The sequence below is a fragment of the Gymnogyps californianus genome, chromosome 27 (assembly GCF_018139145.2).
Source record: "Gymnogyps californianus isolate 813 chromosome 27, ASM1813914v2, whole genome shotgun sequence".
Classification (NCBI taxonomy): Eukaryota; Metazoa; Chordata; class Aves; order Accipitriformes; family Cathartidae; genus Gymnogyps; species Gymnogyps californianus.
This window is the reverse complement of record NC_059497.1, coordinates 46,974-119,062: the sequence shown is the minus strand read 5'-3', so window position 1 is coordinate 119,062 and position 72,089 is coordinate 46,974. Positions and strand designations below refer to the sequence as shown.

Sequence of the window (72,089 nt, the reverse complement as noted above, 5' to 3'; positions counted from 1 at the left end):
ACATGCGGCATTGGAAGTAAATGGCCAGGTAAGGTCTGTAGTGAAGAATTTGGGAGATGCTGCAGACTGCAAGCTGAGCAGAAAATGCTGTAGGGAAGGAGGCAAACATACTGCTTATTACGGACAGATCATAATTTGTGAGATGAACATGACAATCAGCACTCACACAGCCTATTCTGGGTTCTGCTCCCCAAGAAAGGTGGGGACCACTAGGGGCCAATCCAGACCAACTTTCAGCTCTTTTATCCCTCTTTGAGTTGTAAACATGAGATAATTCCAGGATAGCTCCTGCATATGTCCTACATATGTCTCAGATCTTTACACTGTGAACTCTGCAAACAAATACTGCAAAGAATAATATTAAGGTGCAGCCCAGATGAGGTAGTATCAGACTCAGAATATAGACAAAAAATATACAAGTGACAAAAGCAGGATGAATACGGAAGCTTGCTTCTTCATAGCATTGTGATCAGAATACTGCTTTCTGTCTTTATTTAGCTGTCTTGTTTCGATTGCTCAGAAGTGTAGGAAGTCTAAATCCATTTCCTTGATTCTTACGGTTAGCAGTTGAATGCCTTTTTTACAGGTCTCTTCTGCATTTCTAGGATAGGTAGGTAACTTTTCATGGATGCTTGTGGAAGGTGGTGATTCAAAATGCCTTTGAAAATTATTGTCTGTGGTGCTGTTCAAAAGATGTTTGAAATCACAAGATTTCTCTTGCTTCTGATGTTGGCTTATATCCGGTTTTCTTTCATGACTTTCACACGTCCTTGAGAATTAAGCACTTCTGGCCATTCTCCTGGAATCGAGATGTTACGGAAGAGTCGCTGTTCCCAAGTCACCAATTTGTCCTTATGCCCACATTTATGTTGGGTGTTTATGTGCCTGCCTGTTGTATGCTTCACAGCATGCCCTGTTGCAAACAGTTGAGTAGATATAGATCAGTCTTTGTTCTGACTCAGTATGCTGTTTTAATGCTCTTACGGTAAAGATTTTTTTAGCGGTGAAAAAGGGACTATCCACCGGCCTTTTCTGACCTGACTACACAACTGATGACTGCCAGCTTCTCTTGATCCTGCACAGCGAAGGACATGCATATCCCATGAAAACAATGCTTATTACTGAACATTTTGAATTCTTTTTCTCTGAGCAGTAACTTGGGTGTTGGTTTTTGGTGACTCTGTAGTGAATTCTGGACTAAGCTGAGGTATCTGAGGTACTCTTGGTCATATATTATTGGTGAAACTGTTGACTAACATTTAAATGTGTATTGTATCCTGTGTGATAAACCTGACAATTTGCAGCTTCCCTATAATGACACTTTGTATAGCAAATGTTTTTAAAGCAGTATCATCTGTTTTGTAGGTTTTGTTTCTTTCAGGATAACAAAACCCTCTTATGCTTGCAGAGGTTAGGGCTTTTTGCTCTGTGCAAGAGTTGCAAACTGTTTGCTAAGGCTATAGCCTCCAGTGTGGGCAGAGGTACAGTAAAAAGAACCGTACGACTGAATTAAGATCCTCCAAGGAGGAAAATGGCTGGAAGCAGCTCAGGTCTCTGCACTGAGCTGTTAAAGTTGAACTTCCAATTTTCTAATCAAAAGCTGAAACCAGATGGGAGTAAAATGTGAGGAGTAATACGAAAAATATGTTGCAGAGAAGATCAAATGGAAGAAAGAAAATGAAAATGTTCCCAAATGACTGCAGAGTTCCTTCAGAAGCAGCTTTACAGGAGAGTAACCCTGTTCATACTTCACCTTTATTTTGTCTCTAGGTGCATACAGGTGAAACAAAGTAGAGCCTTGTGGAGCTGGGGGTATGCATTGCAACGTTGCTCATGCCAACATTGAATAGCTCAGGTTTTCTGTGTTACTAAATTAGACTTAGGAAACTAACAGGCTTTCTGTGATCTCTGAAGGCTCTCTTTGCAGGATCCAGCTGAAAAGACAAAAATTGAAAGCATCTCCTCTGCTGGAGATGCATTTTCTTTTACTTTGAGGCAGTAGGACGACTTCTGTGCCCTCATGTGGAAGAGCAAGAGTTAGAAGGATTTGAAGCCTCATGTTCCAAAGATCCAACAATTCAAGAAAGAGAAGGGAAAATAAATAATTAAATCACTCTAACAAGCAAGATGTGTCCTTATTCAGAGAACAGGAATACCATTCTTTCCTTCTTTGGGGAATACATGAGCAGAAAAATGAACTGGGAGACAATAACATCAGAGTGTTGTCAAAGTATTCAAAAAAATAACTGAGACTTGTGCAGATGCCAAGTCTAACTTTGGCTGATTCTCTTTTAGGAATTTTGTAGAGCAATTTTCTGAATTCTGTTAATATGACAAGCAAATATGCTTTGGATGCTCTGGGTCTACGTTGTGGGAAGTAAAAGTGATTTCTTGGTGATTTTTCAGAGGCCAAAAGCATGTATGCTTTTGAAATACAAACTTAAATGTTTTATATAAATTAAAAGATGGTGAAATGTTAAGGGAAGGGGAAGAGGAATGAAAAGAATAGACAGCAAAAGTGGAACCAAATTTCAAATGTAAGAGTAATATAATGATAATATTTGGTACTTTTTTGGACTACATGCCACAGTAGTGGGCTGTAGCAAGTTTCTTTGCTGCCTCCATACCCAGCATTCTGAGTTTTGTATAAACTAGTGTTCTGCCACTATTTGTATCGAAACAGCACACAGCAACGTGGTCTGTGCTGCCAGCAGTGTGAATGAGGCCCACTGTTGTTTAAAATAGGAAAAGGTTGCCCTGTCAGTTGAACAAACACCATGATTTGTTGATAACATAATATACGTTAGCATTGTTAACCTATCAAGTAATACAGCTCAGGGTGGTCGATAACAGAGGTATCAAAGGTGTGACAGAATGTAAGGCCTATGATATATGCTGATAATGGTATAGGATATATGCAGTCCATGATAATGGATGATTATAATGGTATGTTCTACATATGCCAACCATGGCAAGAAAGATGGTGAGGGGTGGTATGTAATTGTCTCTTAGTTGATTACTTTTGTAGCATTTTGCCTCCTGCTACAGTAGGTTTATGTCGTGCAACTGAATGTACATTGCTGTGTCCTTCTGCACAGTTCAGAAGGGACTGAACTCTTTCCGCTGTTGAAGTGCATTTGTCCTTCCCAGATAAGCGTTTCCCAGGCTCCTGGTAGCATTAGCATATCCTCAAGCCTCAGTTCAATTACGAAACCATAGCATTTTTGGTCATAGTGCAATGAATAATACTGTATATAGATTGCTTTCACTCTAAGCCTGTTGAAGAAGACAAAGATTTGCCTGAACATCCATTATCTGTGAGTTCAGGAGGCTAATAAAATCTGTTACTCTGGGTTTTAGCCTACAACTTAATGAATGCAAATTCGCAGTTGTCTCTTGGTGGAACTGTCTTAATGAGGATAATTTAATAATGCAACTGCTAACTAAAGTCTTTTTCTCCTGCTGTATTCCTCCTCTTTTTCACAGATTCTGAGATTTCATGATAAAATTTTTTGCTATTTTTCCCTCTTCCTGTAAAAGCATAAGAAGTACTTCTTTATCGAGTGGCAAGATATATGCTATTGATTAGGTTCTTCAGATCTCATGGATCTCAGAACCATAGGGGTTTTAGTATGTTCTTTTGTTTGGGGCTTAAATTGTATTGAGATCGTTACCAGCTATTAAGCAAGTATGCATACTGGCCTTTCTTCTCCTGTAAGCATCCGGTTTTGGCCATTGTTGGAAACATGGTGCTGAAATAGCAAACCTTTGGTCTGACTTGAATGCATCAGATTTTTTTTTTTTAATGGTCTAAACATATTTTTAAAATGTGTATTGGAGCTCCAGGCAGCATGGAATTTTCAGGGAGGACTCTTCTTTCAGTTAAATCGGATTTTCTTCTGTTTGTTTTCTTTCTGCTACGCATATTATTTAACTTCAAGCAATTGTATTTATCTCAGAAAAAGATCTTGTAATTGCGTTGAAGAGGTGGTGCATTTGTGTCTCATGGTGCTCTGTTTATATAAAAAGGGGCCTCAGTTGTGCAGCCCTGGAATATGTTTGTGTGGACGAGTAAGATCAACTCCTGGTAGTATCTTGAGTAGGTCTCAGTTTCCAAACGTGCAACAGTCTTGTCAAGTGATGAGTACATTAAAACGTACCTTTCTGTGAAAAAGGAAAAGAATTTTTTGATTCTCTGGAAATAGACTTCTATTCATGTTCCTTTCATCTAATGTAGAAGAAATGGGATGCATTGGATGAGCCATAGTGGAACCAACTGCTCCACTAAATTCTCTTAAGTAGCCATTGAGCTTTAACTGGTTTTACATGTTACTTTTTGTCTAAGGGTATAAAAATAGCCTATAGCAATATTGCTGAGTCATACTAACCAGCCTCAAGACCTCTTTGCAAGAATCCTCTCACTTTCACTTCTTATGTCTTTGCATATAAGAACATTGTCAGCTTCATAGAGATGCTGTCTGTGTTTTCAGAGCTGGCATGGCATGCTAAGGGTTTTTTTCCCCCCTCCGGGTATAGCTCATCGCAGGGCTGGCAGTTTGGATGTGGTCCAATACAGGAGGCTGAAATGTTTATTTGATTCCTTGTTCATTCCCAGCTCCCTCAGTGTCTTGCATTTATGCAAAAGGCAGAGGCTAAATAGAGGCTTAGATGTTTTTACAGTAATACCAAAATCCTGTTTAGGTCCTAAAAGCTGTAGAAACTGTTTTTGACAAGCTTAAGAAGGTTTTTGGTTTTGCTGCTGTTGGCTCAGAGGTCCTCTATTTCTTGTCTCTGTTTTTTTCTAATTTCTTTTCCCACCCTGATAAAATGAACCATTCTGCCCACGGACCTGAAGTTTAGCCCCTCCTTCCTGGACCAGACTGTCCACAAAGGCACCACAGTTATCAGCTTCCCAGGTTGAGAGAAGTGGTCTCAGCTTTATGCTGTTGCTGCTTCAAAATACACCTCAGATAAAGTCTAAGCCATTGTTTGTAATGTAAGTTAACAGGATTTGTCGTAAAGTAACACCGTGACATTCTGCTTATTCCATCACACTGCGAAAATAAATACAAGAAGTTTCACTTTGACCTCTGGCTTAGAAATGAAGTTAATTTAAACACCAAGCATAAACGTAAAATGAAGGACATACAGTTTAAGAACTAGTAAGTCATTCCTATGTGTTCTGGCTGTTTATTTTTTGCTGTTGATTGGTCTCTGGTTTACAAAGGATCTTTTGTGCATGCACAGCAAAGATGTGAATGAAAGTAACTAGCACTACATCTAACAGTAATTTAACAATAATAGTGAATTAGGTTTTCTAATGTTACCTGTGATCAGTGGCAGACAAGAAGCTGTCTCCAGATGATTTCAATTTCTCGCATCTTCTCGGTTCTAAACAGCTTTAGGTAACATTCCAGCAAACAAAGAGTATAAGAAAAGCTGAATAATGTTGTCACCTGAGTCAGAAAATATATTCGTAAGCATACTATCACAAGATGACTGTAAGAATGTAATTTTAATGATGTTCTAACAACGTGTGTCAAACTTATAGACATAATTCATTATTTTTGTGTTGTATGAATGTGCACATATGGTAACTGCTATTCAGAGCAATCTGCTGTAGCAATAAGAGGAACAAAGATTGATAAAACTCACTTGAAGGGACTAAAAATGTAAGGCTATGCAACTTGCATAGTAGCCTTCAGGCAAATTGAATGCAAAGGCAAAAATGCCTTTGAGAGTAGAAGTATTTTGAGTGAGAAGTGTTACGGAAATAACTTCATTGCCTTGAGTGGAATCTATGCAAGTAGAACGAGTCCAAACAACTCTAACACAAGAAGAAAGGGAAAACCAATAGGAAGGAGAAAAAAACACCCAAGCAACTGTTTGGAAATGTTGATCCAAACTAGTTGGTGAGAAGAAATGAGTAGAGGCATAGGCTGGGTTTAAGCCTTGGGAATTGAGAAGGCAAAGGCTGTTAAGGAGCTGAACTGTAGTTAAGGAAGTGGAGCGTCTGTGTTTGCTGTCTCATTGGTTCTTGTTGCCAGAAATAGTTTGGTAGAAGTATTTTATCATTTTGCTTTCTGTCTGTTCACAGTGGAACAACTTGTGGCCTAAGCTGGTATCAGAGCTAAGTCTCTAAAATACTTGAGACGCTAAAGGAGCCATTAGTATCACTACAGAATTATAAGTTGTGATGGACATAAACTCTCTACCCTGAACCATTATATGCTGTGTTGCTCCTGACTGCACAAAAGGAGCTGTGGTTGTTCAGCTGTTCCAGCATAACTCTGCAGTGAATGGGAAGCAAATCTGTCGCAAAATCTCTAAGTAAAATGTGAGTGCAGGTAGAAATGTTTGAGGAGGCGAAACTACTTAGGTGGCAGAGTGGCTATGCCCGGCATCCAAAGCCAGCCACTCACTGAGTTCTGTTTTTACCTAGTAATAGTGACCGCGTACTCTAGGTACTTTCCTGTGGTGGTTTTGATTGCAATGGTCTTGCTCTTCATCTTTTTTTCTTTGCTGTGGAAGGTATTGTATATAGGGGAGTAGTTGCTTCTCTCAGCCTGCTGGTTATGCTCCGGCTAGTGCAGCATGGTAGAGGTGCTAAGACCATTTTCCTGCTTCCAATTTCATGCTGCATTTGCGCTTTCCAGCTCCCAGTCCCCACATGCTTACCTCTCATGTTTGATCACTGAATGAGTACAGTGTTTTTAGCTAAATATTTCCTAAGGACTCTTGAAACCTAAAATCTAGTGGGTCATGAGGGAGAGTGTTTGGAGGAGAGGGTTAAGTGATAGCTTCCTTTTCTAGTCTCCCCATGTACCTCCTTTCTTTTTCTGGTTTCTGTTTCTGGACTGTCATGATATTTGAGAGATACAGAGCTGAACCAAATGGTTGGTGTTAGAGATCATGAGCATGACTGCACATTTGCTGGATGCTCAATTTTTTTGGCCTGAAATCTCTTTGGAGTATTAGCCCCTGTGAATAGGTCATTCACTGTGAAACATGCAATCATAGCATGACATTTTTTAATGACTTTCTGTAACCTTACTTTCTGTTATAGGCAAACCACAAGCACATCTCTCAGGAGTGTAGTTTGGTATGGTACTTTGTCTAAACATTTTCCCACTGGATCTAATCCAGTCTGGGATCGCAACTGTCGTGAGAATGCAACAAATCATTCTGGGAAGTATCTAAATTTGCCCCTATTGGTCAAAGCAATGTTTATGCACAGCCAGAACCACATGACGGAGGAGAGGGTACTCTTGAACCCTGTTAGTAATATGTGCTAAAAAAATACCAGAGCTCCCAATTTTTTGCATGAGTAAACCGCAAAACTACTGTTTGCTAGTTTGAACAACCCCTGATTTGAACATTATTGGAAAAAAGCCAGGAAAGCAACTGGAGTCAGCCCAGAAACGTTTTTTATCCTCATAGCCACTTTATTCAAACAAACAAACAAACAAAACCCCTCAAAAAAACCCCACAAAAAAGCCTTTTCAAAAATTTACATTTTCTTTGAAAGAGTATTTTAGGGCTTTACAGTGATTCCTTGAGATGTGGTACCTACATGAAGACTGCCAGTAGGAAACTGTCAGACATAAAATAAATGCCATAAGTGTAGACATTTTTGCTCATTTTCAGTCTTACCTCAGATCAGCATAGATCATTGTTCATTTCCTGTATAGTAACTTCCTTATACCTACGAGGTATCTGAAAATGATCAGCCTTGCAAAGACATATATTTAGCAGTTTTCCAGTGGAGTGAATTGCAGAGCTCTCATACAAACAGGGCAAATGACCAAGAAAGTCTACTGTTTCCATGGGTTGCTCTGAACACTCTAGAGTGGTCGTTTTGTCTCCAGCTGTAACTGATGCTCAAGTTGCAAAATACAGCATTTAATACATATCTGAGGGAAAGATCTAAGGTACTTGGATGACAGAGACTCTGTCAGGCAGAGTGAAGCATGTTGGCAGGAGCATTGGCGTTGTTGCAGCCTGTTCTGCATCAGCTTTGGAGGGTAAAATGTGCATTCATTCCTCCATGTACTACTTTGTCATAAGCAGCTAAAACAGTGGCCTCGTTGCTCCTGCCTCCAACTGCCGTTTCAATTTAGGGTATTGACAGGGAAGATCCTTTAGGTAAGGAATGATACCTGTTTTGAAGGCCCAGATTGATTGACTGGGCGTCGCTGTGCATGGTCACCTGCCTGGTGAGTGAGTTACGGCGTCTTCTATGCCTTATTAATCAGGGTGACAGTTTGAGAAACAAACAGGCAGCAAAACAGAAAATGAAGATTTATGGGATTAGGTGCAAAGTACGTAAGTATTGTGAAAAATGGGCAAAAATAGAATGAGAGGTGCTGCTGTTGAGGAACATTTCAAGAATAATATTAATAAGCTAGATCCTGAGCACAAAAAAATTTAGTGCATGAAAATAAAAGAAATAAGAATGGGATGGAGAAAATCTGCTAAAACAAAACGGAAACATGCAAACTGCTAGACAGCCTGTTTGATTTTAAGTTGTTAGCTTCAGCTGGGTGCTTAGTAGTACAGTCGTTTCCTAAATATGTCAGCCTTATTAAAAAAGGCAGCAGTTTGTAAGTAAATACAGGGCGATGCTGAGAGAGTGACAATATTAAATGTTTGTCGAATCACCTTTTATGCTCAAACATAAGATCCTGTTAGAACTAGTTAACAGAAAACCAGAATTTGTTGACTTGTCTTGCAGTGTAAGGTCAATGGCAAGACTGCTGCAAGTGTATACTTTATCTGAAGGATGACTGGTTGTTATGAACATAAGGAATAAACTCTTACAATAAACATAATTTTTCAGCCTAGTGCTGAAGAAGCTAGGAGCAGTTCCAGTTTGCAAAATCTTATTTATTAATTTGATTACGCGTATTTGCCCTTGCATAGCTTTGATGTTCGGAAGTCAATGTTTAAGCTTTGCTGCAGATGACAGCTGTATTGGAAGTTATTAATCACTGAATGAGTCATCTGTTCACCTGCATTAGACAATCTCTAAGCAGTACGATAAAGTTGAAGATTACCTGAGTTTAGGGAAGATGTGATAAATATTATTTCACATCTAAATATGTTTCAGTTTGTCCCAAATCCATTGTAGATAAGACAGTCTGTATGTTAAATTCTCCAAAGAAATGTCTGGTTATTTTTAAACAAATCAGAAAATTAGGACCTGTAATGTCTTTAAAACATTGGTGAAATAGAGGGCAATTCAGTATTTCAAGTGCAAATTTGAAGGAAATGTCTAGGTTGATTATAACTTAAGTTGCTGGGGACACCATCTTCCAATTTCAGAAAGATAAATCTCTTGATGTAACTTAATTGGATGGAAAGCGGTGCATTTATCAGTAGTGCTGAGCTTATACAGAAGTCTGCTACTCCTGGAATGTATGGCCTTAATTTTCATAGTGCCACTTTCTTCCTCCTGCTGGCTGCGGAAATTGTATTCAGAGTAACTGATTCAACTTAAGACACAGCAGAGAGCCTTTAACTTTTTTCAGAAACTTTATTGACGCAGTTCTCCCAGCTCTGGGGACTCTCTTAGACAAAAGGAAGAAGCATGAAAACTTCAACAGAAGGTTGCAAGTACAAGTAAACCAAACTTTTTTTTTCTCTCTTTCATGTGTCAGCAATTAGTCATTCATTGTAACAGTACCTTCAATACATAGTAATCTGCATTATGTGTAGGTCACTATACTTATGTGGTAAGGAGCGAAGCAAGATGATACTGTCTGTTATAGATGGCTTTTCTGCATCAGCTGGTAGCTAGCAATCTTGTAGCAAAAGGTAGCTGCATGGTGTCTTGTTTTTGCCTGGTTTTTACAGTTCAGTGATACAGTTGTGTATAGTAATTCTAATACTGTAGTTGGCAGATAACTCTGCAAGAGATACATGCTAGATGGCTGTTGAAAATGGTGTTAGTGCCTAACTGTTCTGAATTTAGCTTGTCTAATAACTTGCTTCAGTCAGACATCTGAGTAGTTGTTTGCTTCAGACTAACAATAGCCCTTGCAAAGTTTGTTGTGTTTGGCTTCAATGATCTGCTTTGGGAATGCACTTTGAAAGAGAACTTCAAGAACTCTTGTCTTCCTAGAATGAGAGAACTGGACTTCCATCATTAGTCAGTAAACAGTCCCAGTTTAGAACAGCACTTTCCCATTAGATACTGCCTTTCCTATGTTACTACTCACCTAAATTTATTTCTATGATACTAAAATCTTCTTTTTGCTCTCCTTGTCTATTCTGATTTTATAGTCTTAGGAAACTAATGGAGGACAAGGGACTTTTTCATACACTTTTCGGATTCTGGTCACCTTCAGTTCTTCATCTTAGCTAGTTACATACAGTTGTTCTGATTCAGAATATTGTTAACTTAAGCCTCTAATTTTACTGTTTGCTAAACAGTATTTATGGCTAAAATTTCTTACAATCATTGTCAGTTGATATAAAAGCTATTGAAAAATTTGTACAAAATCTGTCTGCTCAGTTTTTTACTACCTTAATAGGAAATTGTTTTTCATGACTTTCTGAAAAGTATTCTTAACTTTGTGTGGGAAAACAGAATAAAAACTTGGATCTTACAATTACAGGTTTGACATAGTGGACATTGTCTAGCGAATTGTACACACTCTTTCGTTATTTACCTATTCAGCGGCTCTTTCCTATGTTCATCATGCTCCACCCGACTTAAAATGTCATCCCATGGTGTCTAAAGACTCACAGTGCATGTGTTTTCAGAAATTTGAGTTCCAGTCTGTGTGAAGAACCTAGAACCAAAGCAATCATTTGCAGTTGGTGACATGAACACTTTTTTCCCCTTCCTTTTTTTACTGTGCGTCAAGTCAATACAAAAGGAAACTGAATAGAGCTTAAATGTTACTGCAGCATATCAAACTGAATTTTGGAATTAGTACACAGTTTAACTCCTAAATCAGACAAGTTCTCTTTTAATTAGAACCTGTAATAAAAGTCTTGTTATTTATTGGTTAATAGATCTCTCACAAGGGAATTTGGATTGTGCACGTTCCTTCCTTCCTGCCACAGCTTAACTTGTTCTCAGAGTTGGATTTTGTGCAGTAGAGTTGGAATCTCATCAAATCAAATGATTCAAGAGGAAAAAGGAAAACAGAACAAAATCCCCAGAGGATTGCCTGCGATCAGTAGCAACAGCAGATGTGCTTTTCATAGAGATGCCGAGAGCATCTGTGCTATGTTCATCTAGCTTGAATGTTATTGCATAGCTTTACAACTGTATGATTCATTTCTCAAATGATCACGCTTTGGATCACAAACTTAAGGGCAAGATCTTGCTAAATGCCTGAAGAGGGGCGACTGTGTATGCTGGATTATGTAAATAGAAGTGATAGAAAAGAGACAATCCATGAGTCAGTGCATTCAGTACAGGCTTGCCTTTTCCAGGCAGAAGGAGCCATCACACAGTAACTGAATTTGAGTATTAAGCAAAGCACCAGTTTGCAGAGTAAGTACGGTGGATTTTGTGCTTTAGTGCTGGCTGGCAATATTCTATTTAAAAGCTATGTGTGCCAAAAGCAATGCTTCAAAAGAAAAAGCCATATGCATTTAAAGCAGTAATTTTTTAAAGCAGAACATTCATTTTTCTAATGAGATGTTGGTCCTGTCATGATTCCCTTATGCTGTCTAAAACCAATGGATACTGTCTCCTGGCCAGATTGGAAGTTGGATAATTCTGTCTTGTATTTTCTTAGTTTCAATTGTAACTGCTGTATAGTGGTTATTCCATATTTTGTTCCACTTTGGGCTGTGACATTCAGTGTTCCTTAGTTTTTGCTAGTTTCTTTTCACTTCATAAAGCAGCTTGGTTGAAGGGTGCTACTGAAGTGTCAATGTTCTATCTTCAATGGTTATACAGACAAAGTGCTGGAATTCAAGATTGCATATTGGGTCCAATGACTCTTATATAATGCTAGAGATACCATATCAGAGTAGTTTATTTGTAGGCGTATAGAAGCTGGCTTTTCTAGAGCAAAGAATTCCTCTAGAAGACAGCCATAGAAAAGTGAAAATACAATACACAGTGATTCCAAGCCCTACAAGTAAGTTCCCTGACAGTGGTTGTAATTGCTCTAATGAAGGATGTTGCTTACTAAAGAAAAGCTGGCAAGGGTGTGGCTTCTACAGCGTTTCTTTTTAATCACATGTTTAAATAAGGGATTAGATAATGAAGCAGCAGTGTCATATAAGGGATGAAAGGAAACATATAGAGAAAGCATGACTGTTATGTAACCCGGCTCTTTCTCTGTCAGTGTCAAAATTTCCTGTCTGTATTGCAGTTGAAGTGAAAATAATCAAGGCAAGGCCCAATGAAGTGTAACCTGATTGCAGGTCTAGGCATTAGAATGGGCTTTCTGGCATTCCGTGCTTTTGGCATCGACTCAGCAGTAGGAATGATTGCTTAACCAGTAGGATTTCAGACGTGTTGTGTCGTTCCCCCCCCCCCCCCCCCAACAAAAACCAACACCAAACCAAAACTGTAATAACAGCAGTGACGAGAGGATGAGTCCATTAGGTGATGGAAACTGATTATGGTCCACACCTTCTTCGTCTTTCTAGAGAACGATCTGTTTTCCTCCAGGCAAAATTTAACCTGCACTCCTTAGTCAGACCAAATGAGCAGTAGCGAAATCGTTGGTGTCATGCACGTGGCATTTGGCTAAAGGTGAAATCAAGTCTGGTCTGATTTGCTTGTTAAATACAAGGATCTTGGTTTTCTTTCCTCAGAATCTAGAGAGATGAATTTCAGATTCTTCTAATGGTGCCTGTGCAATTCTTCCAATAAATCTGTCTGTTTCATATCAGTCCCTCTAGTTGATCTTATTTTATATGGAGTAGCTTTCCTTTTTCTTAGCCATAATTGTTTTCAATCCTTATATTTATAAGTACGGCTTTAAGAAGAAATGAAGGCACTTCATCTTTAGGGAAGAAGTTGGTAGTCAAGCTTGTATAAATAATTAAAACTTGGTAGACTTCTTACAGTTGGAAGAGAATCCAGCAAACAGTGTGTAGCACTTGTTTCAAAAGAAGTGGAGAAGCTGTGGCTACCAGAGGCACTCTTGGGAAATGAAGTGTGCTTGCAAGCTAGCATTTATGTTGAACAAAGTTGATTTGTAGTCATCCTTCCTCACAGGTTTTTCAGTTATTGTCACTTCATACAAATAAGTGAGCAGGGTTATCAAGTCCGTTGCATTGCAGAACTCTCCATGCTGAACTGCAGTCTTGAGTCAGAATGTATGTTCAAACTGCAGCTATTACAAATTAAAGTAACTTATCCAAATATGGATGCTCTTGTAATTTCTTGGATACAGTGGAAACAACAGCAAAATAAGCTGTTTTGGGTGCCTTTAACAGTGTTTCAGCAGTGTAAGTTGAGCTATGATGTCACCTGGCTCTTCAGTCCCTCATCCCTTCTCTTGCAGTTGTGGTATAGGTTTGATCACATGAGATCTCGTTCAGAATCCAGGAGGTTCCTGCTGATCAGTAATCCTGTAATTGTTTTCCTCTTTCCTTAAAATCACATAAGAAAACAGATTTCCACCTTTGCTCTACTGTATAACCTCTTACTATGATTGGCTGTAACTGCCATCAGTCTGATTTCTCCAGCAAATGGGTTTGTAACATACTGCCATCTCATCAGTAACGCTAAGCCACTGAGAGAGGGCACTGTTCAAAGCACAGTTTCTCAATCAGTAAACATAACAGTGACATTACCCAGGAATGTGTATCAAAAAAAAAAAGGCATTTAAGCAAGGCATTCAAGCCTCTTTGTACCTGACTTTGCAACAATACAGGATTCTGTACATTGATCGTAATGTGAGTTGCAGACAATAAAATGGCGGAGTACCACATGCTTGATTGGAGGAAAAAAAAAAAAGAAAGAAAGAAGCTAACCATGATAAAGGACAGTTCCTGAAAATATTTACAAGCTGCAGACTTAACACAACAACTATGTTGACAGTTGATAATGGCTGTCACAGCTTCCCAAACAGCAGCACTGAATCAATTCACATTAAGTATTTGGAAAATTACTCATGCCAACACTGAAAATAGGTATTTCAAATTAGAATACGTAAATTTGCATTGCTGTTTGTATTTAATCTGCATAGTCTATCTCTAAAAGTTCTATCACTCTTATATGTTGGTCTGATATTCCTCATGGGTGTAATTTCCAGAAGAACAAACCGAAGACAGGTGTTTTTGTTCCCTTTTCTGTACTCTGGCTAGAAAGCATTGTGCACACCGATCTACTGTAACCTAATGATGTAAAAGATCAAGCCACTGCAACTGAGATGATATCTCAGGCATCTCTAGTTGGATTTTATCTCTCAGGGGGGAAAAAATTAACAACAGCTTGGCACTGAGTTAGTTTTCTAATTAAATCTTGATGTAGCCCTTTGCTTTTAAGATACTAGTTCTTGCCCAAGGAAGCAGAGAACAGTCAGGATAATCAGTGACAAATGCGCACACTGATTCACCTGCTGGAGGCATTGCATTCTGAGACCGAGTTGCTAGTATGATGTGGGAAACACTGTCTGTTAAGATACCCCCACAATGTGTTTGTGTAGAGGAATTTTCCATGACAGTTCACCTGTCTCTGATGTAGGATGCTAAGAGATACTTTTTATTGAGATAATCGGAAGGTCTTTACGAAAGATGTTTTGTCATTGGTTTCATGCTGATTTGGAAGGCTAAGCCTCTAGAGTATCAACAGCAGTATCAAAAATGCTCTCTCAGTTTTTTTTCTGTTTCTGATTTTATTAACCCAGCCTGCTGTGCTGTAGACCAATAGTGTTTGTGAGTTTCTACACAGCAGTTACTGCATGAATTTTGTACTCCTTCATCCATGTATTGAAATTCCAAAAGTATGGGGCCATGTTTAACAGGGTCCATATACATAACTGAAAATGTTCAAAAGTTCTTTCTCAGCCTTTCTGTAGATGGGTGACAACTGTGAGCATGACTTCAACAAAAAGAGTTATAATTTAACTCTTGTCTGGAAGCACACAAGTTGTGGCAAATGTCACTGAAAGTCGTGTAGTCCTTGCATCTCACTCAAGGCAGAAGCATTTCTGGCAGATATTTGTCTCATCTGTTCTCTGGCATGTCCAGAGACGACAATTCCTTATACTTCCAGTCAGTCAGTCCTGTACTTCATTTCTGGCTGTTCAGGGTATCCTTATCGTATGATACTAACCTCTTCAGATTGCGTGAAACTCTGTGCTTGAGCTTTATCAAGAATATTTCTCTGTTGCTGGAGATAACAGGGAAGTGCGATGCCAGTTACTGCAAGAACGGCTAGGACTACTGTTGTTTAAAATCCTAGTCTTTAAACGTGGTGCAAACATCTGTAAGTGGAATGAAGTTTGAGTGCTGCAGGAGGAATCTCACAGACTGGGTCTGTGTAGCTATGGTCAGAGATGGAGCCTTATCTTGCCATCTAAGCGCACAGTTAATAGAAAAATTGAAATATGGCAATAATTCTCTTTCTAAGAATGCACTTTCGCAGATTTTTCTTATTTTATAATCATAAAAAGCCACATTATCATTAAATTAATTTCTTGAAATACTTCACCACTTCTCGATAGATCATTGGTCACATCAATGTGTCACACCGGCGTAACAGTAACATGTGCAGGGAGAGAAATTATGTACACACTTAAAATTTAAGTTACAGGCTTGGGTTTGTAGCTCTAAGTCTGGAATTCCAGATTCTGCAATTAACAGTGGGATCAAGATCAAGTGTGAATGCATCGAACTGTCCTTTTCACTCTTCTACCCTCCCTTTTGAGACCTTTTTTATGAACAGGCAAGAAATGTCAGTAATACAATAGATCACTGTCATGAAGGATGAGCCAGTAGTCTAGTTTCAGTCTTGGGAGCACAAAATAAAAATCAGCTGAAGGGATAAATGTGGAATAGATCGCGTCAATATCTGCAAGACTAAGTAAACCCTCCTGCCGTAATGAATAGCTAAATGTTTATTAACAGAAATTTTAATCAAGGTCCAGATTTATAACAGTAGTTCATAGAGCTTTTAATGACAGCTCTTTGTCCCTCAGATTGGGTGTTACAGGTAGTAGTACCTTCTTCTTGGCAAGAATGTGCTTTAAGGTGTAGTCAGAGGAACTCCTAAGTGGGCTGGATGTGGAAGGAATGTCAGCTCCCAAGATTGCTTTAAGAAGGAAGTCATCAGTTTCAGGGCTCTTTGAAGAAATGCCAAGTCTTACACATGTTTGGAATTACCAAATGCATTCATGAGACACTTTAAATTGCAGTTTTGTTATGTCAGTGGTAAAATAATGGCAGTCTTCATAAACCTGGGAGTCCTGGATGAGTAGCAGCTTCATTGTTCCCTAGTCGCGTTGTGTCATGTATGGTAAAGAGCACTTCTAAAGCGGATTTGTTACTTTTGTCCATTGGTTTAAGGCCACCAAAGAGCACAGGCAGGACTCTGCTCCAATTCTGCGTTTTTCTTTGCTTCAGAATACTGTATGTTTCACTGATCTCCCTCCATCTCTCCTATGATGACTGGCAGGTGGCTGTTGCTGCTGTTGTGTTCTGCTACTGTGTTAGAACATCTGGTGCCTACATGATTGCACTATAAGTATTCATTAGTCTTCATTGCCTCCCCCTGCTCCAGAACAAGTCGTCATTATTTGGAGGACACAGGACAGTCCGGAGCCTGCCCTCTCCTTGACCTTTCAGATAACTGACCATTCATGCAAATATTGCAAATATGTTGTTCTGGAGAGAGCAAAACATTCTCACTGGAATATTGCTGTCCCACACCATAACCACCTACTAGAGGGGGGCTGAAAAGTGGCATACCAGTGATTATCAGGAATGGTCTCTGTCTCGGTGCCTTCCACTTCACACAGACTGGCTCTGTTGTACCAGAAGGCATATCTTGCCTAGGTTTGGTTGTTTCCACTGGCACTGTTTTACCACAACACATTTTCTCTAGAGATCTGCTGCCCTTCTTTGCTGTTTACGTGGAGGAAGCAAATGTCAGGTCTGCTTTTTTCATTAAAGAAATAACTGTGCATGAGGGAAGGCAAGGGTGAAAGTGTGCCCTCTAGGATTTGGAAGAAACCAAGCTGAAAAACTTTCATGGTATTTGTTTTGAAACAGTTTCTGCAACGGATAACAGCTGCTTTTCCAAGGGAAACAATGAGAGAAACTGCAGCTTTGAATAAAGCAATGACTGAAACACCCATCACAGGCCTCAGGCTCCACTGTGTACTTCTAGAGACCAGTGTTCGCCAAAGCACAGAAATTGAGCATAGTGTTATTTTGGGGCTCCTTGCTAAAACACAGCCTCAGTGATTTTTTTTTTTTTTTTAATGTTCTTCTATCATGCATGAAAAGACTTGCTCCTATGTCAAGTCCCCATTGCCAAAATACTAGCTTGAGAGAATTTTCAAATTTTAGCTATAAGCCACATGAACTTTTTTATTTATATATGTATATTGACAGTTGCAACCCCATCAGTCTAGTATAGCTCATAGGTAATGAGCTGTAAAATACCATTTTAATGCAAATATACATACATCTAGATTCTACTCTTGTGCAGACAAATGTTCCAAAATAATTCAGAATGGATTATTTTTGCAGTGAAAATAATTTGGCAATTTTAAAAAATGCACTAAAGGTCTTTCTTAGAAATTTATCTAGCAACATGAAGAACTAGTATTTCTAACAGGAGTTCACTAAGATGATTAATTATATAAGATTAACATCTTTATGGATAATTAGTAAAACTGGAAGCAAGTTTTGAAAGGTCTTTTTCAGTCTCTTGGTAGTTGGAGAAAACATTTCAATTTAAAATAAACCTAGAAGATTTTCACAGTAAACTGGGAGGTTTTGTGAGGAAAATTCTTTTGTTGTGGAAGAGAGGAATATGTGTGAAACGGTGTGGAAAATGTTTTCTTTTTGTAGAATGGTGAGCAAAGGTTGTTCAATGGCCCTGTGAACATTTCAGAGTTGTAGGGCTGAATGAGACTAAGGTGAACATCTTTTGAAGGGTTCTGCCAGTAAATAAATTGCAAAACACAAAAGGTTTCCAAAAGAGTTTAATAAATAATGAGGTTCTTTCTGTACTGTATAAACTATAAATATACCATGCAGTCCTTTATAACTTAAAATAATTTACAGACTGAGGTAGGGGGGCAGGAGGATGTTGTCATGGGGTTTAGATCCATCTCAGGGTCTCCCTGACTTCCTGCTGAGCACACACACACAGGCTGTGTCAATTCGAATAAATCGCCAGGCTGCTTGCTTGCCCTCCATTGTCAGCGCTTTGACAAAGGTGTGTGTTGTGGTGCAGTAAGAGTTCCAGTGCTTTGCATCAATCCCTCGGCACCCACTGGAGACTGGCTTAGGGTCCCTGCACTTGGTCTCAAAAAAGTACTGCTTAAAAATGTTGTTGTTAATGTTGACCTCTCCCAACACTGTCACCTCTTTGCCTTTAATGTCAGTGGCTGTGGTTTTGTCCCCAACCCACATGCTGACGCTGTCACACACTGAGAACTCTCCGCGATGTAATACGGGATGCGCGGTCCTCTTGGTCCTGGCAGTCCTGTTGAGAGAACCTGCACTGCTGAGAAATCCCATATTCTGTCCTTGCCCTGACACTGGGGGGGGCTGTGTGCTGAACAGCACCCGAGGAGACCGGAAACGCCTCTTCTTAAAAAATTTTGGGTCCATGGTGATATTTATAGCTTCTCTTCTACCTATCGTCCAAGTAGAGTGGCTGTGGGATGTCTGTGGAGCTGCCTTGGGAATGTGGTGTCTGTTACTCCGGTGGGTATTGAGCAGGGAGTGTTCTGCAGGATACTCCAGTGGAGCATTGTCCTCTGACTTTGGAGCTGCCTGTGTGCCGATCAAAAAAGCTATAATCAGAGTGTAGTACAGCATGGACATTACGCTATGCACCTAGAACAAAACAAAAACGTAATGTTACTGTAAGGCATGCTGGCACAAATGGATGCTGTTGCTGACAATAAATGCATAAGATACCCAGGATCATACAGATTTCGTCAGGTATTCATGTGGGTGCCAGATGTTGTTCTTCTGGAAGAGCTCATTCAGACAGCATAAATGTTGTTAATAAAGCGAGAACATTAGAAAATAATAGCTAGATTGTTATTAATTCCTCTGGTATTTGTTATTAGAACACTGTTTATGAAGCACTTGTTTGTTGTTATTAATGTGGAGACCATATGGCGACAGCATGTTGCCGGGAGTGAAATCTCTAGTGATTTTTGCAGCAACCTTTTTGGCCAGGGCTGGCCTCTTGGCTGCAAATGCCCTGCAGATCAGTGAGAGCAGAAGCAGTCCCTTGGCTAAAATAGCTGTCCATTCAGTTAATTTGTCTGCAGAGGTGTCCTTGGGGCTAGAATGGGGACCACCAAGCCAGTACTTGTGGAAGAGGGGGAGCCTCAGTGAATCGTGCCATTATCACACACTCAACAGCCACGCTTACCTGCCGTGTGGACAGGCCCCACCACTCTGGCTGGCTCAGCAGCCTCCAGCAGCCTCCATCTATCCCATCTGCCCTTTCGGGACGTACCACATTGCTGATTTTGGGCAGATAAAGCCCAGGCTCCTTCCCAGAAGAGCTCGGGCATCACACATCACAAGGGCAGATGGGATTTTTTCCATGTTCAAGCTGCCTATTAGGACAAATACGGGTATTACATAGGAGCACCATGGATGACAGGCTACTTCTGGGTTGGCATCTTAGGTATAGCATAGCTAAAACCGTTGTGGCCATAGTACTGGGAATTATGTACAGGGAAACATCTTCCTTTTTTCAGTGCCACGTGCAAGAAGCTCCACAAATGTCACTGCATGGCAGATCCGGTGCCAGTGCTAGTCTTCCTTTGATCTGGAGAATATGCACATCTGTTTGGGTGTGGAAAAGTGTAAGACAAATGTCTAAAACTTTGCTAAGAAGAATTTTGTGCTCGAAGACCAGCAGCAGTAATACCTTGTTAGGTAACTACCATGTGTTGACTAATTCAGCCACATGTTGGGTTAACGAATCAGCAGCAGGCATCATGGGAATAAGAGACATTAAAAAATGATCTGAAATCGCAGTTAAGGGCAGACATTGTATTTCCTCTGTGAAGACTTAATAAGCAGAGACAGGGTATAAACAGAAAAAACCTACCAAGCGAGGCTCCTCCCCTGTCTCTTTGCCTTGTTTTGCCTGACATGTCTCAGCTGGCCCTGAATTACACTGTGTCCGGCCAGCAGGCAGGCAGCCGCACATAGGCTGGACAAACAGGGTTTTGTAAAAGAGGAATCAGGCTCCGCAGTTCCACTGTGATTTCCCAGCAAGTCTCAATGTTTTTTTCTGGGTGTGGGTCAATTACTGTTGAAGTTCCCCCTCTCTCCTTCTGTTCAGCTTTCTCAGACTAGAATCCCAAGCAGCACTAAAGCACTGAACCAGGGCTTTAGCTTTGCTAGAGCACAATCTTGTAGAAAATGCAGAACCCTAAGATGTCCCATAGGATCTTGTGTGGATAATCTTATCTCAGGCAAGAGCTGAAATGAAATAAACAGCAGTATTTGTGCAGGGCTGGGCAAGCATTTAAGAAATCAGCAGGAAATGCCAAGTGAAGGTAGTGACTGAAGAAGGTGAAGATGCTACAGTCCCTGCATCAAGGGGAGAAGAGAAGAGAAAGGCCAAAAGCCACATTAGCAGTTGTATGTGCCACAGTTGGGCTGGAAGAATTGGGGACAAAATGATGATGAGGAGAGTCAAATCTCTCTCACAGAGAAAATCCTTACTGTTCCAAAGCTACTTTAATTTGCTTTAAACAAGGCTGAGGGTTGCTGCTTTCCCACATGCTGCTCATGCTTCAGCAGTCGTCATCATCTGTATAAGGAAATAGAGCTGGGTGTAGCTCAATAGCTTGGCTGTGCACGATTCAGAGAGTAACCCCTTGTTCTACAACCAAATTAAAATCAGATGGTTCATTACATCTCTAAAGAGTTAGCTTTCCCGACAGAAATGTTGATGGAAAAGGTTTGCAGAACAAAATCCAAGCACAATTTAGACATGCCAATAGCAGCCTCAACCTATTGTATTTATGCATAAACCCTTTTTTTATTATTTCCTTCTATAGGAAAGAGACGTTGCAGTGTCAGCAAAGAGCTGTTTCTGGCTTTGTACTGTACAAGATTCACTGCTGTAAAATGCAGCTATATTTATCTCCCTTCTCTGAGTTTCTTATGTTGCATATGCTAAGATTATTGCTTTAAGGCCATTAACACAAAATTAAAAAGATCTCACCTGCTTGCCTTTTTTTTTTTTTAAACTTGCCTTGTATTTTCTCTCCTTGTGGCAAAGCATTCTGTGGGGGGTGTGGCCCAAACACAGACAAAATGTATTTGGGATACCTGGTAGTTTTCCTGAAGATTCAAAATTGAATCTTTTAATCAGTTATTAAATTAGTGGAGAATAGAAACTGACAGATTAAAAAAGTGGACTAGACGATGACAACACAAGCAAAAAAAATTTAACATTTAAAGAATAGGTGTACCTTAGACTGTGAGGATTGTGGACTTTTTTGCAGACACATACAGATATTTTGCAGGCTATTTTGGGGGGTTATTTCTAAACTTTGTCACATACTTAGTTACTAGACCCTTTCATGGTGCTTTCTAGAAGTGTTCACAGTACATGCCAAGTGCAGCCACCTGAACTTCCAGGGAGATGCACAGCTGCCAATTCTAGTGCTGGTAGTACATGGGTGTCTGTCTGTAACATTGGCCACAAAGGTTATCACAGGAATTTCGATGCCAAAAATACAAAAACTGTACTAAAACAGAAGATGTTTAATGAGAACTGTGTCTTCTAAGTGAACCATCTCTCATCATAAGTAAACATTCCCCACAAAAGATATGATGTCTGGAGACAGAATAAGTGGAAGCTCCCATTTTAGCCAGACAATAGCTAGCTAGCGGGTAACAGTGAAGCAACTTGTTTAATTAGTCAAAGCACTAAGCTTTTCCAAAAATAAGAGTATTAAATGCAAACTGCCCTCGTCTTCATTCTTTAGAAGACAGACCAATGATTTTTTAAGTTCAAGATGACAACTCTTCCCCACTTGTATGTTGGTCAAGTGTCTTTTAAACAATTCTTCTAGTATAGCTGTTCTGGCTACTGTGTGATACTGGTAATAGATTATTTCCGTCTGCTTTGAGAAGAGTGTGTGTGTTGTTCTTACCTCTGAGTATACTGCACAAAAAACTGCTCCCCCAGCAAGGTCTTTATTTCATCCAGACGCTGAGCTGGGGTTGGCTGCAGCATGCCATCGGGCCAGTTTGACTGCGTAGCTGAGTCTGGGAGTTGCTTATTCTGCGTTCCACTAGAAGTAGAAGTATTTGTTTCAATAATTAGCCAGCAAATAAGTGTTTTCAGTACCATTCCCCACTTGATAGCAGGAGTACGGGGACAAATCCACTTGCTTGGCTCTCTGATCTGTGCCTTTTTCACTGTTACAGTGTAGAGGTTGTCTAAAGTGCAGTTCTCAACTTTGAAGAGCAGCGTATTTCTAAGACAGAGCTACCTTTATTCAGCACCTTTACCAGACCGTGCTTAATAAGCCACTGCTCCTGATCCCTCTCGGGCATCTTCCAGGCTCACCAAAAAGAGGAGTGATGGAGCATAGTGAAGCACTACCTGCTGATGTCACTATCTGAGCTCAGTTTGCACAGTAGTGATACACAAATGAGAGCTCAGACTCCCCATCATCTTTGTCTGGGAAGCAAGTCTGGTTACAAGTAAAGGCACTGCAAGTTGCGTGCCAGCAAATGCAGCTGATGTAAAACTCAGCAGCTACTCTGCCTGGTTGTCCAGATTGCTCTAAACAGCACTATGACCAGCCCCGTATCCTTTTTCTGTCACAGTACTTCAAAATGGTGCACTCCTATTGTCAATACTCAAACACTCAAACCCAGGGATGTTTGTGGTACCTGCAGGACATGAACCTATCTATGCCCTATCCACAAATCTGCTATGCACACATCTTAGTTACGCAGTTTGTGCCCCATGCTTTCTCTTCTTATGATGCCCCAAACGCTGGAAGTCCTTTAGAGACCCTGAAGAAGGGTTGCCAACATGTATACTGGCATACATTCTGAACAGCCAGTGGAAAGTAACTTTTGTTTCTCCTTTGAGTTTTTGTCAACACATATGGTAACATTGTCAGTGATTGTAATATTCCACATGAAATACCAGCTACCTACAGGATAGTTCTAGCCTCCCCCATCCCCACATCGCTGTTTGAGCTAAGTGTGAAGAAACGCAGTTGCAAAGTTGGCTGGGCTGTTTTTGTAGTAGCACCACATTTAGTGAAAGTGAGTGGAGGAAAAAAAAAAGTGTCCAGCTCAGCAGACTGGAGTGGTAACATCTCACAGGTTGTCCAGCGACAGTGACTAGACTCTGCTGATGTTTTGGAACATGAGTTCCACTTGAGCAGTTTCATAAGAGACTGCTCAGGGTCTGTTTCAGTGACGAGATGATGCCTGAGATCTTTCATTCACACATGGAAAAAGAAAAAAGAAAAAAATTCTAAGGCTCTTATACTGCCAGAGCAAAAAGACACTGTGTGCTAAAAGCTAGCAAATTGGTCAGCCTCAGTGCTGGATGTCTGCAATTTTAGGAAAAAAACAGAAAATCAGTATGCTGTACGAAATGAAACTCGGAGACAAACTTGGGATGACATTTTAGGGGGTGAACCAAGTGTGTCCTTACCTGTTGGAATCTCTTAATCAAGACCTTTGGCAAACTAGCGCTGGTGAGGTGAAAAGACAATGAGTTATCCTCTTTCTGTTCTAGGCAGGCTTCCTTTTTTCACTAGTATTCAGGCAGGAATCAGGTGAGGGCCAGAGACATACTTGAGTCTTCCTGGCTTAGGAGAGAATCTGAAGACCTTTCACAGGACAAAGGCCTTAAACTTTGGGGTTTTTTTGGTATGTGATTCAAAGTGGGTCCAAATAAGCTGTTTGGCTGGGATACTCTTTTCATTGAGGCAACATAAACTGTAGACCTGCTCCCAGATTTAGGAGAGATTGGCCAGAAGATAAGGGTAGCTGCTGAAGCCTAGTGAAGAAGAGGAAAGCAATGGGCTGAAAGCAACAGCTACAACAGCAGGGAAATCTCTTGGTCAATTCAGTAGATAATCAGAAGGAGAATCACAGATTGCCATTTGTTGGCAGAGAATTATCTGATCGTGGCTGATACTGAAGATACAAAACTTGGAGACACATACTTAAATGCTTGTCCTCTGGCTACTCTAAAGGCAGAAATAACTCCAGTCTTAATTCCTACACTGTGAATGGTCATAAAGACCCCAAATCAAAGGAAAACCATTATTTTCTTCCCCAGTTAAATCCAGCATGCTGACACCTTCTCAGCAGAGTACATTTCTGATTGTAAATTCATGAGTGCCATTGAAAGTGATGGAAATAGTATTTTATTAATCTTAAATATTTAGATAGCTTATCTGTTCCATTTAATAAGGTAAATAAGGGTTGTATAAGGTACTCCTGTACTGCAAAAGATCCTGCTGGATTCAGTGTGGAGATTCAAGTGCATTTGCTAAGGAGAACATGCTGCTAATGCCAAAGCATGAACTGGATTCATTTTACACCTGCACAATTTCTGTCCACAGGAGAGCTGGCTGCCAGTAACTGTAGCCACTGGGTTTGGCTCTTACCAAGATCCAAATACAAGCTACTTAATTTTTAAAAATCTAACTGAAATCTTCCAAGCCCGTTTTCAAGCAGTGCAGGGGCACAGGAGTCAATTTAAGTGCTCATTGTATCACATTGTGCAACACTTCTGCAATGATTTGGCCACTCTTTGGATTTGCTGCTGTCTGTAGATCATGGCTCATGTTCTGCTGTACCTGTGTGGTTGGAGTATTTAGGAGTTAAGCTAGTTACAGTGATACGAAGGTGTCAGGTCAAACCAAGTTCTAAAATCCAAAGCTTCATGCTGCCAGACTGAGTATGCTATATTTTTGCAAGAATGTACTAGTAAAGTAATAACCCTTTCAGTGGACTCTTGACAGTTTAGTAACAGTAATGATAGAGCTGTAATATGCTGGCCACTGCCAAAAATAATCAAACAACTTTTCCGACTGTTTTGCCACTCTAAGAAAACACTGCTTCGGTTCCAACTGGCTGGTTTTTAACCACAAGAGTTTATTTTCAGCAGGGCTTTTTTTTAAGTTCTTTTACTGTCTTCTTCCCGGATTCCCGGTTGTGGCAAAATCCAGTAAATGATGCAGTGTTATTCAAATGATGCTGAAGACAGCATCTATATACTATTCCTCTCTACCTACCATTCCTAGAGATTAATAAAATATCCTACCGAAGTTAAGTATTTCTTCAGAATTTACATGCATTCAGGATTACAGACCTGGGGGGTAAAAAACCCCCACTTCATTCTTATTTCTCAGTCTCAGCACATATAGTAGGAGTAGTGGCACATTATAAATATAAAATAAATGCTGTTTGCACATGAATGCTTCATAGGGGTTTACAGTAAAACAAATACAGTATTTACCAACTGATCTAAAGGCTCTCCGAAAAAGGTAATAGTTGAAATACAGATGATCAGTCTCCCTCTTTCTTTGCTTATTTGGCAATCATGCAATAGAGATGTCAGTAGTAAAAGCTGAACAGTCTAAAAGCAATGTTACAAGGGGCTTAATATAAGAGTGGAGAAATGGATCACATCAAAAAGTAAGTGGTTCTGTGTCTTGAAAAACTCTTTGCTTGCAAGCACCTGTAACTGAAACAAGTGTCAAACAAAACAAGTATATATATAGGGAATTCCCATTTTTTTAAACAGTTATCCCACAGAATCTGAGGAAGAATGGACGAAAAGGGTATGTTGCCTGGAAACTTATTTAGAACTGAAAATTTAGTAAACTTACTAAATTAACTGCTTCCAATAAGAATAGCAGGGCTTAAAATTGTTGCCAAATCTCTGTATAGATCTCTGTTCCATGTAACCCCCCCAAACTTGTAACTCTTGATTCCAGTGCAGATCAATTTCAATTCAGATTGCAGCACTTGGACAGTTAGCAACTGGGTTATAAAGCAGGTAAAGATATATGTGAGAGTTTTGGAATTCCAAGAGCAATTTATATATTTGACACTTCTCTGTGAAAACTGCCGTTGAATTTTGGCAGCTCTGTTTTTGCTAGAATACAGAAATATAGTTCTTTTAAACCTGGAAGCATTGATAAAGTATCATTACAGTGGGGAGAAAAAATGGTGTGCTATGTTGAAGTAGTTCCGTTTCATGACTACCACTTGGATAACCGGAAATACAGCATGGAAGATTGGACTCCAGGACATCACCCACTCTTTCTCCCCAGGACTCTGAACAGTGCAGCTTCTCACTTCAAGAATGTTAATGTTTTATTTTAAACTTTCTCAAGGAGAGAAAATGGAAGCTTGATTTAGCACAACTCCAGCAGACCAGTAGTGGTGATGTTTAACCAACATAAACTCCTCCCTCAGGTATTCAGCTCTGTCAGAACAAATCAGAAATACTTCTTTTGCACATCTGTCACAATCCTAATGTTTTAAATAGCTTTTCTAGGGGTATATTTTAAACAGAAGTGACTGGACCTAACCAGCCCAGGAGGGTCCATTCCAGTTGTGTTCTTCTAAAATCAGCTGTTTTCACAGAATAATATTATATATACTTGATGGTACCTGGCAAAATATCAACACCATGTTTTGCTACATTTCAGGGGTATTTTTACATTTGTGTTTAAAGTGGATTGATTTTGCTCTTTCATTGACTCAGCAGGAAAGGCTGGGGGAGACAGATGAAAACCTGCTACTTGAAATTTACTTAAAACATATAATTACATTTCAGAAAGTTCATAGTCTTACAATGTTTCTTATTTCTGGTTACATTTGACCATGATATCATGAACAACGACAGCATTCCAGTAGGGAAATTTGCTCTGGGGCTTATAAGAACTTCCCAGTATCCATCAGTCCCAGGGCATTCAGATCACTCTGAGAAGAATCATCCTTGAGATTAAGAACAGTTTTCTTTTTTCTCATACCTGTAGAACGAAGAGAAACAGCTGCTTTCTTCTTTGCTGCCATTGTAGTGCAGTTAAGATATATTTAAGTCTTAAAGGAACATGAATTCTAGTAATTCAGTTTCCAGCAGAAATTGTAATCTCACTGTACTGCCTTGTTTCAACTAGAAACAGTACTCAGAAACCAGTCATCCAGGTTTTTTTGCAGGATCAACAGTGATGCTGTTCTTTTATACAGCGTGGTACCTCTAGAACAATCATTGTGAGGTGAAGCAAAATGTTTTTGTCGTGACCAAGAACAATAGAAGTTTTAGCCACAAGTGTACGTAAAGCTTCCCTGCTAGGCCAGCTGACAGTCAGCCAGCACTTTAATACTGATAACCCCTAAGGTTTAGTTTACAAATATTGTACTAATACAATGAGGGACTCCTACTATCAAATCACAGTCTTCTCCTTTAGGGCAAATCCCTACCTTACAGTGTCTCTTACAGTTGTACAAAGATGATTTGTCCCTTCCTAGTGTTGGTATATTGGCTGAGTCCCCCAAATACTGTAAGTTAAAAAAAGGGATTCAGTCCGGCAGAATTTAATACACATTCTCTTGAGACAAATGGGAGTGATCATTTTCAATCACACCTCACTTAAACAGGTAAAACTTCTACATTTTTTTTTTAAGTTGCACATGACTTAGATCCAGCCACCAAACTTTACAGGTTAAAAAATGTGGGTTTTTTATAAATGATTACTTTCTACTCAGAAACACAGAAGAGTTTTCTACAGTGAACTCTTAAGGGCTGAGGATGTGCATTCACTGCTGAAAACTCTTCAGTTTTCAGCCCAATTCATTTTCCAATTAGCTTTTGTTGACAGTGTGGTCTGAGTGTTTATTGCCACATGCTTTTGCTAAATGTGAGTGGGGATGGGGTGGGCAGGAAGAAGTTCTTCATTATTAGTTTGTTAGAGGTTAATATACACTCCGTGTGTTAAAACTGTGTATCCATCATGTCTGGTTGGAACGTATTCTTGCTTTCCTTGAAGAGTGCTGTATTTTTTTTTCCTCTGAGGTTTTTTTCTTAGCATTATACAGTTCTGTAAATATGATGATTGTATTGCTTTATGAAATCTCATGACATGAGACTTGGAAGACCAGGAAAATAAATAAAAAGCTGGTGGAGCAATCAGTAATTAAATCCATACTGCTGTGTTACGGTTCTAGCAGAATGAAGTGAAAACTAAGACCAAGCCTTGATTTTATACCAGGACACCTCTGACACCTCACATAATTACTGTCATAGTACTAAACAGGTGGGAGCATCCTCAGCTTGCATGAAGTGTGCTGCTGCTTGGATTGAAGGAACAAAATTTTCCAAAATGCTTTGGCAAGCCTTTTTGTTGTTTGTCGTCCATAATGCACCAGTAAAGCTTTAATTGTGTCTCAGTTTTTATCCTAGATACTTACTATTTGCTGCACACAGAATACTGATTAGGCTGTTAGAGCACAGAAACCAACGGTAATATATAAAACCTGTCTGTCTTGTAGGTCTTGAGGTTCTTGGGTATCCTGCTGCTTCTAGTAATGCCTGACTAGGTAAAGTGAAGCACTACAATTGAATTGGGCTATCAGTGTGGTATTACTGTCTGTAAATGTTAGTAAAAATGAAGCATGTTTGTCTGTAATATAGAATATTTTTACTGGCTTATTTTAATAGAGAAGACAGTACAGCCTTCTAATTGCACATTCACCACATTCCATTAAAGTAGCTCCTACGCTAGTAAGAGAAAAGATAAATTAATGCTCAGTTTAGCTCAGTCAAATACAGCAGGTAAATTATTTTCTAAATAAAAATAAACATAGGCATAGAATGTTATCTAAAGCATGACACAATTTGGAATGTTGTTTTCTGTCATTCTTGAAGTTGTTGGCATATTTTAGGGATGTGCAAAAAATAAACAGAAAGGATATTTGAATCTTTTTGTCTTTGTGAGTACAGAAACGCTGATATATCTTCAATTTATGAAATGAAGCATATTTCAGAAGTGAGCTGCCTAGTGCAAATAACCTAGTTACTCTCAAGTCTCATGCAGTTCATGCAGAAGGTGTGGAAGAACAAGGGATGAGGTTTGTGAGAACACACATCTGATTTACCAATTTTGTAATTCAGATTACAGGAAATAGGAGAAAACCAACATCATGATACCAGGAAATAATAGTTTTCAGAGTACTGAATGAGCCAATAGAGTCCCCAAAGTATTTGATTAGACTTCTCCATTTCAGAGATGAGAAGTGATTACTTTATTCAATAACGACAAAAGAAGTAGTTCATACTATATAGGGTTTTAGCCAGCAGTGAAGTTTGTGCAGTTCTTTCCGATGACACAATATGGAGCATGTGTGCTGTGCTAGGGCTACTGGTAGCAGACGGTTTGCAGCCAGTAAACTGCCGCTTGTTTTCTGGTATTATTTGCAATGATGGATGATATGCTTGGCTGTCTATGCAGCAAATGGTATCATGGAAGTCACCAAAATAAGCAACAAGTAGTGTATTAGTTTTGTCTCGCTGCTTCTGGCAGTAAGAGAAATGAGAGGCAGTTGCTGCTGAAGTTGCTGTTAAAGAGAAGGTGTCTACTGGCACATAGCATCATAGAATGGTTTGGGTTGGAAGGGACCTTAAAGATCACCCAGTTCCAACCCCCCTGCCATGGGCAGGGACACCTTCCACTAGACCAGGTTGCTCAAAGCCCCATCCAGCCTGGCCTTGAACACTGCCAGGGATGGGGCATCCACAGCTTCTCTGGGCAACCTGTGCCAGTGCCTCCTCACCCTCATAGTGAAGAATTTCTTCCTTAGATCTAATCCCAATCTACCCTCTCTCAGTTTAAAGCCATTACCCCTTGTCCTGTCACTACATGCCCTTGTAAAAAGTCCCTCCCCATCTTTCCTGTAGGCCCCTTTAGGTACTGGAAGGCTGCTATAAGGTCTCCCCGGAGCCTTCTCTTCTCCAGGCTGAACAACCCCAACTCTCTCAGCCTGTCCTCACAGAGGAGGTGCTCCAGCCCTCTGATCATCTTCGTGGCCCTCCTCTGGACTCGCTCCAACAGGTCCATGTCCTTCTTATGCTGCGGGCCCCAGAGCTGGACGCAGTACTCCAGGTGAGGTCTCACGAGAGCGGAGTAGAGGGGGAGAATCACCTCCCTCGACCTGCTGGCCATGCTGCTTTTGATGCAGCCCAGGATGCGGTTGGCTTTCTGGGCTGTGAGTGCACATTGCTGGCTCATAGTCAGTTTTTCATCCTTTAATACCCCCAAGTCCTTCTTCCTCACTGAAACATTTGAACAGGTATATGAATTAAAATTTAGCAGTAGCAATTCAGGGAAAAAATTTCTGAGACATGAGAGGCCTTGAAGTGAATCCTTAAGCCATTATGACTAAGAGCAGTGTCAGAGGCACTGCATTTCAGCTTTCCCTTGATCTTAGCTGATGAGCAAGAAAATGGGAATGTCTAATGGACTCAAGATTTCATTCTTCTGTTATATCTACAGTGACTCATCCTGTAAATAAGAGCTTTATGTATGCTGAAGAGCCAGTTGGAAGCTACCTGTGTCTCATACACTTCCTTTTGTTCCAAGTGCCTCCAGTACTGAAATGTTCCTTTGAGTATTTCTAGGGAGAGCAGTAGACTGAGAAAAATGCTGCCCTGCAGCAATGAGCATGCATCGTGTCACCATGATCATCGTCATTACAGGATGTGCAACAAATACCTACCTCTAGATTTCTGACTCAAGTTTAGTCTAGGCAAGGGTAGTAACAAGAATGCTCGATAGCCCATGATGCATCTGTCCATTTTGGGTACTCAAGGGAAAATAGCACTATGAGTCTTGACCTGCAGGATGGGGATTCACCAAATCAGAAACCAATAAGGCTTTGGAAAACACTTCTTCTTAGGGTTTATTTTATGCTTATTGGGGCATAAGTAATGGGAATAGGCCTATTTGCAGGAGCCTAATTTTATTGCTTCTGTCCTCCTGAACCAGTACATAAATATTTCAATTGCTAGTGCCTCTGCAGAGAAGCCCAAAAAGAGGAAAAGTGAGCTAGAAATAAAAATGCTGGCTAGCAATAAGTTATCTGAGTATACTACAGTTGTATATCATCCCTATATTATCCCCTATAAAGCAAATCCTAAAATTAATGATTCACATGTGATGATTACTTTGGAACTTTCAATATAGACTTCAAACTGTATATATATTTTATAGGACTCCAGGGTTTCATAAATCCTAATTCATTGGCACAAAGGAGTGACTAAAGATCTCAGGCACTAACTGACAGGAAAACTACTGCAGCATAAATGGGATAAATCCATCCCACCCATATAAAGTTGGATGCCTTTGATGTCTATGGAAACAGATGCCTCCATCCTACCCACCTACCAGCCAGCATGAAAGATTGCTGCTCACCTACAGTTCCTGTCCAAACACAAGAAGAGGAGTTGTTCCCTAGTTGCTGCTTAAAACCGCAAGTCCAAAAGAACTGCATGAGGGTGGGTGCGTGGCCTGTCCTTCTCTCCCCTACACCTTTCCCAAATGGATCTTGAGCTGGTTCTGCCAGGTGTCTAGCTTGCCATATTTGGGGCTGAGGTTTCCAATACGAACTGACCAGAAATGAAAGAACTGGAATTTCAGACTTTATGAAGCTACCAAAATCAAATGGGAATTCATCTGGGAAAAGAAAGTCTGAAGGCCATCAGATTACAATGTTACTATCCCATCTTACAGCCAAAAGTAGTTAAGGCAGAAAAATACAATATCTTTAAGGGCCAGTAAACTTTTCCAACTAGTGATCTTATTCCAGCTATTCAGAAGGGAATATAAATCCTGATTCTTGTTCAAATCCGATTAATAAGAACCAGCTGAATCCTAACAGCAATGCTAGCATTTAATTTTTATTCAAGCTCATAAGTTTCATTTTTGTTATCCTTTTTCACTTTTCTACCACTTTACAAAGAAATTTGAAACAAATGAGATTTTTAGCAATTGGACATGTATTGTAGTGTGATGCATAAAATGTGGTGACTCCAAAAATGAGGTAGAAAATAAAAATGAGCTGGTATGTCATGATCAGATTCCCAAAGATAGACTCCATCATCTGTAATGTTTCTCTAGATCTTGAATTTGGAAAAGAACACTATGTAAGTACAAAGAGCATCCAGAAATTATGGCCAAGATCCTCATGACTTTTAATACTTGATGCCTGTGTGTTTCAGGCTTTCCTGTTCTATGCATTCTTTACACCAAAAAGGAATTTTATCTTCTACAAATCCTCCAGTGCTTTTATAACTATTTTAAAAGCCTCAACAATATTTTAATGGGGCAGGAATTCTGAAAATACAAAAGGGAAGCTGAAGTATGTCTATACTTGGCAAGTCAGAATACAGGAAGGATGCAGCAAAGAAGGCTAGAGTAGAGAGAACTTTAAAATGTGTGTTCTACTGAAGCTGAGGATCTGGCTGCACTTGATAAAAAATTTTGTAGCTGGAGCAGTTCGAAATGACATGTTGGATTTTTTTCCATTTAAAAAAACCCTTAAGGATATAGACAAAGGATTGCAAAATAAAACTCCTATGTTACGAAATGGAGATGCTCTTGTGTTCATTCAGAGATTTCTGAAATAGTGGAGAAATAGTCAATACTGAAACAGAATATTACTTTGCATATGTAGGATTTTCCATCCAAAAATGTCAAGTCATTTTACAAGCACTTAATCAAATGGGCCTCGCCACTAGCTTATGGTCTATCAGTAGAAGTTACTTCTGTAGCAAGTGAAGAACCTGAAGAATAACACAGGATTCTTGCCAAGCAGAAGCTATGTTTCTTTTCTCCCTTGCCCCCTCTCCCCTCCCCCCTTTTTTTTAAACTTGTAGAATATTCTTTCCTATTTCTAAATCTGTTTTACCTTAAGACCTACGGAATTCAATTACCTTCTTACTGACTGAATTCCCGCTCTTAATGATTTCTTCACATAACAATATGGAAATCGTGACAAGAAAACTAAAATGAGAGCTTTAGAAATTGACTTCCTTATTTTCATTGCCATTGAAAATGGATACCGACCCCACGGCAGTCACATTCATTCTGTGCCTACCTTATTGTAACTACATTTAACTCATTTTGTTAAAAGTCCGCATAAAGTATGGGAATAATACTTTTAGTTAACTTAAAATGTTAATATTTTTCTCTAAATCAACATGCTCCAAGTTGAATGTATAAAAAACTAAGTAATTGGGCTGTTGCTCATTAGTGGTTTGACTTCTGTATTCTTTGACATATCCTGTAAATTTGAGAAGTATATAATTTCTAGATGACTACTGGACATGAGCAATGGAGAACAGCGAGCTGTGTCCTGCTATAAATGAGGTGACATGCAAAGATTTGGGCAGATAATTATATATCTTCTCATTGCAAAGCCTGAGCTTGTTCTGAAGATTGTAAAGATGTAGTGATGCTCAAACGCTTGTACTCCACCTGCCTTTCCCATTTAATTTGCGTTCAAAACAATTTCCTTAGAATTCCTAAGTACTCCACTACAGAGATGTGAAATATGGTGGGTTTTGCCATCTAAACTAAGCAAATAGTTTAGTTGGGTGCAAGAAAAACTTTCAGCTTTGAAGGCTTTTTAGTAGTCTCTGGTGACTTAAAAATTGGAAGTTACTAAAGAAGGGGGAAAAAAGGGGTTTCTTTCTCTGCACAGCAAGACCCTTTTAAATCTGGTGCAATTTTGAAATGAGAGGGTAAAATCTCCTAAGAACAGGGTCTGTAGTAGAGCTGTCCACAAAAAAATCTGGAAACACCGCCAAATAAAACAAAGTAAACCACAGAAACACTGAAAGAGTTATCAGATTGCAGTATCATCTGTGTAACTGTTGTCATGTTCTCGGGAAGCACAAGTAGTTCTTACAGGAGAAATAAGAGTCTCCTGACATCTAGGGTAGTTTACCAAGAAAAACACGAGGCTCCTGCTATTGCTTAGACCTTTAAGCCATTTGTTCTAATACTTTGGCTCATCTGGACATGATCAGAAAAAGGAAGCAAGCAAATAGGATTTCATCTTTGAGTTCTAGCACTTCAGATGCAACGATGCTACATCATTTTCTATGAAGAGACAGCTGTTTTGTAAACTGATGCTGCTGGAATTTTTACCTGTGTGCTTTCACGCTTCATATGTTTGTACTTGGTACTTACTTAGGATTAAAGTATCGTTTCTGTGTAAATGTGTTGACATTATGCAAAATGCTCCATGCCTACTTTTTTTTCCTGTATGTTTTCTGTTCTGAACTGTTCCCAGCCTAGAAGATCGTCTTGATTAATTGGCAGCAGAGTAAACCATTGCAAAGCTGCTCTGTATAAGTGTTCAGGATGTTCGAGAAACAAATCCTATTTCTTTGCACTCTTTTATTTGCCTTATTTTCCTTATTTGTTCATTGTATTTTTGTGTGTGTGCCTCAAGTGGTAGAAAAACAAATGTGTTTTTGTCAATGTTTGTAATCCATATGAGTACCAGTTCCTTCTGTCTTTACCATAATCCTTTTTGGCACCTTTCTTAATGGAATGAATGGATTAAAAAGCAGTAGGAGAATGGGATTACCATCCCCAAGTCCAGCCTGTGACTGCTACTATGACTAAGTGGTACAGTGGCAAACACACACGATATGCACTTGCACTAAATCATTCCATCAGGGCCAGACAGACCTGTGCATTCCCTGTCTAAGCAGAACAGCTGTTCTGTGCAACAGTTGTGCTGATTTGATAATGATTTGCTGGGCAGCACACTCAAGGACCAAGCAATATATTCCTGCTGGTAAAATCTCATATTCTCTGGAACTCAGTCCTGCCCCTGGTCATGCCTATGTCTTGACATACTCTTTTTTGTGTCCTCTCCAGGTCCAAGTGCTGTCTGCTCCACATGCTTTCTGACTGTGTCCTCTCCTTTATTTGCAAGTCTCCCTGCCTTCTCCATTCACACATTGAGGCGAGCTGCCTCAGAGTTGCTGCCCTACCCAATCTTCGCTGCAGTGCATGTTGGACCTCTTATTGTCTTAAGCGTCTTGGCTGTCATCTTCTGTGGAAGATACTTACTCATTACGGTATTAACCCATTGCACAGTGACTTGCATAGTTGCGATGCTGGATAACTGCTGGCAACCATAAAGAGAGGTAGTAACAAAATGTAGTGGATTCTGTACGTTAGCAACAAAATCTGTATTCAGAAAAACTAATTCAAACTGCATTTCCTTGTGCTGAATAAGTAAGCACAGTGACTTGATTTAGGAGGTTGCTTCGTTCCTATGCTCTGAGTATCTCAACTCTGCTTTAATTGAGACCCTGACACCAAACCTATGAGGCTAGAAAAATACAGTCCAAACTTCTGCACTGTGCAAAGCTCCCAGGATCCTGAATGTGTCAGGCAGCTGCTGCACAAAAAATCTGACTAATGCTCCCAGAGAGCAAAGACAGTTTGAACTGAGTCCATATTTTAGCTGTATGGTGTGGGCTTCTGGGCGCAGACCCAGTGAGCAGTGGGCGAGTAGGAGTTTTCTGTCTTTGTATTGTGTCAGAGTTTGAGGGGAGGCAGCTGCTGTGAATGTTTTAAGATAGGAGGTTTTTCTTCCCCACCCAGACATTTAAGGTGAAATGAAATTTAAGGTGACATTTAAGTGTGAGAAGGGGTTTTTCTGGATCTTGAACCAGCGGCCTCTGGAGCCTGACCACTCTGCAACATCCTCACCTGACACAAAGCTTGAACAACAATCAGTGTAATATGCAGAGAAGTGAATGATGATACAGAGTGCAAGATGTCCTCCCTTGCTGGGAGTCCACAGCTGTCTCTGAAGTAAATGTGTGTGTCTTTGAACAGTTCTCCTGGTCATACAGTTATTCTGTGCAAAATGACAGTTAAACAGAAAAGTGTTTGTAAAGCGAAGATCTGATACTTTCTCGTACTGTTTACTCCCTTATACATGGCAATCCTTTAAGCAAAGAACAAAGTGCAGAGCAGTTTAAATGAAGTTCAGGCTTCAGCAATCTCTGCTTAAGAACAGGAAACAGGGAGTTGGACTAACCTGTCAGCCTCAGCAATTCTTATAAATCTGCATTTGGCGATACACTTGCGTTAGGAACATTTGTAGGGTTCTTACATGTTCATTTTCTGTTTTCTGGCATCATCTGGTTACTAAATGCATTTTTTGCTATAGTCAAAAGTATAATGGGGAAGATGAATCTCCTTCCTTTTAATTGTGCACTTGAATGTTTCTACTACTTTTTCTAGAACTCTCTTTGGCCTTGTTCTAAGTCTGAATAAATCTGAATGCCTAAATTGCAAAGCGATGCTAATCGCTGATGTCGTTGCACGTCTTTACGCTGTTCACACTTCAACCTTCTGTGGGGTTCACTGGCTTCCCTGGTATGCAGAGTTTGAAATGTGGGAATTCTAATAAAAGTAGGCCAGGATTAGAAGATTACTGTTACTGTGTTTACCGGTGTATTATTTTCCTTGCTGTCTTTTGTTATATTAGGTATGAACCTTTTTTCCATTTCTATAGTGAGGACAATCAATAGATCGAATATGTGAACTCTTGGAACTGGGATGACTAAACTGCTGTAACAAGTTTTCTCACTGTGCATTCATCAAAACAATCTTGCAGAAGCTGATTAAACAAAAACTTCTTTTAGTACTGTATCACATACCTTACAGAAGATATGGGGGAAGGAGTCAGAGTGGGAGAAGGTACTTCTGAAAGTTGTGGAATGGTAACTTGCTATAGGAATGAGAAGCTACAGAAATAATAACTTGTAAATAATATTTGAAGGCTACAGCTGGTAAGTGCAATACAGCTTGAAGTTCAGATCGTGCTTCTTCCAGTTTAGTAAGGGAAAAATATTGCAGACAAATGCACATATGTTCCTAGCATGACAAGATGTGAAGAGCCTTTGGTTGCTTAAACTACTGAGAAGGATGGCAATTCCAGAACCTGTAAACTCATCAGCTTGAGGCAGCACTGCAGCTAGCTATGGTATGCAAATGCTGTTGATACCACTACTACAAAATGGAGCGTGTTATTCAAACCAGTGTGGATAGAGTTACGGCCTGCATGGAGCAGTGCTATCCTTGTGCAGACTTTGATGTTAAAAAATGGTAAGTTGAACTCACAGATATACTGATTACCCTGCTAAAAGAAGACTTGGATTCTCTTCCCAGAATTACAGCATTTTAATTAGAAGAATGTGAGCAAAGTCTTAATCTTGTTAATAGGGATAAACACGGATAAGGCAGAAACAAAATCCGCAGCAACATAGCCTAAACATGAAAATCAATGGCTTGGAGGCTAGTAACAGCAATGCTAGCAGACAAAACTGCTCCCTGTCCCTACTTTTCATACAAGACTTAAGCTTGACAGTGAATAAGTTGAAAGAAATACTTCTTCTGCCATGTAACATTGAGCTACATCACACACAGCTATTTGAAAATATATAGCTGAAATGTAGGGAAAGGTATTTTAAATTAACAAACCAAATCCACAGATATGTGGTTATTTTCTTTAAATTTCCTTTTAGCCCTTCTAAATTATTATGACATTCAAGGATCAATAAGGATCTCATCTGTAGCTGATTCTGACAGATGTTAATCTTTCCCTTGGCTTTGCAGTTTGCTTGAAATAGTACTTTTTTCTTCATGTCAGGCCTCTGGCAGTGCTTACTGGAGTTAGGATTACAGTCTCCAGTGAATCCCATTTTTACTGTCATTAACTTTCTAAACTGTTCCCCGTAGCTGGCAACCTTTCCATGGTTGGAGACCTACTTAGTGGGAAGCTGGGAGAGTGATGTTTTTTGTCTGTCTGGAATCATTGTGCCTTTAATTGAGATTTCTTTAACTTTGTCATTAAGTCCATTTACGTTGTAGGCATTTCATGACAATGACCACATACTTCACTTGTACATTGGCTGCGTTTCTGTTGCAATTTACCTATTAATGAAAGAAAAAAAAAATCTCCGTGTTTACTTAAGATTTTTACAAGTAGCCTTTTTTTTTTCTTCCGTTAACTTGGTTAATAAATTCAGCAAATTTTTGGATTGGAAATTAGGGACATGGCTCATCTGCAGATTCTGTGCTATGTTGTAGCTAAGGAAGTGGCTAGATTTATTTAGCAAAATACAGGTGCTCTGGTTTCAGTAGCTACTTGTCTAGATAGCAATTGATACTGCTGTCAGAACCCATAAACCCTGGGTTTATGGTTGATTCCAAATTAGGGACAAATCTTGATCAGAAAGCAACGGGAACGGAAACATTTCTCCCCCAAATGACAAGGACTTTACGGTGAACAGAAAACACTGGGTGCAGTATTGCTATTTGTGTTCATCAGTCATATAGCTGTGTAAGACATCGTAGGTTACAGGTTACTTTCCTTCTCTTAGAATGTGAGTCAGGGGTGACCAAAACTATGTGAGTTAAAACATGAGCTTGACAGTGATCACTTTAGCAGTTGGGGACGCCAAATACTTGCTTATTAATAAGAAAAAAGAAAGCTGATTAATCAGCTGAGTCATCCTGCTCTACTTCAGTGTTGGTATGAATGGCATTCCCTATGGATTGGCCCACACAGAGGGAAATGCCAAACCATAATCAAGACTGAGTGACTGAGTTCAATCAAATGTTTCAAAATATCACCCGTGAGTTTTAGATGAAATAAAAAGTAGGGATATTCTCAGTCAAGCAGTTAATTGCTTCCTGAAAACTTGTATTGTTCTTTGCAATAATTTGAAGATTTTCACTAGGGCTCCCTCCAAGTAGAAGAACTTTATTTCCATTTTATAGGTTTACATTAGGTTACACTGTAATGTACAGATTAACAGACTGGAACATGGCACCTGCCCTCTCTCACGTTCTTTCTGAACGATGCTGCAATGTTACCTTGTTTCTGGGACGGATAATTTGCAGAGCCTCTAGGAATTAAAACAAGTTTTTAGAAGCTTTTAGAAAGATAAATAACACCAACCTACCCAACCTCTTGCAGATATTACTACTAGCAGCAAAAATCACACCTGGAATGGAAATGGGGTATTTTAGAGTTAAGTCGGTAGGTTTTTCAGTTATTATTTTTAGAGAATTAATCCAAAAAGGATATTTCTATGGGTTTGTGTCTTACATCTAGCAAAAATTGTTTCAAATAGGAGCTGAAGACAGGTTATGTCAAATTTTTTGCAAGAGTTTGTCCAGTTGAAAATAATGGTGGTTGTTTAAATACTTGTCTGGTTCCTGATGTGCCCCAGGTTGTGTGCAATGATGAAAAGTTTATCATCAGCACATCTGTAAATGAATCATCTTTTTTCCTGCACCCACATGGTTGCACAATTTTACTGACTGCTTGCTTTGATGAATATTTGATATTTGTCATGTGAAGCTATTCCGTTACATTTGTAATACCGGAAATTCCAAGCACACTTAACACCTTAATATGATGTCACAGTTTATGTATTCATAATCATTTTGTGACCCAATACAATATGACACAGTAGTCTTCTTTAATTACCAATCATATAGAGATAAAAGTTGTAACACAGACATCTGGCTGCAAATCATGCACCTGGATTAAACATTTTCTCATCTGGCTGTACTATACTATGTAGCACAGACTGTGCAAAGCAAGTGGTAGAAGCTTAGGTAAGATCCATTATTACAAAGTAAGCAATTTTCTTTCTATTTTTTTTTTTTTTTCCCCAGGGGATCAAGGTGATAAATTTATCTCATGCCGATAAGGCTTCACTCAACACAAATGCTGGAAATGGTAGATTCTTCCTTTTCCTTTTTATTTTATGATTTGTTGAATGATGGCATTGCTGGGAGAAAAGTGAAATAAAGCTGAAGGAAATAGGAGGAGGAGGTTAAAGGGTTTTGTCAGAGCTCTTCTTCGGAGTTCACTTCTGTTTCCTCTGCTTTGTGCCTTACCACGAGTCCATGCTGCATTGCTTCCAGAACAGGTAATTTGGAGCTCCCCCATATGAGTGGGGAAGGTGGAAAGGGATATAAATTCTCATCCCAAATTCACACTGGACCTTTTACTAACAAGTAAAAGTTGTTACTAACTCACTCAGAGTATAATACTAATTTTCAATTCCGGTGTTCTGTGCTGAGTAACATAAACCAAAAATTGTTTCTTTTTCTACTTTTATGTTCAACCTTGAGAAGAACAGTATTTGGATTTCATAAAGAATCTAGGCACATTTACTCCAAAGCTTATATATTGCACCTACAACTTGTGGTCAGCTGGGAACCTGCTGGTGATACACATGAGCTATCTGATATCATTTTGGTCTTTGTGGTCTAGTCATTAGTCACAATAGAGGAAGCATAATAAAATGCATAATCCTTTCCCCACATCATTATGACTCTGGTTTGTATTTCAATTTAGTGCAGATCACTCAACAGTGTGCAGGACAGAACGAGAACAACTGCCTGAACAGAATACCTAAAAATATTTTCCCATAGTGAAAAACAGAAATTGCATCCTATATGAAACGTATGCATTTGCACAGTAGGTGAAGTGCCAAGCGAACACATTCACAAAGTCTTTGGCACTCTTCTGCAGGCAGGACAGCGTACCATGTCTGGACTCTACACATTCTTTAGCTCCACAAAGCATTAAGAAAAGTCTGATTTCAAATCTGTATTTCCATGTTTTGTGTGCTGATATTAGTTCAAATAACCTGACATATTTGAAATTCACTGTCATTATATCACTTAACGCCGTATGTAACCACATATTTCCTTTGTCTGGATATTTGATGTGCACCTCGTCGTATTTATTACAGTATTGTTAATGCTTTTGTCTGTTGAATCAATTGTCAGGAACAATCGTAATAGAAGAAAGCAATTTTATTCTGAATTGGAAGGAAGGTAGTATGCATGAGCATACAGTGGAAAGAGACAAAAGATGACATTTGTAGCCAGATGTGATCTATAGTATGAAAATCCTAAATGCTGTTGAAGAGCGGGACTCCACAGATTGTTGTCATAATCATGGCATTAGGAATAGATTTTTCTTTGGTATTTGCCTATTTTTACTGCAGTTTTCATCAGGTGATGAATACATGACAATTTTAGATTGTCTAACACAAGAAAAATAAGCTGTTGGTTTTTTTTTTTTTTTTTAAATAATGTATGCCTAGCAGGTTTCTGACTTAAAAATCTTTTTAAAGAGGCCTATTGTGTTTGAATTTAGCATATTTCCACTTTTCTGTGGGGTTTTTTTGGATTAATATTAGGTTCAAAGCAGATAATCAATTGTACACCTTACAAGATCATTTCCTGCCTGCTTAAAATCAAAACCAGAGGGAAGCTTTGATGATTAGGTGTGTACCTAGTTTCTGTGCACAATCTCAGAGTTTAAATATATGTCACCTGGAAATGAGCTTTTGCAAATTTGTTTTATTTCAAAGGTAGAGAGATGAACTTTAAATCTGGCCAACAATATTACATCAGTTTTTCTGTGGCATTGGAAATGTGTTATTTTCTTAGAAAGTATTTCCTTTCACTTTCAAGTGATGGCACGATCATGGGTCAAGTGCTGAAGACTGAATTCAAAAGACTTGAATTCTTTTAAAAATTTGAAACGTTGAACAAAGATAAGAAATTCTACAGTTCATTAAATAGTTTTCTAATTTTTTTGCTTTCAAGTAGAAAAGGAGTGGGAAAAAAGAGAAGGAAAGGGCCACATGCTTTTCTCTCTCAAAAGACACAGAGAAAAAAAAGTGGTCTTTAGAGCAGTCCTTCACAACCCTAGTCTGTTTCACAAAGGCAGTTTACAGTGCAGGAATGTGCATCTAGGGAGAGCTCATGGATCAAAGTCTCCCTAATGCATGTGATTCTGCATGCTTTGGCAAAGCCAGAAACTCACACTTTTGGCGTATATAAAGTGTCCTGGAAAGTGAGGCTGAGCAGTGAACCTTTGCACTCTTCTGTTTACAGCATGTGCCTGAGAAAATGATGAGAGGAAGGTTTGGCAAGAATGACTGGGGCAGGGAGGATTTGGATCTAGGCAGAACAAAAACATAGATGTTGAATATTTATAGCATTGATAAGAAACACCAATAACAAGGAGAGGAATGGAGAGGATTCTTGACATGGAAGATAAAAGCATGCCTAGTTTCTGTGGCTTGACATTTCTGTAAATAAAACATGAGCCACTACACAAATGCAATGCGTAACTGAGTACACAGTTCTTGGTTGCTGTGTAGACTTCAAACTGGGTTCAACAAAGAGCATCACCTGGTTTTAGTCTGTTTTAATACAGAAATGACACTTGTGAAATGACACTGTCTTGTGAACCCTTGACCCAATGACCCTTGAAATTGTTGAGTGTCGATCATACCTGGCAGAAGATTAGAGGTTTTAAAGCTAACAGGTTTCTGCATAAAGATAACATGTTAAAGATAATGTGTTTCTACAAGTTTGATGAAAATGCGGGACAGGTAGAGGTCCTGACCAAAATAAAAGCTGTGGTGTTAGAGGTCCATTTGATTAGAGAATTTATGTTAGGGCAGACGTGTACCTGTATGTCCTAAAAGTTATTCAAACCTCACAGGTGCTTGCAAATTTAGTAGACACCAGAAACTCTGACCACCACAGAGAACAAGGTTTCATTATTTCTGCTACTTATTGTACTGCTTGTTTTAATACGGTGAAGGGACTGAAGTAAAAATACGAACCCAGAGGAACAGAGAAGGGTAGATCCTGAGCTATTTAACATGTTTGTCTGTGACCTGCAGCAACAAATAATATTTGCAATTAATGTGAATATGAAAAGTATGACAAAGAAGAGGAAAAAACTTTTCATAGAGCATTATGGATTGCTTGGTAAACTAAGCATAAGCAAACAACACGTTATGAAACAGCCAGTATGTGGTAGGAATATAGAGGAATGTCATCCATAGATGAACAAAGAATACCAGCCTTATTTACGGGACTCTTTATAATGGGAATAAGTGAGTATAAAACAACTTTGAATGAATGTTAGATAATTGATTGAAAAATAACTGGCTCCATGCTGTACTCACAGTAAAAAGAGTTAAAACAGGATAAAGAGGCAATTTTCTCTCTGTACTTACTTAATTCTCTTGACACAGTTTGTGTACTTTTTCCTTCCAGGTAAGAAGTGCATTTAGTATGATCAGTTTTGCTGAGGGAAATGAATAAAATTGCTAACACTGTGATCAGAAGAAAGAATAATGAACTTGTTCCCCATTAAAGAGAACCCCTTTAACATACTGTCAATACATAAGAATGACCGTGCTGGACCAGGTGAAAGGCTTGCCTTGTTGATCCTGTCTCTGACAGAGGCAAATAGAAGATCCCTAAGCAAGTGTCTAAGAGCAAGATAAGCATATGGTGGTACTTTTCCAACCACTCTCCTATCCTTCTACAGTGTTTGGATGAACAGCTTTCTCTGCCAGAGGGGTTTTCTGTGTGTTTAAAATCTTCAGTGTATTTCCCTTCCAAGTACCTGTCTAGCTATTCCTTGAATCCATTTACATTTTTAGCAGCAAAATACCTTGTGACTAGGAGTTCTGCAGCTTAACTACATGGTGTGCAAACAACTGCTTTCTGTTGTTATTGAACCTGTCATCAGGTGGTTCCCTTTGATGCACTTAGCTTTTGTAGTGGAAGAGGCGCCAAGCATCTGAGCCTTCTGAATCTGCCCATGATTTTAAGCCCCTTTGGACTTCTACTGTTTTGCTTAAGTTCAAAAATATGGTAGTGCGGAGAGCTGAAGAGTTGGGCCCAGTCCCCAATACAGCAGCCAAATAGTGAGGAAACAATCTAGCCTGTGAAAGGGTACCTTTTTTATAGGTGATGGAAGCACTTAACCCAAACCCTTGGTCAAAGGCAATATATGATAAAAAGAGAAAATACCAAAGCTGATGACTGTGAACTGCAGCCAGCTGGAAAGGAGAAGCAAAAAAGAAACCCCTAAAACAAAACCAAAAACCCCAGACTGACTAATGTGAGAAAGATTGGGTGGCTTCTCATATGGAAAACCTTGTAGGTGTCAGAACAGTAATAAATACAGGCCATTATCACATGGACATCATCCTTCATCAGTGGAGTCAATTGAAGTCTTACCTAGGAGACTGAATGTCACCCATAATGCTGTTCCTTGGTTCTGAGTTCCTTAAAGAGCTGCTGTATGGCTGTACTCTGCTCATCCCCAGAATTCTGCATTGATCACATCTATCCAAGAAAATAATATTGCAGAAAGTTTGCTGCTTGTTATTGACTACCCAATCCTAGTCTTCTAGTAAATGGTTCATAGATCCTTCTTTGAGCAGGAAGCTGGACAGATAACCTCCTGAAGTCCCTTCCAATTTGATTTATTCTTTGATTCTACACTTATTCTCAATATTTGAAGGCCATCTTCCTCTCAGGGAACCATGTATAACTGACTTGCTTAATTTGTTCTGTATACTGTTTTTTTAACAAAATTTATTTATGTTTGTCACTTTGAAGTATTTTCCATGTTGAAAGTTCAACACAAAGCTTAGTCCTTTTCTAGATGTGTGAAGACAGTAGCAATAACTAAAAAAAAAAAGATGTAACTATGCATTTATTTTTCCTGCTGCTTAAGAATTCTTAGGAGATCAGAAACAAACAGAAAAGTATACAAATGTGACGTTTTTTGGTGATCAGCAATCTGAAGAAACTCGTCAAACATGATGCTGTAGGTGGTGTCCATAATTCTACTTGTGTTCATGAAGTGCTAGCACACAAAAAAAAGACAGGAAGCCATGCAAAACTTAAGATACCCTCTACGTTACTAATTTTGGATGCAGAATTTCCTGTTCTCTTACCTATACATAAGGAGCATATATCCATTGACCACAAAAGACTCTTAAGAGATTTTCTTAATTCAGACAGAAAGCTGTAACTTTTGCAATGCAAAGTGTTGCCACTGTCAGTGTGCAAGGTAGACAGTAGGGAGTACTCCCCTTATTCATGTGGGGCATGTGTGCAACATCATTATCTGGCAAGGCGTCTGGTAGAAAAAATGGAAGTGAAATAAGCCTATACTTGGATTACTGAAGTTATAACCTAGCAAACCTATGGAAGCTTGATATATTAGTACAAAACAGAATAAAGTCAATGGTTACTTGGGAATCCATTGCCGTTCTAGAGAATCCGAAAATCACTCAAATTTAATGCAATGAAGCTATACAAAGTAAAAGTGACAATCCCTATATCCACGTGCATATTTAGTTCAAAAGAATTAATGTGCTAATGTAATTCAGAACATTTAAATCCCTCTAAGATTACATGCATATGTATTTGTCTCATAGGTTTTGAGCACTTCACGCTCATAGTGTACTTGATTCCTTGAGATCTGTAAACAGCAGTAAAATTTGAATGGAGTATGAAACTCTACTAAATGTGAATTATTTGAAAGCATTTCTTTTGTTTGTTTCTAACTTACTGAAACCTTAGGAACAAATGGACACAAATTTAAACACAAAAGCAGCATGTACAGTTTGTTTCCTAGGGAACTCCAGAAATGCAAGCGGAAGCTGATATGGAATGCAATGTAAGTTAGCATACTTCTCTTAGCAAGTGCCCTATAGAACACATCATTTGTAGGTATCTCAGTTTTTAAATGCCCAATTTTCAGTTCCTGGTATCAAATTTCCAAAGCTGTTGCACTCCCAAACTCCGTATTGATTTTCAGATGCTTCAGAACCTGCTAAGTGGGTCCTAAATATGACACACAAATACAGTTTAACTGGAAATTAGTAGCTGCTTTTGAAAAAAATTGCCCTTTCTTTTGTAGGTCATCCTGCCCTGAAGCAAATTGTCCTATGAAGTCACAAATCTCTGAGCAGCAGCTGCCTGCAGACTGTGCAATGTAGCAGTCCATCAGTTGCAGTTAGAAAGTTTGCTTCATACATCTAAATAAGATGAAAAATTTGTACATTTTCGGAGATAGCTATTCTATGCCCCCTTGCCCATTATTAATGAGGGAAAATGCCATTGTTGAAAGGCTGCTGTGTAGAACTGTTAATTTTCAGTCTGAAATATGAAAGCACCAGAAAATTAAGGCTGTGGACAGCTGCAGTGACAAAAGACATCCATGCTTGCACAGCTTGACAGTTAATTCTTGCCTCCTGACCCACTGCAGCTGACATGCCCTGCTGACCCTCCCTAAAGGCCACAGTGTAATCATTTTCATGATTAGTGAAAGTACAGTTCGTACGTAGGGCTGAATTTATAGTTATGTTTGTCAGAATTGTGAGTTGTTCTTGAAATGTGTTAAGCAATGAATAGTTCAAATGAGCAATTTGTATGGCTGTGGTAATGCATGTGCCTTAAACACCTTGCTGGTCTGGGGCTGGTACATAGAGCGTCTCAAAAGGATCGTGAAATAATGAGCAGGAAATGATGCATTTCGGAAAATGCAGGCTGTGTCATTCACCACAGGGCAAATCTCTTTGTGAACAAACACAGGTCTTTTTTCATACCTGAGTCATCCAGCACATAAAGGCTTCAAAAAAAATAAAAGTTATGTTTCAAAATAGAAAAACGCATGTTCCGTGAGCCAGAGCTGTTAAACATATCATAATCAAAGTAATAAATAGCAATGAGGTGCTTGGCAAATTTCCATCACAAAAATTTCTGAAGAACTTTTTTTTTTTTTCTTTTTCAAGAGCCTGGATCTCATAAAGAACAAAATAAAGAAAATCAAAGTAAATCAGTGAACCAGACCACAAAAAAATCTGTTACCTTTATACCTGTACAATACAGAGGGAAAAATATGAAATGATTAAGAATAGGAAAAAATCAAAACAGTAATTTTTAGACTAGCAAAGCCATACTTAGCAGATGGAAAGTTGTCAAAGAAATTATCTACTTCCCAGTGGTATTTATACTGGGCTAATTTACTCATTGTAGGTCAGAACTGTCAAAAACAGTCTAATCTTTTATTAGTTTTCTGAGCAGTTAACAACTAACTGAGCTAAATCAATTTTTGTCGCATACTCTAACGCAGCAACATTTCTCACAAATATGGCAGTTCAAAATAAATGACCAACCCTGAGTGTAAGAAGCAGATTCATTTTATCGATTATTCATTCATTTCATTTTATTCCTGGAAGGAGCTTCATATTTGGATAACATAAATGGTCATTATGATTTTGTCAATAATATGTAAACCAAGGCCCAAAACAAAGTCAAACAAATTGTCTTACCTTCTGTTTGATATTTTCTGTCTTTGTGCTTGAATCTTTTTCCATTGAAATCAATGGGAGTTTTGATACGTAACAAGTCAATGGGAGCAGAATCTGATCTTTTATTAGCACATTGTTACGGACCCTATGGGAACAGGAAATTTGATTTTGGAGCCAGGAACATAAATTAGGGAAAGATTTTTTGGAATCAGTTCAGTGGTCTGTGTTCAATGTTCAGTTTTAGAAAATCCCTGAACAAAAGAAGTCTTGAACTACATCAAGTGGTCTGGTTACTGCAGGTATGATTTCTGACGGTGATCAGAGTTGTATTCAGAAAATATTTGTAGGGACTGTCAGACTGAGGGGAGACTGTGTTAGGGTTTGGGTTGCCAGGCCAGGCAGTTCCTCAGGATTTTTGCTATGTGTTGTCACCATCTCACAGGTTCTTGCAGGGAATACCACTATGAAATGTGGAAGCTATGTTCATGTGATAAAACTGATCCCAGCAATAGAGAATGTGAGTCTGATAGGTCTTGATTTGGGTCATCTGATAGTGTCAACTACTATGCCATAAAATCTCAAAGCATTGTTGTAAATGCGAGAGCCTAGGAAAAAAAGAAGAAAGGCTCTTCACTGGCAAATAAACATTGCCTCCAAGATAAGGAAAAGTCAGAGGTGTTTCATTCATTGAACAGTGGCACAGGAAAATCAAATGATGCTACAGAAGCCTGGCAGTCACGCCATCGAGCATGTTATTTCAAACTACCTCATGCAGTCATTTTCATTTTGGATTTAGATAGTATGCCAGAGAAGTCTTGTTCATGTATATATGTATGTAGGGCCTACATGCATACAGCAATTTTCATCTTAATAGCTGTATGCAGGCTCAAAATACTGAGCAGTGCTTTGCATATTTTCTCCTGCTGAACAGTAATGGTGTAATCTAAATGTCTTTCACATGAATATAGTCACACAGACAATTATGCCTGAAGGTAGTCAATTACTGTATCTTTCTGTCTCTCATTCTTCTAAACACATGAAAGCAACTGTGCAGTGTGGTGTACTTGGGTGTGCTTCATTTGGAGCTAATGCATTCAGAGACGTGCTGACTAGTGAATTGCTGTAGCCAACTCTGTATATCCGTGGTGACTTCCCAACTCTCTACCGATGCAGTCAGCATCTTATGTCTTCATTTGTGTATCCATTAAATTTGATTTCATCCCTTCTCCTGTGTCCACATAATTGTTTACAAGTAAGTGCCAGGTGTTAATATTCCAGTACATTGTAACTCATTTGCAAGTACTTAATAATCTGTGAGAAGCAAAATTTGTGGGCACAAAATCCCACTTTTATGCACAGGAAGTTCTCTGTAATTGTAGTGTTCCTTTTTGTGTGCTACAGGCTGAAAAACACATTTAATGCATCAACAGCAAGTCAGCTACACTTGGGGATAGGTTAGCAAAGTTGGGTTGACATCTCACGTCTCCGCCTTTCAACCTCAGAATATGCTGGCAGTCCTTGGTGTTCAGGTTTTACTGTTTGCATTGCCATTCTCTGGACTCTTGCATTTTGCAGGGTGATGCGGTTCTCTAAGTGAAAGGTATATTGTCAGTGTAATTAATGATGTAATATTTCCATGCTACTTTTTACTTAGATGTCTGTATAATATTTTTTGTGAAAGCAGTTAGAAAAGATTTGAGTTCAATAATGAGTTTCAAATAAAGTGTCAGCTCCACAAATAAACAGGTCACAAAGATATGAGATAAAATTCTGTTTCCCTATTTGCAGTATATTTTAGTGAATTTCACAAGATCAACCAGTTACATACTTTCATAGGCCTTTCTCCAGTATCTCAGTCTTAATCTGTTCAGACATTGATTTGCCTGAATAGCTGTAAATCTCAGCATTAATGGCTTTCTGTAGTAGAAACTTACATGAACACATGCCTACACCTAACTCTTGAACAAAAATATAAAGAATGCCATCTTTACCTATTCGTTTTGCTAGAATCGCCATTCTTTCATCAGCGAACTAGCAACCCATAGTAAATACCACAGTCACCTTTTTTCTTGCTAGGATAGGTCAAGTATTTGACAGGCTGTAACACTGAGGAGAAGGTTGGGGTGTCTGTACTAGAACAGAAGTTCATTCAGGTCAGTATTCTGTCTCCTGCAGTAGCTAATAATGTTTAGGGAGTGGTGTACAAATAGGGCAACCATATGGGGATCATCTCCTTGGTATACTCTCCCACTCAGCAGTCATTTTTGAATCACAGATTTCCTGAACCACAGGTAGTGTCTTTGCTTTTAGTATATCTGATTACTTACTGTTAACCCCTGCGAGCTACGATATCCTGTGGAAGGGAATTCCATAGCTCAATTATGCATGGAGAGAGGAACCACCTTCTTTTGTTTGCCTTGAACTTGCCACCTGCTATTTTTATTTCCCACTCCTCGATTTTTGAACTGGGAGACAAGACAACAGCCATTTCCTTTTAAACATCTTAAGGACAATTATGACTATAAATATCTTCATTATATCCCTCCTCAGCCATCTCTTTTCCAGACTTAGAAATCGTAATCTATGTAGTTTCTCTAAATATGGAAAATGTTCCAGGCCTTTCATCATTCTGCACCTTTTCTTGTTTTACTTTATTCTTTTTCTGAGATGTAAATGATGACCAGAACTACAAGCAATATTCAGGATGTGGGGACAGTATAGGTTTATATCGAGGGTCTGAGATTTTCTTTCCACCAAGTTACATAGCTTTAGTATTAGTGGAACCGGGCAGATAAGAGTGCACATAACTCACATTAATAGATACTACGATCTCTTGGCAACAGCAAAAATGATCTCGCTTGGCTTGGCCACTTAATTTTAGGTATAAATACACACACACGCGCAAATATTTAATGAATTCAGCAGAGCTGCACAAAGGGCATTGTGTCAGGAGAACAAGACACAGGCATCCCATAGAACGTCTGTCCCAGAGCGGGAGACACTTCTGTTGTAGAAGTGCTCTTAAATACATTGGCCTCTGTGACCGGGCTCAAGTCAAATTCAGCATAGGGAGAATTTCCTTCTTACTGTGAAAGAAATGCAGTTGTAGTAGCATTGTTACATGTGCCTTTCACTTTCTTTACCATGAGGCAAATTTCGTGGGAAGAGGTGTTATCTTAGATTTCTCTAAGTGTATTAGCTGATGTAATAAATGTTTTCGTTCATGGTCACTTTCTGAATAAGCCCTTAAAACTTCTTTTCATGAGAGGGCAGTTGCCAGCAGAGGTCACCATTGCTGCAGCCGGTTTGAAAGGAGTTGAATTTCACTAGCTTTTATTGGACTGAGATTTGAAGGATAGACAAATATTTCTAAACCCACCAACCCAGAATTGACTTTTGGTGTTAGAATATTGAATCTTTTGGAATGAAAGCATTAATTTGATTAACCCTTTATTTTTTATCAGTAGAGTTTGTTCTTAAAATACAAACTAAAAAAATGGCAGAATTATGTTAACTTCTTAAAATTACCAGTATTTTTTCCACATGCCTTTAATTTAATTCAATTAATGCTAATTAATATGTATTCAATATTCTGTTAGTCCTAAAAGCATTTCGTAAAGAAACAGAAAACCAATTAATAGAATTTGCGTTTAAGGGAACATTTTTATATGGCCAAAGCCATGGAGCAGTAGGGGAATTTATGGGACTTATTCTATTGATTGAAATAATCTACTTTTTAAATGTGTCCTATCTGACCCTTGTTCTAGGTGTCCTGTTAAAGAAAGACATTTTACACTTGAAAATGCTAATCTGGGTACGTATTTTAGGTATTTTTCTAACCTGATTTTTTACATTAACATTTTACGGTGATTGCATAGACTGCCTAGTTATTCTATGTAACAATTGTTTACTTAGCATGTGGGTTAGAATGATCCTTTGTGCTCATTGTCATTCTCCACTGAACTTAAATGAAGACATCTGAAAAGATAATTTAAGCTTTTGATTGAGAAAATGGACACTACTTAGCTAAGAGGAGGAGAAAGAGAAAGCCAGTTACTGTCTTTACTACCTTATTGTGAGACTGACAGATCCCTTTAGGGTGAGTGGCTGGGGTTGATCAAGATGTGAAATCACTATTGCTCTACTGCACAGATTCATCAGGAGGGCTCCTCTCAAGACTTTGCTGAGATTTGTTAGAAAATGATTCATATATATAATTATTAATATACTTAAAGGCCAAATCTTTCTTATCATACTGATGTGAACACTCCAGTTTATTTGGTTCTTCATTCCATCACTGTAATCTCTTTGTGAAAGTGCAGAAAATACTGTAACTTTCTGAGTTTGAGACAAATATCTGAAATGGTAGTTGTCAGGGTTATTTTAAAAATCCTGTTTTCCATAATACCTGAAGCAGCTCAGAAGTGCAAAGAGTATGAACGTACACGCAAGTTAGCTTCCTCTCTATCTTTTTGCAGATAATTGTGACGTTTTATTTTGTCTTAGCAAAAAAGTGCCCAAAAGACTTCATTGTGATACTCTAATGCATGAAAACACCCATAAATTATCTGTCTTAACAGTTACAATGCAACTTCGAAGTTGTGACAACTTGGAAAAACCAGCCTGACAAGCACGCTCACTTTCGCTGTTTTTCTAAAACTTCTTGAGCATATAAGGAGAATTTAAAGTGACGAAAGCAACTGAAGCACAAACACTTTTGTTCTCAGCACACAAATTCCTTCTGTCTCCCTAACTGGAGCCCCCATTTTTGTCTCTGACTAGTGTATCAGCTAAAACAGTGTTATCACCCAGTATAAATCAATAAACATTGTCAGTTTCATCCTGTCACTAACAAGCAGGCAGCAGGGAGTTTGTAAGCTTTTCCAAGTGGACATCCTAGAGGATACACAGTCTCTAGTGAACTACTGCTCTGCCTATAGCTAAAAGGTTTCTCCCTTGGGCCAGTCATGCTTTGATTTACCAGAATTCCTATTTATTTATATTAGTAAAGAAAGAAAGTAGTTCTTATCTAGAGTAGAATTATCACAGAAAAAAAAAAAAAAGGAAAGTGTTAAGTAAGCCTTAATATTCAGAACAAAGACAGTAAAGAAATTTCATATAGGTGTAACTGCTGTATGATGCAAATAAAACTTAAGTTCTCATATACCTGGATAAAAAGAAGGAGAAGAATACTTACGTTTCTCTAAGATTAAGCTGTTCTTACTAAAGATGTTTTTCAAGCTTTAAGCTTAAACACAAATGCTTTATGAATGCCTTCCAGATGTGCGTGCAGTTTAACCTGCCATTAGTAGATGCAATTTTCAGTTTCACTAGACCACGCTTTTCTTGCAAATGCTATTTTTAAGCAGCGAGCACTCCATATTTCAAAGACATCTGATCTGTTCCTCCTCGAGAGAGCAAAAATCACTGTACAGCAAAAACACATTGGCTAATTTTGAAGATACCAAACTTCCACAACTGGTGCAACAGCTGCATTACTTGCTTTGTGAAAACTGACTGTTGTGGGGTCACTCACCTCAGAGCAGTATCACTGGACGCTGGGGTACAGGGAATCCGGAAGGTTGTCCAAGCTGTTTTGTCGTCTGTAGCACCCCGGTCCGTGGACACTTTCCCAAGCCAGAAGAGCCATTCACATTCCCTCTGCCTTTGCAGCCTCATTCACTGCTCTCAGGGCTCAGCTAGCTGCACTGACTCACAGAAATTAAGCTCCCTCTGGGTCCTAGTGCTGTAAACGTGTGGGAGCTGCACGGACTCGTAGGAATTCAGCCTTTGGCTTGGTGCCTAGTCCATGCAGTGATGCACAGATGTGCAGTGAAAGTTTCAAAGCGTGCACTGGTTGTATGACTATGCATACATAATACTGAGAAAAACCTCCAACTTCCTGGTTCCACTGTCAAGAACTGAAACCCTGTTTAAGGGATGTTTTGTCTTCAGCCTTTCTACTTTGCATCTTAATCCTTGCACTCAATTTAAAGATGAGAGCTCACAGAAAGAAACTCCGAGCTCCCTGATAAATGGGTCCTTTTGAAAATCATCTCTAGAGCCCTTTACTCATGTCACGACAAACCTATAGGAACACTAATAGTTAACTGGTGAAGCAGTGGACTGGGTTCCCTGCAAAAATTGTGCAGTCCCGATTATCAGCTGTCTTTAACAGGGGTCAGCCAAACACTGATCGTAAGACTAGCAAAGAAATATTTGACCCTGACTTGCAGCAGAGGAAGAGATTATATAAGAACCCTTCCAGCAGTAATATTCTGTGTTTAACATGCTTACCTTAAGCAACAAAGAGATATGGAAATGTTTTCCGTTACGCTTGTGGAGGAGGATTAAGTACTTTACAGGGAAACAACAGTGTGTTTTAAGTACTGATAAATATAGGAAAGAAATGCAAAAGTGAAACACTTCATAAGATACCAAAAAAAAAGCAAGTTGGCTAAAAACTCCACTCTAAAAAAAGTTGGCTAACTATGGAGAGAATTATGAAGCAGCCCCTTAGAATTCCATAGTTCTCATTCTGGCATAGTGTAACCTTTGTGATTACACAGATAAAAGGAAAAAATTTAAATCGCCCTCCATTGAAAAGCAGACCACTGCATTTTATCTATGTGGAAATAATCAAACATTTTTTTATTCCATCCAGAAGAGGGCAGCTGTCGGGAGAGACTTGTCCTTAAAATCCTTTGAGGAAGGGAAAGATGTGTGGAAGGTACTACGGAAAGGCATAGAGCAAGAAGGCAAAGTAGCTTTGAGATAATAATGTTTCTTATTTGCCACGTGGATATGCTGCTTTCTGAACCTGAAGCAAGCATATCTTCATATTTCGTTAAAACTAGTAGACAAACCTTAAATTTCTTTCCCACAGTGCCAAAGATAACAGTGGCTTCAGTGCTAGACTGTTTCTTGGAGGTGGTGTGCATTTAAAATTGCCTGAAATATCCTTAAGGAAATTGCAGCACAAAACGCTTGATGCAAGTGCTAAAATTACCTTCTGGATTTGCCAGGATTGTGCAGATTGCTTTGTTTTTCTAAAAGAAAAATGCTTTCCACATATGATAGCAGTCACAGGCCAAAGTGTGACATCTTCATTTACACAACCAGCCTTCAGAGTTTCTGAAAGTTTTGCCTGTAAAACTTGACCTCGGGATTTGGCCTTAGCTTCATATTTCATTGCAGAAATGCCAGGCTATTCTTGTGTTGAGCATTTGTCTCGCTTCATTAGAATATCCTCAGATTAGGACTTTGTGCTGGAAAATTTGAAAGCGCATTATAGCCCATTGTGACTGTAGCAAACAGCATCAAAACAGAGATATAAAAAGATATGCTTTTTTTCCCCTTTACTTAAAAGTTAGTGCACAGTTGTATTTAGCATCTCTACAATTGATTTCTTGGCAAGAGCTGCCTGTTTTTTCTTAAAACTGTGGTCACAAAAGCTTGTTTGGACACAGTAATCAATAATATACTGTGTTTGTACTTAATCTGTATCACGCACACTTATTTCTGTCTTGAAGAAATCCTCCTCTTGTACCTTATTCTTGCATCTCTTGAGTTTACACCAGCAGGCTGATATAAGCAACTAAGCAAGACAGCTGTGACAATCCCTGGGAAAAAGCACTAGCTTGTATTCTCTTTTCTTATGTTCCCATGTAACCCAAACAAACACTGTTTCTAGTTTTTGGAGTAGGTGTGGCCCTACAGGCACACTAGCAATGCACGAAAGAATGCCTAATCCCAGGTGGACTGCTGAGTCTGAGTGGCTGAAAGCATTGCACTGAGGTCATGTATCTTTCTCTTTTAGCAGTGGTCTGAACCACAGATTTAAAGAGAAAAGTCTTACTATGTGCATGGTTGCTTAACTTTTATCCTCCATGAGCTGAGGATTTCCTTGCTTTGGCAGGTCACTGCATACACGGTGAGGGACTGGTAATGTTAGGCTGAGTAAGGAAAAGATGTGCTCTGGAATCAGAGAAGCAGCTGCATAAAGAGAAGTTCTGTGAGCACAGAAGTAATGAATCCTGGTTCTCTACAGATTTGCATCCAGTTATTTCTCTGCCTCTACTACAGTAATTTCAAGTCTCCTGTGATCTCTTGTACTCCCTTCCTTAAACAATATCTCCAGTTCCCCCTAAGAGCATCAGTCCAGTGTGTGCCTGAGTACTGCCATGTAGTGTACTAACACATTTTGTTTCAGGAAAACAAAAGTGCTCAGGCCAAAATGAAGAGCAGCGCTGTTGAGAGTGATGACTAGTAAAACGTTTTGTGCTCCCCTGACTGTAGAGCTGTCTGTTCTCATGGCTAGGCTGAGTTCAGCGTTGCCCTAAGCCCCACAACAGCAACTGTGGATCGTCACAGCCTCTTCCTTCCACATCAGCACTTCTGTCCAAGAAAGCTGGAGGGTGGAGGAGGCACAATGTATGAAAAAAGTGCCTTATGCTTACGTGGTATGTTTAGGATTGTAAGAGGGCTTGAGGACTGTAGGTGGATTCTTCCTGGAGTCAGTGTCTTTTGTGCTGCTGAAAGTCTCAGGGAGGGCGTTTGAGAAGAAGTGGCTGGGCTTTTCTGTTTAGAAGCAACACCCTTCGAGGAAAAAAGCTGCCCAAAATGATGAAGATCCTCATTTATTTCTGAAATCTCTGTGGGTTTGGAGGTAACATAGGTGAGTACAGCTGCTGTTCCTAAAATCTTGGCACTTTAGAGGGCTGTCGGGTCGCTGAGAAAGGGCCCCACAGACCGTCAAACAGTTTTCGGAGATCCCGTAAAAGTGTAGGGGGATAGGATGAGGTTAACAAGTTTTATTTTCTTCAGAGACACTTATTTACATGTGTGTGTGCAAACAGTTACATTCAATACTTCCTTGTAATAGTAAGTCTCTACATGAAAAAAGATGTATCAAAAATAACCCACTTCCCCTAGCTGTCCTGGAGGTGCTTTGATGTGAATGCAGGAAAAGTTTTAAGCATCTCAAATGAGGCATTCAAAGTGTAAGACAGTGTCTGTTTTACCTAAAAGAATATTAATCATTTCCAGTTTTAAAAATTTCCAGAAAGTAGAACATAGTTATCTTGCGTAAACTTGTCTGAGAGCTCTCTTCCTAAGGCTAAATTGAATGTAAAGAGATATTAAACTTTTCCCTTAATACTCAGCTGGAAGAAGCTTACCCATGTTTGGCTGAGTAGAAGTTAATCAAGAGGTTGGAAGGAATGATCACAATGCAAATTCTCTTCTTGTGTTAGTTACAAAAAATGAAAAAGTTGATACAGGAATTAGGTGGCCTATTTTGTCTTTGTTAGTTTGTGTAGCATTACTTTATAGTATTATGTGTATGGTAGAATTTACTAGAAAAAAGTAGAAGCTCACTTATTGGTCATGAATAAATAGGTCAGACAAACAAGTTCATTACTGATTTACTGTAGGACTCAGTCTCCTGTATATATTTTCTTAACTGTTTCTGCCACATGGCTTCACAGTTGAGTCGATAACACATACAGAATGTAGCTTGGGTGCATCGGAAAATTGATCTGTACATGATGCATTTCCAATACACTGCAATGCAAACCAAGCAGTGATTAGAAATGTTCATTTATGGTGAATTATGGAAGTGATTTGCACTAATCTTTTTTTTCTCTTTTGGTTAGTTATGTAGCGCACAGTAGAAAGACACCATTTTACTGTAAATGAAAACATCTCAAAAGCCTGAGCTTACTAAAAGCAAAATGTCTGTTGATTCTTCAAGTGCTGTTACAGACAGAGAATATTCTAATGGCAGTGACGTATAGACAGAGCAGAGCCATGAGAAAGACTTTACGTTACTCTTCAGACTCAGCAGAGATTTTGCCTGATAGTTGTTTGGAAAGATATAGTAACTACAGATATTTCTGGAATACACAAGGCCTGCACTTCTGTTGGAATACCTTTTTTATTAACACTCAGCTATCGGTTGGCAGTGAGCGTCAAACAAGAGCGTATATGCTATTTAAAGTATTAAAGGAACTATGGATTTTGAAAATCAGCACTCATGTTTATTCCATGCTCTTCTGTGAGAGGATAAAAAGTTTTAAGATATTCCGCTTAGTAGCTGCAAAGTTTTTTCCCAGGACGTAGCTTTTTGCACTTGGCTGAACCAGACCTGGTTTGAAGTCTGAATTCTCCTTGGAAACCATAAAGAGTTTGTCAGTCAGAGTTCACTAGTTGTGGACTTTTGTATGAGGTCTCTCTCTGTGGACAAAAGCTCCTTTGATGCAGTTTTATAAGAAGCACACATGGTCTGGTGTACCTTTCATATTTATCACCGTGACAGGAGCATTTCAAGAGCTGGTAAAATGCATGCTTCCCCTGTTTTGGGGTTGAGTTTTTTTTGACTGGTTATATGGTACTAACGCTGTGCTAGCATTATTAATCTTTCTAAGATCCACAGAGTCCGACAGCAGTATCTTTTTTGGGGGGGTATTAGCACTGTCAGTGAAGCTCATAGCTGGTTAAAGACTCACTCGCTCAATGTCAGCATGAAATGAGACCATTCTTCAGGAGGTCTGGACATGCTACCTGTTGCTGGATAGCAAGGCTGTCATCTGCAGGTTCCCTGAGAAACTGTGGCTTCCAGCATTGCTCCTCTGCTTGCTGCAAAGGATTTGGGACCAGAGAGGAGTGTGGACTCTGGCACAGAATGACTCCTCCTTGCTCTGATCTATGAAACGGGCCTCGTGTTTTCTCTTCTTGCTCTCTACTGCTCTTCTACCATGCTCTAATAGAAACTGTCTCCTTGTCAAAGTTTGGCTTCATCACGTGTGCATAGTGCGTGCTGAGATAATGAGACTAATTTGCCAGTATGGCCATACTTTGCTCATGACCTTTGGGGGTTGGCAGCCACTTAAGAGATTTTATATCCACAGGGGATGAGTATTATAATCTGATCCTTTTTGCCATGTTAGTGGGCAAATGACATATGATCATATCAGAATTTTTCCTTCTTTCAGGCTTGCAGTACTGAATCTTCATATACAGGCACAGGTGCATTGAATACGATGTGTATCAGAGTCTGACCTACAGGCAATGCCCACAAGGCAGCATGTTGTACTTGTTCTTAAGGGAGGCTTCAGTGGCCCTGAATAGCAAGCGGCTTCAGAACATCACAGGAGCTATGAGCGCTGTGCCAAAGATTCTCCCACAGAAGTATCTTCTTTTTTCAGTGTGCCCTAAAATATTTCAGGGTGCCCATTGACCTTCTATCATAAAGTAGACCACAAGAGGAGAACTCGGTGCTATCAGGGAAGGTTGCCTCGTTGCTTAAATCTTGTGGAGGAGGTGGGACAAACACTTTGGCATTTCAGTTGCTGGTATATGAATTTTTTTCAAGTGTAAAATTTGGCTTTTCATTAAATATGTTTTCCTGCTCTTAGGTCTGAACATGGTCATAAGAGGTGCAGCTTGCCTGGCCCACCTCTTTTTCTATAAACACGCTGCCCAAAACTTCTTTCTCAGGGGCACCAGTTTTGGTGAAAGTTTTTAAGAGAATATTTGTGCCGCAACAGAGGAGACTGAAGTACTAACTAGCAAAATTTCGCCAAGCTATGGAGTTGAGGTAAAAAAAGTAATTTGGTAAATTTAGCAATTAGTCTGTGATAACAGGTATTACGTGGTGTCCTGGTTTTGGCTGGGACAGAGTTAACTCTCTTCTTAGTAGCTGGTACAGTGCTGTGTTTTGGATGTAGTGTGAGAATGATGTTGATAACACTCTGATGTTTTAGTTGTTGCTAAGTAGCACTTATCCTAAGTTAAGGACTTTTCAGTTTCCCCTGCTCTGCCAGCAAGCAGGTGTGCAAGAAGCTGGGAGGGAGCAGAGCCGGGGCAGCTGACCCGAACTAGCCAAAGGGGTATTCCATACCATGGAACGTCATGCCCAGTATATAAACGAGGGGGAGTTGGCCGGGAGGCGCAGATCGTGGCTCTGGCATTGGTCAGCGGGTGGTGAGCAATTGCATTGTGCATCACTGGGGTTGTTCCCCCCCCCCCTTTTTTTTTGTTATATTCCTTTTCATTACTAGTAGTAGTAGTAGTATATTTCATTATTATTATTGTTAATTTTATATTTTACTTTAGTTATTAAACTGTTCTTATCTCAACCCACGAGTTCTGCCTTCTTTCCCGATTCTCCTCCCCATCCCACCGGGAGCAGGGGGAGGGGGATGGGGAGCGAGGGAGCGGCTGTGTGGTGCTTGGCTTCTGACTGTGGTTAAACCACGACACGTGGTTGATTTAAAGTTCATCTAGGATTTGTCCAGGCTCTGGTACCAGAACAGGCTTTACAATATCAGCGAATTTCTTCAAACACTTACGCCCTGTAAAAGTTTTCAAGCTACCTGTGCTTTACCATAAATCAATTACCATGCTAGAGGCCATACTTTGGGGAGAACCACAGATTGCCTCCCAGTCATTCAAGATTTAATTTCCTTAAGTTGAATTCAGTCTTTGAAAAAGAATCCCATCTGCAGGATTCTCCCTGATCAGTGCTGCTCTGTGTTTCTAAGGAGGAGCACACTCAGGAGTTGCTGTAAAACATGGTTCTCTGTTCCTAGCCCTGTTGCATGGCAGTGATTAAAAACAGCACTGTTATTCACTCCTTATATATCAATGCCTGAAAGCGTTAGCTTCGTTAGTCTGTATTCTGTGGTAAATGTACTGGTTTTGGTGGTTAGGGTTTTTTTTTTTTTTCATTAAAGCTTTAGGAATAGAAAAGAGTGTTTAATGACTACAGCAGGATTAGATTAATAAAAAATGCACTTTGTCCCCAGAAGTAGCAGCAGGAGTTAAGATTTACTTAGTCATTGAAGTAGGGACATTGAAAGCACACCCCTACCCTAATTCCATGTATATCTGGGTGAACCTGTTGGCCGTGAACTTGTCTGGTTCTTTTTTCAGCCTGCAGGCACTATTTGCTTCCACAACCTTTTGCAGCAACAATATCCAGAAGTTCTCTACCATCTCTTTAAATTACTTTCTTGTACGTGTCCTGAACTGATCTCACATAAGTTTCAATGAGTGTCCACAAGTTTCAGTAATGTCAGGCTTCTTAAACAGCAGTTCCATATTCACCTTATCCACCAATTTCATCATTTTGTAAACCTTCATCATGTCCTGCCCTACCTTCTTCCTCCCCAATCCAAGGAGCCACAGTCTTTCTAGTCTCTCCTCACAAGGCAGCTGTTTCATCATTTTAATCTCTTTACATGCCCTTCTATGAACCTTTTCTAACTCCACTATGCCCTTCTTGAGACTAGAACTGCACATAGGCTCAGCATGTGGATGCGGAGAGGTGCCCCAAGGTTTGTGTAGGTGATTTCTGAGGCATACGTATTTTCTGAGTTGTCTGACATTTGCAAGCAGTGGTGACATCTCATAAAACCATTTTTATGTCCACAGTAGTCAAGCCATCTGTTGCACTAAATGTTCGTAAAAAAACCAAGGAACCCCTTCACCCATGTGAAGAAAGCATTTTGATGTTCTGCAAGAGTGTATTTGAGCTCATTAGTGTTGTGTTATGCAAGTCCTTACAAGCTAATCACTACAGCTGCTGTTCTGTCATTTATTCTTGTCACAGGGCAATTTTATTTTCAAAATGTTATTTTAATTAAAAAGGAAAATGTGCTCAAAGAGACTGCCACTTTCTGGGGACACATAGGCTTGCATAACCTGATTGAGAGAAACTGTCCAAACCTAGAGACCAGATTCACAACAATGAGGTGTAAAACGTCTCTTTTCTGCAGTGGCTTTTATTCACTGAAAAGAGCAGTGCTATCACTTTGTCAGACTGATTCCTAGTTTTTCTGTTGGTTGAAATTCTGCAGATATTGACAAGGTCTTTCTACTTTCACAGTAGTAAGAGCAGACCTTGACTGCAGTTTTCCTTCAGGCTTGTGAATTATGTCTCAGACTGGACACCAATCCACGCCGCTGAACACCACTCCACATTGCTAAGGTCTCTTTTGGAAGAAGCCCATTTTTTTAAGGCAGTTGTCACTAATAATTTTTTAAACTGCCTTTCTCTTACTAGGTATCAGAATATGAATATTATCTTAAAGCATGAGGGTTATCCCCTGCATTTATAAGTATTCTCTCACTACGTGTATCTGTACACACACAAAGGAAAAATTTCAGTGTCTAGCTATGACTGACCCTAGCTTCTGCAATCAGCTGTAGTCCCTTCAGTACTATCCGGGGGAGGTACAAAGGATGTAGTAGGAAGTCCTGCTATGAAATTAGGAACATAGGCTTAACATCAAACTCGGAGTGAGATGCATTTGACTATTGAGGGTGGGACATTTTAAAATAGCTTAAAGAATGTGCTCAGTTGGAGGGATCCTGCCCTGACACCAGAATACTCAAAGGATGGACTTGCTCTTCACCATCTCTGTGTCCAGTATCTTCTTGTCTTTAGTGACAAATCTTAAAGAGGCTTTGGGGGAAGGCTGAAAAGAAGTGCACATGATTGCATTTAAAGCAATGCTCTAGAAGTATTTCATATCATACTTGTCTTCCAGGACCTGAGCTCTGTATTGTGTAACAACAATAGAACTGGTGAAAGTGTAAAAAGCTAGGACTCCCTGCCAATGTTACAACTTGTCTTTACTACTAAAAAAGGCAGTAAACTGGGAGGGTATATCAAAGAGTGAATTGCTCTGCACTTGCCCTGTTTCTTGCACTTGTTTTCTGCACATCTTCTGGACACTGTTGGAGACAGAACTCCAGGCCAGAACTACCTTTGGACTGAGCCAGTGTGGGAGTGCTTATGTATATTAAGTTGTTCTGCAGTAAAAGGCATAGTTCTGTGTGTGAGAAGTATTCTATGTTGAAAACTGAATGAAGGCACAGCTTTTCAGTTTTGCTATGAGAAAAACTAGTCATGGAGTCAGCCTCTGGTAGGACTGTTAACACTCATGCACCGGGTTTTTCTTTCAATAATACAGACATTGTCTCGTCTTCACCGTGGTTTTCACCTCTGTATTGCTGGGTAAATCTTCTCAGAGTCTGCAAAATTAAAATCCCTCAGCCTTTATCAGCAGTGAAGTGAAGCTCTCAACTGACTCACTTTTATGTGTCCTGGACTTTCTTGCCTTGTGCACTAATGTGGGACCACAAGTATTAACGGGGAGGTGGGGGAGACTGAGGAATACAACGCTTTAAGGAGAAATAGTGAAACAACTGTAGTAGAGATGTAGGACGCTGCAGAGGATGAGGTGAAGTAGTGGTGAGAGGCCAGGTGAGATGGGGAGAGAGGCACTCAGGAGAAGCAGAAGGCCACTGGTAACTGTGAGTCTGTGTTGGCACAGGAAGAAATTGAAAACATGCATGTGCTTAATTATATTTTTGTATACTGCACAGATCTACATAAATAATAATATTTTCAGCGGGCTGACGGGAAGAGGGAGAATCTTGGGGAAAAAAAACCGGGGTTTTTTTGCCAAATCAAGGTAGTGGATCAAGCCTTGAGAACGGGAACAGCTATGCTTTTCAGGGACACTTTCACACACACCCCCTCCCAGCGGTACCATGAAGAGGCTCTGTGGCATTGTCAGTAGACTTGCAATACTATAAAGTCAAAGTACATCTGTGAAAGTCAACCATACAAATCAAAATGCAGGTTTAAGACATGTAGCTGTAGCATTAGTTGAAAATGCTCTCTGCATGCACAGGAGGAATCCAAACCAATTTGGGTTTGAAGAAAGCAGGGTTTACTCCAGGACACAATGTGCAGTGTTTGCAGATCATTGGACAGCTCAGTCTAGTACAGATCATGCCTTTTTATGGGGACATTCCAGCTCCAAAGAAAGCAAATTCTTCTGAAACACATTGTCTTAGTTAAACTTTTAATATGTTTTGATATTGCTAGCAGCAGCTTTATATAATGTGGTCATGTAGTGCTCAGCAAACAAAAACTTACTCTGTGTGCTATCGAAGAATTGGAGACTATGGATGAAGTGGATGTATTACCACTAAGAGATTTGCACAGTATTTTATACCTGGAATCAATGGGTTAATTACCTTGCTAGCACTGCCTCCGGTCTGGTGAAGTACGGAGTGTTTCAATGAGAATGTTGTTCTGGAAGCAGTGGGAGAATGCACGTGTTTTGGCTAGCTCATCTTGAGTCTGGGTTATGAAACTCATGTGGGCCCTCTTTGGATGGCAGGAAGAACCCCACTTAGACCAGATGATCCCCAAACAAGAGACAGTTATTGGTTCTAACCTGGATATCGATCTTATTCCTCATTTCCTTAATGCAATGCACATGTCATATCCTCTTTCCAAACATGAAGAAGATAAGACTAGAGCAGTCATTGCCATAAAAAGGAGTTTTCACTGTCCGTCCTATGATTGCTGTTTAGAAAAATGTGCAGATAATCAGTATTGCGAAGGCTCTTGCCTCATTTTGTCTTCATTCTTGTAATCTGAAAGACCATGCAGTGTAGTCAGTGACTAGACATGGACGTGTAGCTGCCTTGTGGGTAACATCATGCCTGGCTTCTGCATGAATATCCAAGATCTGTAGTGTTAAAGGCTTGGCGCTGCATGAGTTCCTGCCATTCTGCTATGTGTCTTGGCACCATTTTTCTTGCTATGCTGTGATTCTTTTGAAATGCCGAACCGTGTTATGTCTTAAAACTATTCTTCATTATGCAAGAAGGGAGAGTTGATATTTTGGGTTTTCCTCTTCTTACTGTTCTCCTCAGGACATGCAAGTACAATTTTACGTTGTATTTGTCATTCCATAAGCCTTTCCAAAATTTCTATCATTCCAAATGCAAGCCATCAGATGGGTAAAGTAATTCTGCTTGGAAATTAACCTAGGAATTGTAAGTGTTACTATATTAAGAGCAGAACTCAAACTTATAAATCTCACATAATACATATGCTTAATGTTTTCCTATAAAGAACTAAGGAGTTCTGGAGGTCCAGAGTAACTTACAGGATATTCAGCATGCCTCCCTTATTCTTCAGCTCTAATCTTGATCTTATGCATGCAGCTCTTTAGTGGGCCCTAAGTCATTGTACAACCTTGTGGTCAGTGTGAAAAGTTGTGTGCGCGCCTTTTTTTTTTCTTTCATCGTGTATTTTCTGTTTGCATATGGCCTATCAGTTCCTTAGCCACTTGAACTTTTGAAAAGTATACAGCACTGTTCACACACTGTCCTTTTGGAATGGAACCATGCTTTTGTGACAGCTCTGCTAAAGAGGAAAGGGCATTAGTTACCTGCAGTTTGCATGGGACGCTGGAGAATAGGGAGATACCGAGTTGGAGCTTATCATCTTGGTTGTTAGTAAATCATCAAACAAGTCATCATCCATGTTTGTAAATCTTAACTCCTAGATTCTTAAAGGCATTCTCCAGGTAAAGCAGAAAGAAAGAGTGATGCAGGACCATGTTCTCAAGGTGGTGGAAAACACTATTACTTGACTGAAGCTCAACTTCAGCACAGGGAAGGCAGGGCATGTGAAGACTCTGCCCAGTGCTGGAGTGCAAGTGAACTGTTCATCTCTACTTTTAAATGTCTCCCTTTCTTTTAGAATTATGTTTAACGTTATAATGCCTTTAGATGTTCAGCATTTAAATTATTAGCATTTACATAGTGCATTGATGAGAGACTGCAAACCAAGTTCTAGCATGACTGGCAAAGAAAGTATTTATGTAAGAGGTGACTGACAGCAACTTGTCCCACTCTGCTAAGTTTCTTCTGTGACATCTGTGTCAAAAGTGAGTTCTTCAAAACCTCCAGCTCCCTTAATTTTTTAACCTGCTTGCTGGGAACAAGAACATTTTTCTTTCCCAGCATTCTCCTTTTCACATTGCCCTCATTGCAAGGAAGAGCTGAGTGAAAAGGAGAAAAACCCAAACCAGAACAAAAAAAAGCCCAACACAACCTTCATTCCAGAGTCAAATTTGCAATGAGAATCTTTGAGTCTATTTTTGTCCAATTCCATTTGGACAAAATTCAAGAATTTGATTTTCCCCATTGCTTTACTTTGTACTCTAGTTGACTCAGAAAGCACAAGCTGAAACCAATGCTGAACCACAAAATTCAATTAAAACACAGGGAGTAAGCAGGGAGAAGAAATCAATGGGTGGATTATTCTATCAGCTGCTGTTCCCGTGATCTTCTTATCTTATCCTGCACTACTAGAAGAGCTGTTCGGAAGTGGAGTCATGGTAAAATCAGATCAAACTGCTGCATCCTCTCAGCACACAGCAGAAAATTGGATCGATAGCATGAGCCTATTCTTCTTTGCTTTCCTTCTAAGCAGCTGGACTGCCAAATCCATCCATACTATGGAGGCTAATCTGTTTTTTAATCCTCTACTCTCCCACTATGAAGTTAAACAACAGTGCCTGAAACAAGCATAAATCAGTACAGATGCCAGGCTTCTTAGGTATATATTTTACTGCTGTTAAATGCATCTAGCAGCTGAGTCAGACATTTGGAACAGAAATGTTTATCAATCATGAAATTACCCGTGTGTCTATCAAAAAAGAAAATCTAAGGCGGGAGGGAAACGTTCTAAAATGACAATATTTAATTTTTAATTTGTTCCTTCTCCTATCATATAGTGTCGCTTTTCCAGGTAGACTATAATAGCAGCACTTCTGAAGTTTCACATAAAGGCTTCTAGAGACCAGTGGGAGTTAACAGAAAGAAGACAACATGTTCTTGAACTAGTATGAGCTGTTTTAAAAACTGCCGATTGGTATAGGAACTTTTGTTTAAATAGATGGACAGTCTTCATTTTGAAAAGGCAATGAGCGAACTGTGCTCTTTTTTTTCTTTCTCTTGTATTCAGTAATTATATTAAATTGGTTTACTGATTGAAAACAAATGGTGTAAGCCTGTATGGATAGTCCTAAATCATGGAATGGCCAGAAACACTGGAAGAAAAAGGGATTGCTGGTGACTACCTTCACAAAACTCACTATTATGTGTCTGCACTGTGCTTCAGAGCAACAGACTTCACGTGTCTTTGGTGATAAACAAACTGAAACATTTCACTCTAGTAAATGCAATTCAGCAAATTCATGTACCTGGAATAATTGTTACATCATAATACCTATTTTGTAGTTGTACAGTGCTAGTTCTGATCCTTCATTCCCTACTTGAAACTCGGTCTCTTTGAAAGTTTGGTATTTTTAACTGGGTTCAAGTGGTAGATGCCAATCTTTTGCTGTTGAAGTGGGAGCTGTAAGGTATTTGGGATGTGAGATGGCCTGCAACATTGTGTAGTGATGTACTCCATTCATAGACTCTCCTGTGTACTCAGAAAGTATGCCAATGAGAGTAATAGCAGTGTCTGCTTACAGAAACAGATGGATAGACATAATCAGCATTGCTCTAGGTAGTTTGAATGGCTTCCTGACCGTTCATCATAGCAGTACATTGTCTGTCTTAAGCACCTACAAGCAACCATAAACATGCCTTCCTTTCTGCACTTCTTTCAATATATTTATTTTTGTAGCAGAGAGGGGGAGATGGAAAATCCTCTGCGCAGTAGCCACAGAAGCTGATCTACCACTGAGCAGGCACATGGCCAACTGGACGCATGGGCATATATGCAGACAGCCGAAAGGACAGATGTATCAAATCAGATTTATGAGGTCAGTTTTCCCAGCCAATAAAGTCCAAATTGCTGTCTGCCCTGTTATAACCTTCCTGTGTTTAAATGGATGTGAAACAGATAATCCAGCCTTTGGCGGGAACAACACTGATAAAACACAAACATTATTTCTGTAGCCACATAAGATTATTTTTCCAATTCAGCAGAAAGTATTGGCTTGAAGATTGTTAAGGAGGTCACAGTATTTTTATACTGGTTGTGTGTGAATAAAAATTTTCTCAGTCCAGGGGAAGGGACAGAGTATGCTTATTTAGTAGACTATAGCAGAAACAAAATTTACATCTTACTGCAATGCAGCAATGGCAGATACGTCCTGAGCAAACATATGTAAATGATATCTACTCTTCAAACACTGTAAATCAGCCCATGCTATTGTGAGCTTTGTGAGCAATATGGACAAAATGCCAATTACAGTTTCATGAGCAAAGTATATTTGAAGTGTAAATAAAAGAATCATTTGTAGTCTATGCCGCTGCTGTACTCTCAGGTGGAACTGATTCCATCTTGCTAGGTTTTTTGAGTTTTGTATATATGAAAATCTAGAAAGGATTGTGAGAGCACTGAACTCAAATGCCCTTGGCACAAAGAATGGTCCTGAGCCCTGGAACAGGCTGGTGTTTTCCTCCAGATGTGAGCCTGAAGGTTCCCACTGCATCACCCTGCGACTGTGACAGCAGAACACAGGACCATGTGATGTGTGATTCCTTGCAATTCCGCTAATGCTGAAACATTAAGGGAAAATTGGGTGGCATGGGTTTAGCCACAGCATGTAATGCTAGGCTGGGAAATACCAGTTTCATGTAAAAATGGCACGTGCACACAAATCCACACAGACTGCCTCTTGAAGGGCCAGTTGTAGCTGCTTAAGAGATTGTTCTACAGAATGGGACAATATTTTGAGAACTTTTCATCCTACCATTTATAATGATAACTGAGCATGTTATTTTCCCACACCTATAAAATCAAATGCAAATGTCCCATTATGATGTTGCTGTATCGGTTATCTCCAGTATAGCCATCTGAAACATGAAGTTGTATTTTTTTCCTTTATTTTTGGTAAAACAAAGCAGTTTTCCATTCTATAAAATTCTTTCTCTCAGCAAACAAGCCTAAATTCTTTCAATATTGTTGTTTGAATCTTTATTTACTTATCCTATGGGAAAAAATGCAAATTAAAATATGAACGTTATATGCAAGACACTTCAAGAAGATACTGAAATTGAATAGTAAAAATAGCTTTCTGATGGGAATATATTAAATAACATTGAACATAAAGGCTCATTGGCAGTGTCAATTGCCAGCTGCAAAAACATACAGTATTAGGATGGGAAACATACTGCGAAGAAGCAGGCACTTGGGAAGAACACATTAGTAAAAATACTATTTTTATTTAAAGGTCTATACAGTCAAAGTTCATCTTCCAGTGTTTTCTAAAGATTAGGATTTCAGTGACATTGAAACTTTTGGACCAAACACATTCCTGGAATCATATTGTCCTCACTAGAATCGAATTAGAAGAAACTAATGCATTATGTTAAAACTTATTCTTGTTGTGGACTTCATAAGCTACTTGTTTTTCTCAGATTTTTGTTTTGCATTGTAAAACTGCAGAAGGAAGTCATAATTAGTGCCCCTAGAAAGTGGCAGGTCATGTTGATTGTTAAAGCCAGTAGGCCACACTGGAAACTATTATAGAAAAGAAACAGCAAAGACAGATAATTCAGATTTTAAGTTTTACAAAGCTGACACTGAAGTGAAATGTTCACTATGGCATCTTCACAGTCAAAATGCATCGCTTTGCGAAACTGGACCTTGCCCATTTCTGTTGTAGCTCACGCAATGCGAAGAGTGGATTTGGCTGACATTATAAACACTTTCATAGACAACTTGTCTCATGCCTTCTTTTATCATGCTGGAGCTTGTGTCAGATCTGTGACAGATGTCTTACCTAAACTAGTGTTTTCCTTCACCTGCTGCAAAGAGGGCTTCCAACACTTTTCTTTGGGAGGGTTGTCTGGTGTGACTTTCTTCAGTTTCTCTGAGAACACGACGCTCCTGTAATGTCTTCTGAGAGCTTTCTAGCATTTAGAGTTCTTTCGTACTGAGATAGAGATGTGCTAAATTGAAGCATTTGTCCAAGTTTTCAAACAGCTTTAAATTAAAATGTGTTTATATTAGAAATTAGAGCTCTGCATGTATTTCTCAAGCTGTGCTCTACAGCAGGCACTTTCAGAAGACCATATTCTTTCAAGCTGCCATCTCTGAGTAAATTAGTAGAATAGGAAGCTTTTTAAAGCGAGATGTGGTTCTCCGTAGTTTTCCCTCACAATAGGTAACACGTTGTAAGTGGTTGCATCTTGTTACCTGTCATCGTTTGCGAAAAGCTTCCATATCAAACCTAGATATCAAAAGGGAGGCACTATTTACTCCTGCTCATTTCCTCACTTCTGAGATTTTCAAGGACACTTCTCAATTTAGCACTGAGTGTATTTCAGCGAGGAAGTTTGAAAACTAAATTAGTACCTTCACATTAGCTCCCAGCTAACAAAAAAGCAAGCAAGCTGTCACTTCTTACTTAAATTTTATCTTGACCCTAGGACGTAAGCCTCAACTACTGTTGCCTTGGCCTGAGCTTGCCTGTCCTAGACAACTGTAGGTGTTGACTTAAAGATGCTACATGAATAAGATTGCATTTAGTACCCTATCGTGTGTTTGATGTCTTTTTTTGGGCTACTACTGATAACCTTTTGCCATTATGTAGGAGGTTTTGCCCTGATTTCTCCATTATTTTGTAATTTCTGTCAAAGTCATAGAGGTCTGTCAGTCTCCATCATCTATGTTGAGAGCACCGGATCTTGTCACTACTTTGCTGGAGGATCTCCATGAAGCAGCATTGCTTATTCATTGGAGTTTGACGTCCTTTATAGGTCTGGCCTTTTTCCTTTTCAGTCCTTTCATACAGTAAGATGACTGTGTTTTTGGATGTAAGTGATGGTGTACCACATTTTCAGGCTGTCCCTTGGAATTACTTCGCAACATGCTGACATGAATTGGTACATCTAAAAAATCCCATATTAAATCGATGTAATTAAAATAGCCACAAGTTACCCCCACCCCGCTCTGTTAAAGGCATACAGTGCTCTACTGCAGTTTTTGGTTTGTGGATGCAAGTAACAAAACAAAAGGATCCAGAGGTTTTATCTGCGTACATTAAAATGTCACAGTTACACAATGGTAAAAAGGCTCTGAATGTAGCATGGATTGGTTGACACATACAGAACTGAGCGCCTGTTCAAAGGCCTCCTGTTGCAAAGTGGATTTTGGAAGCTGAGGATATTTGGTATGTAGTCAGAACCACACAAAATATTGCAGTTTTCAGACTTCAGGGTCCAGTTTTACCTCACTGAAATAGATAGCATGACTGTCTTTGGACTTCATGGCAGGCAGGTGAGCTTCCAGTTTGCTAGAAGGCAAACTCCATTAAGCTACAGTAACCTGTACTTACAAATGTTTCATACTCCCACTGACAACAGTGATTTGAACTGGCATAATGAGACAGGAAATACTAGTAACAGTCAATCTGTTTGGGCCCAGTAGTTTTAAGAAGATTTTGTTCTCTGAATACCTCAGAGTCAGAATAGCTTTGCATTTAATTATATGTGGACTAATACTGTATCCCAGTAAAGGCTGGATGAAAATTTGGCAGTATTTTGTTTCCTAGTGATTTAGCAGGCATGATACTGTAAACCTGTAAGCATCTCCAGCACCCCAAATCTACTCCAGCACACTGCTGTTTCTCTGCCTGAACATTTATCACGGTGGAAAGAGCACGTGTTTAGAAGTGATGCAACAGTTTCATCAAGAGAAGTCAAAATTAGTTGTCTTAGAAAACTTTAGCTAGAGGCTGGGTTGCTGGCATCTTGGAAGAGAATGGGAAATAAATCTCATGCAGTTGGGAAAAGAATCAGTGATAGATTCTGTGTGAGAAGGTGCTTGCACCACAAAGGAAAAAGAGCTTCTGTCCTTTATCTTGTGTGCCTGCGGTTACAGTTATTCCATTAATTTTTGTGATGTAAATGTTAAGCGCATGGTAAAGATTACTTCAGAAGTCTGACCTTTTCCATTTTCTTATTTCCCTTCCTTTAGTTGAATGGAGGAGGTAGTTACGGAATTGCCAACAAACCCTGTGAGGACCAGATAACAATAAGGTGATAGTACACAAATGTCAGACTTCATCAAATTAATCCCAGGACAGTCACCCAGATGCGTTTATAGCAGATAATCTAAACACAAACATAACGTTCTAATCTCTGTCATGGTGACTCAGTAACAGATGCTGAGTGCATCCATTTTAACCTTAAGGCAAAGCATCGGCATCTGTTACATAGATGTTTAAGACAATGTTTTGAAGGTATTGCTTTTATGTTCATTACGATTGCAATCACATTTCACAGTATTCAACTGTCCCTTGAAATTCTTAAAAGTAAGAACAGTAAGCAGTGTAAAACATGGAGTAATTTCAGATGCAGTCAGAACAATTAAGGAATTTAAGGATAGTAAACCTGATGTACAGCATTCCCTGGTTTTCTTTGGATGCTGTTTCTGGTAAAGGAGAAGTCTATTGTCTAGAGTATACCTGTGGCTCTTCAAAAATTATTATACCGAAATGTAAATATCTGGTTGTGTATCACAAGTTGCTGGAGTCTATTTCTTTTTTATCTTTTTATTGTGGGTGAAGTGGTTCTGTGGTCTGCAGCCCTCCAGACACAGCAACTGTGGATTTTTGTTCCTTTTTCTGGATACTCTGAAGTTATGCTTCTTATTTGCATATGCTGTTTAATGAAGGGAATTCTGCAGTGTCTTCCACTTAGAAAAACAAAGGATGATTGCCTCTGTTTAAGTCTGCACTTGTTCTTACAGGCAAGAAAAAACAAAGTACGGAGTGGCATTTCTGAGGAGTTAATATCCTGAGGAACAGTGACATTCCTTCTACAAAATTAA

The 72,089-nt window shown here is 39.4% G+C and overlaps 1 protein-coding gene across 2 annotated transcripts; it reads right to left on the bottom strand.

The window, feature by feature from the left end:
• Positions 1-18,119: 18,119 nt before the first annotated feature.
• Positions 18,120-53,045, bottom strand: NGF (nerve growth factor). Of its 2 annotated transcripts, XM_050911480.1 has the most exons (3): positions 52,950-53,045; positions 22,305-22,445; positions 18,120-18,999 (listed from the first exon to the last, which is right to left on the bottom strand). In XM_050911480.1, exon 3 carries the CDS (start codon positions 18,985-18,987, stop codon positions 18,268-18,270), a length of 720 nt encoding a protein of 239 aa, XP_050767437.1. In that variant the 5' UTR covers positions 18,988-18,999; positions 22,305-22,445; positions 52,950-53,045; the 3' UTR covers positions 18,120-18,267. The 2 variants fall into 2 exon arrangements, with proteins under 2 accessions (XP_050767437.1, XP_050767438.1); XM_050911481.1 differs by lacking the exon at positions 22,305-22,445 and having other exon boundaries at positions 52,950-52,981.
• Between the last annotated feature and the right edge of the window lie 19,044 nt (positions 53,046-72,089).

Bases quoted from the DNA above. Each gene is read 5' to 3' on its own strand.
- NGF (XM_050911480.1), bottom strand. From the start codon at position 18,987: ATGTCCATGCTGTACTACACTCTGATTATAGCTTTTTTGATCGGCACA.